The 71,177-nt window shown below is 44.6% G+C and overlaps 3 protein-coding genes across 4 annotated transcripts; 1 reads left to right on the top strand and 2 right to left on the bottom strand.

The window, feature by feature from the left end:
• Positions 1–13,009: 13,009 nt before the first annotated feature.
• On the bottom strand, positions 13,010–22,954 carry LOC117042379. Its single transcript, XM_033141926.1, has 6 exons — positions 22,918–22,954; positions 21,018–21,407; positions 18,016–18,084; positions 15,414–15,482; positions 14,700–14,800; positions 13,010–13,139 (listed from the first exon to the last, which is right to left on the bottom strand). Exons 1-6 carry the CDS (start codon positions 22,952–22,954, stop codon positions 13,056–13,058), a joined length of 750 nt encoding a protein of 249 aa, XP_032997817.1. The 3' UTR covers positions 13,010–13,055.
• Positions 22,955–41,989: 19,035 nt separating this feature from the next.
• Positions 41,990–53,016, bottom strand: LOC117042967. Of its 2 annotated transcripts, XM_033142587.1 has the most exons (4): positions 52,855–53,016; positions 46,264–46,572; positions 44,907–45,227; positions 41,990–42,319 (listed from the first exon to the last, which is right to left on the bottom strand). In XM_033142587.1, the coding sequence occupies exons 2-4, from the start codon at positions 46,517–46,519 to the stop codon at positions 42,066–42,068; spliced, it is 831 nt and encodes a 276-aa protein (XP_032998478.1). In that variant the 5' UTR covers positions 46,520–46,572; positions 52,855–53,016; the 3' UTR covers positions 41,990–42,065. The 2 variants fall into 2 exon arrangements, with proteins under 2 accessions (XP_032998478.1, XP_032998479.1); XM_033142588.1 differs by lacking the exon at positions 46,264–46,572 and having other exon boundaries at positions 52,888–53,016.
• Positions 53,017–68,532: 15,516 nt separating this feature from the next.
• On the top strand, positions 68,533–70,892 carry LOC117042378 (C-type lectin domain family 5 member A-like). Its single transcript, XM_033141925.1, has 3 exons — positions 68,533–68,554; positions 70,058–70,296; positions 70,632–70,892. Exons 1-3 carry the CDS (start codon positions 68,533–68,535, stop codon positions 70,890–70,892), a joined length of 522 nt encoding a protein of 173 aa, XP_032997816.1.
• Positions 70,893–71,177: the final 285 nt, after the last annotated feature.

The raw sequence follows: 71,177 nt of genomic DNA, 5'->3' as shown, positions 1-71,177 counted from the left end.
TCCTCACAAGAAAAGGGAAAAGTTGACAGCTATGCTCAGGACCGCAATACCTCAAGGATCACCTCTTTCCATACGAACCTACCCGGATCCTGAGATCATCTTCTAAGGCCCTTCTTTGTGCACCTCTTCCCCAAGAGGTCCAGAGGGTGGCAACACGAGAAAGGGGCCTTCTCTGCAGTGGCTCCCCATCTGTGGAATGCTCTCCCCAGGTTATGTCCACCTGGCACCTTCATTATACACCTTTAGGCACTGGGCAAAAACATTCCTTTTTAACCAGGCCTTTGATTGACATCCTATGCCCTTTTAAAATGTGGCTCTTTTGGGGGGGGTATTATTGCGTTATTGTTTTTGTTTTTATTTTATATACTGTGATTCTTTTATGCGAACTGCCCTGAGACCTCCGGGTTTAGGGAGGTAAATAAATTCAATAAATAAAATAATAAAATAATAATAATAAACCATTCTGTTCTGGTGGATCTATGCTTTGCAGAAGAAATGATATCTCTCCGTGTCTCGTGTTCAAAGCACTTCTCCTAGAATATTAACTGTGTTTTTCTATTACACTCAAACAAGGAATCCTTTATCACCTTAAAGTGGGGGGTGGGAAACCTCTGGCCCACCAGAAATTCACGGAGTACATAGCACATGAAACTTAGCTCTTGACCATGTTCACAGGGGTTGATGGGAGTTGGAGTCCAGCAGCATCTCGAGGCCACATCTTCCCCATCCCTCCCTCCTTTGAAGACCAAATAAAATAGGATGCCATAAGATTGCTTTGTTTTCCTTTTTTGTTTTATTGGGGGAAAAGGATGCTATAGAAAGCTTCTTATACATCAGGCATGGCCAAACTTGGCCCTCCAGCTGTTTTGGGAGTACAACTCCCATCATCCCTAGCTAACAGGTCCAGTGGTCAGGGATGATGGGAATTGTAGTCAGCTGGAGGGCCGAGTTTGGCCATGCCTGTTATACATGATCACTGATATATATCACAATGACCTTGTAGCTATTTTTGACTGAGACCAGCTACTGTAGTTTGTTCATCGATAGATCTTCAGGCTCACAGTTAGCATTCTTAGGTAATACACTACACTTCCAACATTCATAGATAGCAGAGAGATTTCAACATTAAAAGGTGAGCCTACTTATTCTACACTCTCTAAAATAATAATAATAATAATAATAATAATAATAATAATAATAATAATAATAATAATAATAATAATAATATATTAATAATAATACCCCGCCCATCTGGCTGGGCTTCCCCAGCCACTCTGGGCGGCTTCCAACACAATATTAAAATGCAATAATTCATCAGATATTAAAAGCTTCCCTAAACAGGGCTGCCTTAAGATGTCTTCTAAAAGTCTGGTAGTTGTTGTTCTCTTTGACATCCGGTGGGAGGGTATTCCACAGGGCGGGTGCCACTACCAAGAAGGCCCTCTGTCTGGTTCCCTGTAGCTTGGCTTCTCGTAACGAGGGAACCGCCAGAAGGCCCTCGGCGCTGGACCTCAGTGTCCGGGTAGATCGATGAGAATAGAAATACAGTCCTCCTTTGAAATCTGCACTTCTACTCCAGCCAAGGAATGTCTGTCTGTCTGTGTGTGTGTGTGTGTGTACACAGTGGTACTTCAGGTTACATATGCTTCAGGTTACATACACTTCAGATTACAAATTCCGCTAACCCAGAAATAACGCCTCAGGTTAAGAACTTTGCTTCGGGATAAGAACAGAAATCGTGCTCTGGCGGCGCAGCGGCAGCGGGAGGCCCCATTAGCTAAAGTGGTGCTTCAGGTTAAGAACATTTTCAGGTTAAGAACGGACCTCCGGAACGAATTAAGTACGTAACCAGAGGTACCACTGTATACGTACATACGTACATAGACATACATATATGAAAATATTAAGAATGTATGGCAATGAATATGTTAGTAGCAAGAGTGGCTGGGGAAGCCCAGCCAGATGGGCAGGATATAAATAATAAAATTCTTATTCTTATTCTATGTTAGTGAAATATACTGTACCGTATTTACGCAAATCTAATGCACACCTCAATTTTCAAAACCTTGAAACCAAAAAAAGTATTTTGCTGGCGAATGTAAATACGCCATGAAATCTACTGTGCACCCCAATTTTCGCAACATAATTTCACCAAAAAAAGGTGCACATTTATATTCAAGTAAATATGGTATTTAGGGGAAACTGCATTGCAAAAAAAGGTGAACATCTGGCAAAATTGCATGAAGACATGTGTATATTGGGATAAATTTGTACCAAAATGCTGATAGATTTTCTTGAGGATTTTATTTTTATTTTAATCTTAATTATGCCAGAATCTTGGAGAACCAAAACTGACAGGTTCACCCATTGCTAGTTATACTTCCCCTATTTGTAAGATAAGAATCCACTCCCTACCTGGTTAAACCAGCTGGGCCATACGGTGTCCTTCTCATGAATAGTCAGCTCTACTCCCAAGGAGGTTTGGGTCTGCAGCTTTCCAACTTTCACTCGTGCGGCAGTTTGGTTAGGAAATGTGACAAAATTCACAATATCATAGTCAGCTGCTAGCTCCCTATCTCCATCAAAATACACCTCGCCCATGGCAGTACTGTTGAAGTGGATGCTTCTCACAAAGGGGTGAAGCTAAAAGGACAATATTTGCAAGATGGAGAAACTATTACACATTTCACTTCTTCTTCCAAAACCTTCGGTTCTTCTAGTTCTTTGGCAGCAACCAATGCAATTCTTGAACGTGAGAATGAATTTCTGATCTCTGACAGAGGTCTGGGCAGCTACATAATGAAATCCTGGGGCAGTGATGCATGTACATGGTGGGTTCAGCTGGAAGTCTGCCAAGAAGCAGCAAGACTGTGACAGATTTGCCATAAGTGTCTTGATGAACCACAGAATCTAGCTTTTATATGGGTCAGGATAATTGAAAAGGGTTAAATTGTGATAGATCCTTGAGTGGGCATTATATTCAAAGTAATGGGCCCTTAGTTATACTCCAATGAGAATACAAATTATAGGCACAGTGCTATTTAGGGGGCAGTCATGCAGTATGTTGGTTGAGTTGTCATTGCATCAGTGAAGAGTCTGAAGATAAAGCTAAGAATCACTGAAGGCTGAAGCTGAGAGGAGCCAGCCAGGGTAGGGAACCTCCACTAGAGGGGGGAAATTGGTCAGACCCAGGCTTCCTCAAATTCAGCCCTCCAGATGTTTTGAGACTACAATTCCCATCATCCCTGACCACTGGTCCTGCTAGCTAGGGATCATGGGAGGTGTAGGCCAAAAAACATCTGAAGGGCTGAGTTTGAGGAAGCCTGGTCAACCCTATAGCCATTTCTCTTGAAGTAATATTACCAGTAGTTTAAAAGCAACATGTTCCACCATAACAGTAGAATGTTTAAAGTGACTGTAAACTATATAAACAAGCCGGAATTAAGATTGGCGGAATAAATATCAACAACCTCAGATATGCATCACACAACCTTGATGGCAGAAAGTGGGGAGGAATTAAAGAACCTTTTAATGAGGGTGAAAGAGGAGAGCGCAAAATATGGCCTGAAGCTCAACATCAAAAAAACTAAGATCATGGCCACTGGTCCCATCACCTCCTGGCAAATAGAAGGGGAAGAAATGGAGGCAGTGAGAGATTTCACTTTCTTGGGTTCCATGATCACTGCAGATGGTGACAGCAGTCACGAAATTAAAAGACGCCTGCTTCTTGGGAGAAAAGCAATGACAAACCTAGACAGCATCTTAAAAAGCAGAGACATCACCTTGCCGACAAAGGTCCGTATAGTTAAAGCTATGGTTTTCCCAGTAGTAATGTATGGAAGTGAGAGCTGGACCATAAAGAAGACTGATCACCAAAGAATTGATGCTTTTGAATTATGGTGCTGGAGGAGACTCTTGAGAGTCCCATGGTCTGCAAAAAGATCAAACCTATCCATCCTTAAAGAAATCAGCCCTGAGTGCTCACTGGAAAGACAGGTCCTGAAGCTGAGGCTCCAATACTCTGGCCACCTCATGAGAAGAGAAGACTCCCTGGAAAAGACCCTGATGTTGGGAAAGATGGAGGGCACAAGGAGAAGGGGACGACAGAGGACGAGATTGTTGGACAGTGTTTTCGAAGCTACCAACATGTGCCTGACCAAACTGAGGGAAGACAGGAGTGCCTGGCGTGCTCTGGTCCATGGGGTCTCGAAGAGTCGGACATGACTAAACCACTAAACAACAACAACAACTATTTAATAGAACTGTGCACACCAGCACCTTCCCCTCCCAATCCAAGATGGCACCCAATCTGGTACTTCAGATCAGCCCCTATCCAACCCTGAGCCAATCTCCAAATTTATTTGAAAGCCGGGCCCAAGTGTTTTAAACTCTAATTGAACATGTGTTGGGGAGGGAAGAAAGGGAAACAGGAGGTCCTTTGCCTCCTCCCCCACCCCTCATGCACAATAGGGTTGCAAAAACTAATCCAGTGGTTCTCAATTTTATTTTATTTTTTGGGGTAGTAGAACCTTCACTTTAAACAAAACTTCCATTTAGTCCTGGCTGCAATCTCTCTCTCTCTCTCTCTCTCTCTCTCTCTCTCTCTCTCTCTCTCTGCTGTATAAAATGGAGATTACAAATAACTGGTGGAGAGCCAGTGTGGTGTAGTGGTTAAGAGTGGTAGACTCGTAATCTGGGGAACCGGGTTCGCGTCTCCGCTCCTCCACATGCAGCTGCTGGGTGACCTTGGGCTAGTCACACTTCTTTGAAGTCTCTCAGCCCCACTCACCTCACAGAGTGTTTGTTGTGGGGGAGGAAGGGAAAGGAGAATGTTAGCCGCTTTGAGACTCCTTCAGGTAGTGATAAAGCGGGATATCAAATCCAAACTCTTCTTCTCCTACTACTACTAAACCCTGGTTATAAGTTCTGCTCAGCTAACCTTCCTGAATATTCACAGGGGATAGTTCTACTATCAATTTAGTTTTAAATTGCATTTTAATCTGTATTTTAATGAACTGTTTTATGTTTTTGTTGTGATTTTATTGGTGTTAGCCGCCCTGAGCCCGGTTTCGTGGGGAAGGGCGGGGTATAAATAAAAATTTATTATTATTATTATTATTATTATTATTATTATTATTATTATTATTACTGAATTAGCTGGAGTGAACCAAAGGATCATGTCCAATAACAAGATGTAGCAGAGTGACATTCCCCACCCTACCAAGCAGTGACTGATTTGGTAATAAGCGAGGATACAACAGATAATATGCACAGGCATAGTGAGGAACCACCTCTATAGGTGGCTAGTTTTCTTTGTCTCCCTCCCTCTCTCACCCGCCATGGCTCTATGTTCAGAAGGTCCAATCTGCCTTGTTCTGTAGTCATCACACGGCTAGATGCAGATGTCATCAGAGCATGGAAGGCATGTGCCGTGACATAGACAGCACTATAAACAACATAGCCCTCTACAGACATGCCTTTCCCAAGCCAATCTGCTTCCATTTTCCCCTTCCCCATACACCTTTTCCATGTTTCTCTTGACCATCTGTGTTTGGAATGAGAGCAATCAAATATTTCTGGCCAAATCTGATGGAAGGAATCTTCATCTTGGGTCAAGAAAACGTCCTGGGATTTTGAACCCTTCTTTGTTTGGATGCTGAAGAACAATGCACCATGGAAGAATATGACGTCCCAGTACTCAAAAGATGTGCTTAAGGTGAAGCCCCACAGAGCTGTAGAGATCCAAACTTTCCCTACCGGGGCATTGATTTCTAGTTCAACTCTGTACAGCGCATGTGGCAACAGAAACATTGTGTCAGAATCTCCATAATAAATAATCACGTTGGCCTTCCTCTGTGAAAGAAGTGCTAGACGTCTTAAAAGTGTCTTCTTTGAAACACGAAGGTCAAAAAATATTTGCGGGATACCAAAGGTGAAGGCTACGCATATGCCACTCCTGAAGACCATCGCCTTCATCGTTGTCACAAATAGATTTCCACCTTCATTGTCTGGAGCAAGCAAACCAACCCACGTCCACCTGAAATGCAGCAGCAGCATAACTATCCCCCTGTACTGTGGCGTTTCCTTTGGGCTCATCCAGTAGGAAGAGGGGAACTGAGTTTTGTCACTCAGAATATGGTTGACAAAACCGTAAGTGAGCTGGAAAGGAAAGGACACAATTTTTAGCGTAAAAACAAAGTAAAAAAATAAAAAAATTCCTTCCAGTAGCACCTTAGAGACCAACTAAGTTTGTTCTTGGTATGAGCTTTCGTGTGCATGCACACTTGCTCAGATACATTATTTAGCGTATTGGAAATAATGTCCAGAGGTTGTGGGAGATTTGCAGTCAAAAATCTAAGAATGTATATTCTTGTTAATTAGTAAGCCTAGGGGCTAACAACCACAGAGCTGTAAATTTCTAGATAGGCAGACTCAGACCATAGGAATGGAACTAGTAGAGAGAGGGGGAGCTCTGTGTGATGTCATTTCCCTGGTTTCCAGGTGAAAGAAAATATAGATTTAAACCCTTCTCCTTCCTGTTGCTCACTGGCTCTTTTTTCTTTTATGCCATGTCTTTATGCTCTTCCTCAGCATAGACTCCATTTTAAAATTCAGCTATGTATTTTGTTAACCTGGTAGTATTTTTACCCGCATTATTTTTGCTGCTGCTGTTTGCTGAAAATGAACACAAGAAATTAAATAAGTAAAACACTATCTTCCATTTACTTTACAGTCTGTGTTTTGGTTCTGTGTTGTGGCTAAGCAGGGGGAGAAGGGGGAAACCAGTACATAGTTGGTTAGCTGGGACTTGCTCAAAACAAGGTTGTATAGCCTAGTTCCCATGTTTTTAATTTTGCTGCCAAGGATGGGATTTCAAAACTCTCTTCAACCCCACTGCTGCCATGAGAGATAACTTGTAATTAATATATCCTCCTCTACCTACTCAGTCCACCCCACAAGAGAGATTGCCATCCTAAAATAGCTCCCACTCAAACATGTATATTCAGATATAAGTCCCACTGAATTTTTTTTGGACTTACTGCCAGGTAAGTGGGTTTAGGATCATTGGCATTTGCGTATCGAGGACCTCAATCCACCCCCCCATTGACTTGACACAGGAGACAGATTTTTGGTTTGGGTTTTTGGCAAATAATTTAGGGCCACAACTTTATTTAAATACAAATTCGGTGAGTGGTTGCGTAGGCATTGGTTCAGACTACTGTCACACCGGGACAGAGGCTGGCCTAAAACCAGCGATTGGGAGAATGCGACTGAGGAGAGTTAAGGACCGGGGGGAAGCAACGCGTCCCTCTTCCTCAATGGTCCCGGGGACTCGGCTTATGGCCCTAACCCCTACCGGGGGCTTCAGACAAAGCATAAGAGTCGCCGGATTCCTTTAACGGAATTCCCAGCATCAACCTGATTCTGGATGGGCAGCGCCCAATCCAGCAATCCACACAGGAACCAATGCCTAACCGCCAACCTTACAAGTTGTGACAAGTTGCTACTGCAGTAGGCAAAACCAAAAGGCACAGCCAATCGGCCAGATGGACAAATTCCTACTGGGCCCCTGCAAAGCAGACGACCCCATGACAGGCAGAGCAAAGTCAAAGCAGAGGCCTAAGAAAAAAGGGGGGGCGGGACGGGTGATCAGCAGCCGAAGCCAAGAGAAGGAACACCCTGCGTGCGGAGACTTAAATAGGACGCTAAGCTGTCCATCACAAATTGCAACATTAACTTTTGCCCAGCAACTCCTAACTGACCATTAGCTACTAAGGCCGGCTACTGGCCCCACCCCCACAGGAAGGGAATGTGTCTTGCCAGGTCCCGATCGCAACACGTGCTCTTACTCATGGTAGAACCTGATTTATTTTCATTCATTGTACGTTTGGCTCCCTTGGCAATTTTGTGTGTGTGTGCAAACAAATCTTCCATCTGTGTGGTGCAACAAGTTTATACTATCTGCACTGTGTATAAACATTTTCAAAATTAACTGCTTTTACTCTGTTTTTAACAATTTATATTATTTTTCTATATCACACAGAATGTGAAGTGTGTGGGTACATGTGTTTATCACAACTTTTTTACAGTGAGTAGCCATTTTCATTGTTGTTTTGTTCTGCTTTTGAATATTATATTGCTTAAATACCACCCTGACACTTTATGAGAAAGCGGTATATGAAATAACCTAAATTTCCTGATGTAGACATCAACAGAGTTCTCCCAACCTGAGAGGGGGGGAAATGTTATACACTCTTCAATCTCCAAGACCTCCATTTCAAGTTTTAAAAGTTGGGTCTGAGATTTGCTCTGACAGGTCCCCCCCTCCGTTCTCCATACCTGGGGGGTCTTGAAGATGTCTAGCATGGTTGACATCTGAAAAAACGTTTCAAAGTCCCCTCCTTGAATTACAGCCAGGATCTTTCCACGTCGTCCACACCTGAAATTAGGGACCATCCAAAGCCCAGTTGAGAGGAGGTCCATTGTGGCTTCATAGGTTATCCTGACACTGAAACAGTTCTCAAAGATATTGTAGCCTAAGGTGATATTAGGTAAGAGCTTGGGATTTTCATTGATCTCATTAATGGCAAGCAAAATGGCCAGAACATGCTGGTAGTTCATCTGTAACACTCTGGATGGAAAACAAATGGAATGTTGACCAGTTTATACAGTGTATTAAAATGGATATATACAGAACATGTGACAAGAACCCAGTCAGGCTACTGGAACGAATTTTTTATTTTGTTTTGTTGTGACTATGGCAAACCAACACGGCTACCTACCTGTAACCAGTCAGGCTGATGGAGTAAAGCAGTGCTAGGGTGGAAACCCTACAATTTTAAAAGACCAGGAGAACGGCCACCTGTGTGCTGGATGGACTATCTAAAACTAACAGCAGGGCAGACAACAGAGAACACTGGGAGAACGTGAAGGGGCAAGACAGGAACTTACAGATTTGCAAGAAATAGGTGTTGTAAAGTCAGATCTCAGCCCCCAAAATAGGGAACTTTGGGGCAAATTTCCTTCATATCTGCAGGTGAGCCTCCTACTGTCCCAGTCACATTTCATACCATTCTACTAAACTATGCAGCTTAAGATTCTGCTGCTCACTCTGTACATAGACTGTATACAGGAAAGATAAGAATTGGCTGAGAAAAATCAAAAGCTATGAGCAAATAGCACTTACGGGAGGAAGTCGCTGACAGGGTCAGACCTGAAAGCATGTTTTGGGTACAGAGCGGTCCTCACAGGTATAACTCCAGCAATGATGTAATCCCCTGGACTGTAATAATTATTTGAAGATGTCCGTAGGTCTGACAGATCTAGGTCTTCCATCATTGCTACCTCAACTGGCAAATGAAGCAATACTAACAGAAGGATCATTTTAGGCACAAGCAAGTGAGACCTTCCTTCAACGGACTTTATTATACTCAGAGCAATGATGGAAGCCTTTGCTAGGAAGGACACACAAAATCTTCATCCTGTGACTGACTTCTCAGAGGAGGAGCTGAAGGCTGGCTTCAGTGCTAACAAAGAAACAAATATCAGACTAACCTACCACCTCTGATGGTCTTACTCCCAGCCCGCGTTCTTAATAGCTCAGTATATATATTTATGTTGCTCTGTTTCCGTATTTGGCAAAAAGAACGATCAATGATTCTGGATTCCGATTATTATTATTATTACTATTATTATTACTGATCTCAAAAGTGACCTCTGGAAAACCCCATGAGAACACAAATCAATCACAATGTTTTTGATAATTGCAGGGGAGATATAATCACCTCCTCAAAGTTTCACCCTCCCTTTGCAGCTGCTTGCGCAGGTGTACGGCAGGAGAAAACATGTTTGCAAAAGTTTGCATCATGCTTTCCTATGGGGCAACTGAGAGGACAATGAACTTGGAGGGCGATGTGTGATCCTCTAGACCCTTTGTTGGTGACCCTTGACTTTAAACCGATGAGAGGGTAGGACTGGGCTGTAGCGCAGACGGTCAGCCCAGCTGCCTGAGCATTCAAATCCCTTGCGTCAATTTCCTTCCAAGACTTCAGAGGAGGGCAAACTTGAAGGATGAAGAAGTTAAGTCGGTGATGATTCATTGGGCAAAAGACTTTGGACATAACATCATGCTAGAAGACTGGGAAAAACTTTGGAAGGAAGGAATGAAATTTATGGCATGCACATCAATAAAAGAAAATATGTTAAAAATGATGTATAGATGGCATATTACCCCAGTTAAACTAGCAAAGATGTATAAGTCTGATAATAAGTGTTGGAAATGCAAGGAGAGTGTCGGTACCTTTTATCATATGTGGTGGGAGTGTAAGAAGGTGAAGGCATATTGGGATAAGATATATCACGAATTGAGAAAAATGTTGAAATATAACTTCGTTAAGAAACCTGAAGCCTTTTTACTAGGTATTATAGGTACAGACATTGAAAAACAGGACATTAAGCTGTTCCAATACGCAGTGACTGCAGCTAGGATTTTGCTAGCACAAAGGTGGAAACAAGAAGAAATACCGACAAAAGAAGACTGGACAGTGAAATTGATGGAATATGCAGAACTGGATAAAATGACGGGAAGAATCCGGGAACAGCGGGACCAGAAATTAATCAAAGACTGGTTAAAGTTTACGAACTATTTGAAAAACAATTTGCAGTTGAATACGCTAATAGGTCTTCAAGAAGCTTTGTAGTTAATGTGTAGAAATATTATTGTAAGTATGGTAGTTAGAGTGAGAAACAGATGAATGATAATTTAAGCAATGGTAGATTAAAGAAGTATAATAATAAGATAATAATTCTGAATGCCATGTGGAAGGTCTGAGGGAAGTCATGGCTATGTTAGACAAAACTGAAAGAATGTATGCGAATGTATATTTTATTTTTTGTAGTAATTTAGTATAAAAATAATAAAAAAATATTTTAAAAAAAAGACTTCAGAGGAGGGCAAGTAACTTCTCGCCCTCTCTCCACCTTTCTTTCTCTCCCTGCTACTTTTGGACAGCCAATAGTGAGGCCCGGAAACAGATGGAGAAACAGCACACAAGCACTCTGCTGGCTACCCCCTCACCACTTTCTGCATGTTTGGTCTTCCTAGGAGGTTATGGACTCTCCTTCCTTGGAGGTTTTTAAGCAGAGGTTGGGTGGCTATCTGTCATGGATGCTTTAGTTGAGATTCCCGCATTGTAGGGAATTGGCCCAGGTGACCCTCAGGGACCCTTCCAACTCTGCAATTCTATTATTCTATGAGAAAACTCTCCATTTAATCCTACCCTCTGTTTCCTATTATTTAACTTGTTACTGATCCACAAGAGGACCTCGCCTCCTACTCCATGACTGCTAAGCTTATTCAATAATCTTGGTTGAATTACTTTGTCAAAAGCTTTCTAAAAGTCCAAGCACGCAATATCAACTGAACCACCTCTGTCTATATGCTTGTTGGCACTCTCAAATAACCACCTCACTAGGCAGTCACCTGATACTAATGCATTTAAATCTTTCGTTGTTGTTAGTCTTCAGGTTTTTAGGAATGTGCTCCACAAATTAATTTTTTGCATCCTGCTTGCATATTTTTAGGCAAAATTTGTGTTCCATTTTGTTCTCCTCATTTGGACAAGACTTTCATTTTCTAAAGTAAGCCTTTGTGTCTCTAATACTTTCTTTCCCCACTTTGCTTATCAACCTCATAAGGCATACTGTTGGCCCTGCAGTATACTTTATAGCTGAGCTTTTAAAATTGTGGTTTTATACAGCCCCCAAGCATTTTGGAAAGATTTGACCCTAACTACGTACCTGTTAGGCAGTGTACATCTTATTCCACATATGTGTTCACCACAGGCATGAACTCAATGCACAGCTCTGGGAGGGTGGGAACTTTTATGTGGAGTCAAGCTGTGCATCCGCTAAAAATGTGTGTATACCTTTAGCCCGTATACCCAATAAGTAACTTGTCACACCAGGTAGAAGAAAAAGATTGATTTATTAAACAGCAATGAAGAAAGACAGCATATATATAGACAGCATATATAGGTTAAAAATATGCAGGCAGCAAAAAATCATTAAGCATTTACACACACACACACACCTTAATTCTAAAGAATCCCTGACTACTGAAAAGCCTAGAGAATAAGCAGAGCAATTTCCCACAGCCTCATACTGAAAAGAAAGAAGGGAAGGGAAGGTTATAACTGATCTTGGAGCAAGCAGGATTTGAGAACTTATGTCTTTGGTGAGAACTAAGCTCTCTCCTTCAGAATTCTATGCAGGCAAGGCAACAAAGTCTCTCACCCATTATTTGGTCCAGAAAGTTGTAGAGTTGAACTTTGGATTCACAAAGAAGCAAAGGTGGGAACTGACAAGCTCACATGGGAGCTGGGAACTGACAAGCCATTGAAAATTCCTTGCTTAAGTATACTTTGAACTGAAATAACCTCTATGGAGAGGTCAGAGGGTTTCCTTAGTGAGTGAATAACATTATACCTCTTTTGAAGTCTAAAGTGGCTGTGTTGGGTTTTCTTGGCAATTGCCTATTTACATATATATTGAATTTGATAGCCCTATGACCACTACTCCTTATTGGTTTGACAATATTTACATCTCACACCAGGCCTTGGGTACCACTTAAGATTAAGTCCTCTCTGGCTGTTTCATGACCAATTCTTCCTGGGCACAGTCTGACCTTTAGAGTGCCTAGAACTTGTACTTCTTGACTTGAGCACACATGAATATTGCCTATCTTGCAACTCCCTTCATACCTGACCATTGGCCAAGCTGACTGGAGCAGCTAGGAGTTGGAAGAGCTGAAGACCAGACACTAGTTCTCTCTCTGCTGCCTGAACTTAAGGGCTTCACAGTGCCAGGTGAAGTCATATTTGTATGCCTGTTTCAATTCAAGATATTCAGTTACTTCCAGATCATGATACTTGAGTGGCTGAGAAGTGCAGCCCTGAAATGGGGGGAGAGGTGCAGACAGCAGTTCCCAATTTTTGATAGGCGTCCTGTTGCTCTCCTTGATTCGTGAAATGAGCAGGTGGATCATTCATGGCATATCAGATCCAGTCAATGATGGATTTCCCAGGATGGCCCACTGTCTTCCTTCCCTGAGTGATGCTTCCATCCACTGTGCAAAAATGCTGGAATAAAAAGAGTGGAGTTTGGCCCTCAAGCTGTGGAGGCTTCAATAAAGATCCCTGCTCCCATAATGATTATTTTGCAGCAACAGTTTGCTAGCACAACATATAAATCATGCTCCGCCATGCTACTTGACTTGGAACAGGTGAGGAACCTCTGGAATATGGACAGAACATGGCACTCCGGAATTCTCTTTCTTGACCTCTAGAACCTCTGCAGGCCATTCGACTTCCGAAACATTCGAAAACTGAGGATCAATGGGCAGTCAGCAAAATCCATTGGGGAAAAATGGAGAAACACGCCTTGGAAGCCATTCGACTTCCGAGGTGCGTTCGAAAACGGAAGCAATTACTTCTGGGTTTTCGGCGTTCGTCAACGGAGACATTCGAGAACCAAGGTTCCACTGTACAGGGTCAGGGTATCAATGAGGGTTCCCAAGTATACCATTATATTTGCATCTGAGAGGTCTTTTCATGGGGGGGGGAGCCATCTGGCTCCACCCACCACTGTGTCAGTCCCCAAAAGATGGTCCTCTTGGGACTGCAGCTCCCTAAGCGGAAAAGGGTTCCCCACCCCTGTCATTGTGTGTCCACTGCATGTCATAATGTGCTAGTCTCATCTGCCCCCATCAAATCCCTGCCCCTCCATTGTCTCTTAACTACTTGGGAACTCACCCGGACCTCCACACATGCACTTTCAGCATATGGGGGCATCATGCTTCCTGGCCCCGCTCCAAATAACAATACGTACACTAGTCACCCCAACCACTGGCTGTGTTTGGCAGCCCTATGAGGGGCCCTCGTGGACAGTGCATTCTGGTTAAAAATAACCACACACACACACACAGTGCCAGCCCTTGTATATTGACATAAGTGTTGAAGGTGCCAGCACAAAATGGCTGCCATTGGCAGCAAAGAGAGAGAGGGGCATATATAGAGAGCCAGTGTGGTGTAGTGGTTAAGAGCGGTGGACTCGTAATCTGGTGAACCGGGTTCGATTCCCTGCTCCTCCACATGCAGCTGCTGGGTGACCTTGGGCTAGTCACACTTCTCTGAAGTTTCTCAGCCTCACTCACCTCACAGAGTGTTTGTTGTGGGGGGGGGAGGGAAAGGAGATTGTGAGCCGCTTTGAGACTCCTTAGAGTAGTGATAAAGCAGGATATCAAATCCAAACTCTTCTTCTTCTTCTATATGGAGGGTCACATCTGGTTCCTGAGACTGAGGTTCCTCATCCCTAGTTTACTGCCTGAAACCACTGAAATGTCCAGATTTTTAAATCTACAAATTCCTCTTGGATTTCATTCTTGATCATGGGCCTATATGCTGTGTAACCTTCTCTCTGTCTGTTCCCGTCAAGTTGAACAACTCATCAGGCCAAAGAGCTCAAAAGTCTGGTAGCTTGTGCCCATTCCCATGCAAGGCTATGCTGCTCTAGACGTTAGGTGAGGACAAGAAGTCATCCACCCCCACCCTGCTGCCACCCACATGGCAAAAAAAATCACCCAACATTCCCCTTTGCTCTTTTTCCAAGCAAAAAAATTTTTTTAGAAATGCAGCACTTACACCTACTATCAAGAGCCCAAGGAAACACAGGAGGAGGCCACCCAAAACCATCCGAACCATATTCTCAATGCTGAGTTTTTTCTGGGTTAATGATCCGGCTCCTACAGTAGATGTGGAGGTGGAAAAAAAGGGATAATAATCAGAAAAGGTGAAAAACAAGAAACATATCACATCTTCCTTAAAATAGCTTGGGTGCTTTAGCTTGGCTGGAATATGACTCCAACCAGCATTTGTTTTTGTTTTTTAAAAATATGGGTGTTATTCGGTTAAGCCTTCTTCAGGGGGTCTACTCTGAGTAAGACTAAGCTGAATGCCATCCTTTAATCTTTATTTAATTATGTAAAGAAGATGAAGCAGAATAAAAGAAAGAAAAATACTGTTCATGTTATTTGTTTAAAACAAATATCTGTAAGTTAGAGCATTATAGGTGAGTCAGAAGGATTATACAGTGGAAGCTCAGGTTTCAAACATAATCCGTTCCGGAAGACCATCCGACTTCCGAAACGTTTGTAAACTGAGGATCAATGGGCAGTCGGCAAAATCCATTGAAAAAAAATGGGAAAACGTGCCTCAGAAGCCGTTCGACTTCTGAGGTGTGTTCGAAAACAGAAGCAATTACTTTCCGGTTTTTGGCACACGGGTTCCGAATCGTTTGTCAATGGAGACATTCGAGAACTGAGGTTCCACTGTACAGTGTCAAGATATCAAGTATACCTTTATGTTTGCATCTGAGTTTTTCCTGGGTTAATGATTCTGCTCCTACAGTAGATGTGGAGGTGGAAAAAAAGGGGATATTGAATCAGAAAATGTGAAAAACAAGAAACTTATCACGTCTTCCTTAAAAACAAGCCAACATCAAGACATGGTGTATGAAGCTGGCTTGTTTTACACAGCTAAAGTTAGGATGATCTGCCATTTTTCTGGCTTCGGACCAGAGGTACTGCTAAATATTTACAGGGTTCAGGGCAGAAGCCTGTGTCAAGGACTGGGCAGAGGAGGAATGGTGGAGACCGCCTCCCCAGCCTGACCCTTCCAGAGAAGAGGAAGACAGTTCAGAATTACAACAGGGGTTTGAGGGAGGTCACAGCTCAGAGGCAGATGAGGGGGAAAGCTGGGAAATAATGGGAGAGGAGGAGGAGGAGGAGGAGGAGGAGGAGGAGGAGGAGGAGGAAGCACCAGGGGGGTGACTGCTGACAGGCACAGTGTCTTTAGAAAGCATTCCATACCCTCCATCTCCCTGAACCTGGCAAGCCTTGAAAGTAGGGGAGCAAAGAGCTCAAAGGCAGAGGGCACTTGTCAGCACCCGTAGGGATGACGAATGAGGAAGTGGGAGAGATGGGGAGAGGGTGGAGATTCACTCGGGACAACTAGCTGGTGTGTTATCAATAGAAAGCATTCCAGACCCACCATCTCCCAGAACCTGGTGGGCCTTAAAAGTAGGAGAGCAAAGGGCACAGAAGCAAAGGGCCCTCAGCACCACCCATAGAGAAGATGACGAATGAAAAGGGGGATGGGAGATTTACTTGGGGCAACACCATTATTCCAAGAGGCTGCATTTCCAACCCTCTCTCTGTAAATATTGAATAAAAAGCAGGTGGTTGGACTTTTCCTTGTCTTATCCATTCCTGGCAACCTGCCGTGGGAGTTTGTTCATCTGCCGCCTGACGGCCTGTGGTGACATCCCCCTTGGGGTCCCTTGTAACTCTACAATTCTACGACTTGATGAATAACATTTCCTATATGTTAAGTTTCATATGAATATAAGCTTCTGGGAAATTAAGATGGCGGTTGAATGGGGTCTCGCCAGCCCTGTGTTTTACACTTCAGTCAGCTGCCCTACGTTTTGTTTTTAAGGGACTAAGGAGAAAGTGATGTGGTGGCCAGTACAAACAACCTGGGGCTCAGAGATGAAAAGAAGACAGAGTCCCTACCAGAGAAGAACGGTAGATTAAGTTGATGGACTATGCCCAATTGGCAAAAATGACCAGAAGAATAAGAAATCAGAAGGATGCTTTTTTTTAATAAAGAATGGGGAAAATATATAATTTACCTTAGAAACCATTGTAAACAATTAAAATTATTAGTGGGATTGGAATAACACTTGTAGTTTAATGTTGAATTTTGGGTATGATTGAGATTTAAAAGATTTGGATTAATACATAAGATCCAGGAGGGAAAAGTTAATATAAGGACCCACAAAGGGGGAGGTGGGAAGTTCAGGAGATTCTTCGGAATTCTCTTTCTATGCTGGTTGTTTGATAATTGTTTGTAAATTTTTAAAATCTGAAAAACTAATTAAAAAGAAAAAAGAAAAAAGAAATGTGTGGCGAGGTTGTTGTAGGGTTTGTGGATTTCTTGCAAAGAGAATGATATAAGAACAATAAACTGCTGGATTGCTCCCCAGTCCCTATATCAGGGCATCTCAGCATCTAGGAACTGGCCATGCCAGATGCTGAACCCAAAATGGCTACCTTTGAAGGTGGCCCGGAATCTGCAACTAATCCAGAATGCGACAGCTAGACTAGTGACTGGGAGTGGCCCCCAAAACCACATAACACCGGTCCTGAAAGACCTACATTGGCTCCCAGTATGTTTCCAAGCACAATTCAAAGTGTTGGTGCTGACCTTGAAAGCCCTAAATGGCCTCAGCCCAGTATACCTGAAGGAGTGTCTCCACCCCCATCACTCAGCCCGGACACTGAGGTCCACCTCCAAAGGCCTTCTGGAGGTTCCCTCACTGAGAGAAGTGAGTTTACAGGGAACCAGGCACAGGGCCGTCTTGGTAGTGTTAAGGAAATAAACAACTATCTGACTTTTATAAGACATCTGAAGGCAGCCCTGTTTAGGGAAGTTTTTAATGTTTGATGTTTAATCACTTTGTTGTTGTTGTTGTTGTTGTTGTTGTTCTGTTGGGAGCCGCCCAGAGTGGCTGGGGAAACCCAGTCAGATGGGCAGTGTATAAATAATAAATTTATTATTATTATTATTATTATTATTATTATTATTATTATTATTATTATAGCTTCCCCATTGCCTAGATCATGGCATCTCATCATCAAGGAACTGGCCATGCCAGATGATGAACCTCAGCTTATAATTGCTGGACAACCACCAAAATATGAGAGGAGATTTGTTTCAGTTCTGTGCGAATAGAACTGAAACAATGGCACTTTCAGTCATACCTTATGCCTCACTGAATTTGGTGGAGTTAAAAACGCATAGGATTGAAGCCCTGGGGATCACATCAGGACAGTAGGCAATCATTCCAAGCATGTTGCACCCCAATTATTTATTTATGCTAATTGCTGTCCATTACCTTCAGTCTGGTTGATAGTAGCATTGACCAAAGTGTGAGCTGTGGGGGTGTGCACTGTTGATGTCATGCCTGGAAGCAACAGAGAAGGGAAATGCATGTGTCGTCTGCTATACATAAATGTTATGTGTGGCTAATACCCATTGAAAGCCTTATCCTTGACATATTCATCTAATCCATTTCAAAAGTTGTTGTTGGTGGTGGCCATCATTATGTTTTTCTTAGAACCTGTCATCAGAAGCCCTGCAAAAGGGCTTCAACTCACACAAGAGGGATTTCTCCCTTCCTCCCCTTGTGCATCCCACAAAATTGGCCGAGGGTGCGTCAAGAGAACTCCCAGAACCAGGGGCGTAACAAGGCCCCCTTGCTTCTTTGGCATGGAGTGTCTAAACTCACTGCCATTCATTTGGTTCTCCTGCCCTTCAGAAACTCACCCCAGCAGCCACACTATCCCATTTGTAAAATGCTTATAGCAATAACCGCCCATCTTGCAGGTTCTTCTGCCCAACGTTGTCCCCAAAGAACCAACTTCCAAAATACAGTCTGCTTTTGCTTTTACTCACCTGAGAATGCCCGGAAGAATGCCACTCCGATCAACATCCTGGAGGGTCATACAATTATATGCTGCACCCATCTCATACCCATCTCAAACCTCCAACAATTGAACTGCTTCCTTAATTGAATGTTTCAAAAATGTGTCTCTCATTTTTTGTTCTATGTGGTAAGTTAAAGACCTGGTCTCTGGAAAATGAGAGAAACAAGTAGCTTTGGTGTGATGAGACCACTTGAGATAACACCATCAGCAAAGGATGTGGTCTAGCAGGGCCAGGTACCTGCTGCACAATACATTTAGGCTGGGCAGCTAGGAAGAGAATAGAAACCATTGCTAGCATTATTTCAGAGAATTATGACCTTGAAGCAGAAATCGAGGGGAAGGGCAGCAGCTCAGCAAAGTTGTAAGTGATCTAAATGATATATTTAAGATGGACAAAAAGAAAGGCTTCCATAATGAAACCTCTAAATTTGAAAAAGAGCTGTTAGAAAACAAGACTAAATCGCTTTCTAAAATTATAAACTAATATTACAATAAAGACCTGGACCATAAAGAAGACTGGTCGCCAAAGAATTTATGCTTTTGAATTATGGTGCTGGAGGAGACTCTTGAGAGTCCCATGGACTGCAAAAATATCAAACTTATCCATCCTTAAAGAAATCAGTCCTGAGTGCTCACTGGAAGGGCAGATCCTGAAGTTGAGGCTCCAGTACTTTGGCCACCTCATGAGAAGAGAAGAGTCCCTGGGAAAGACCCTGATGTTGGGAAAGATGGAGGGCACAAGGAGAAGGGGACAACAGAGGACGAGATGGTTGGACAGTGTTCTCGAAGCGACTGGTGTGAGTTTGGCCAAACTGCGGGAGGCAGTGAAGGATAGGGGTGCATGGTGTGCTCTGGTCCATGGGGTCACGAAGAGTCGGACACGACTGAACGACTGAACAACAACAATATTACAGTGGCATACCAAAGATGAACAGGTTAAATCAGTTATGATATACTGTGCGAGGGACTTTGGGTATAATATACAACTTACAGCATGGGACAAGCTATGGAACTGGGGTTTGAAGTTTATAGCGTGTTATACGTTGAAAGAAGATTATATGAAATGGACGTATTGTTGGTATTTAACCCCTAGTAAACTAGCCAAAATGTACAAAACAAGGTCAAATACATGCTGGAAATGTAAGGAAAAAGAAGACACCTTTTATCATATGTGGTGAACATGTAAGGTAGTAAAGGAATTCTGGGAGATGATCTATAATGAAATGGAAAAAATGTTCAAAATAACTTTTTTTCCAAAAAGGAAAAAGAAAAAAAACCCCAAAGCTTTTCTTTTAGGAATTCTAGGTGCTGAAATTCCAATTGATCAGAAAAGACTATTTATGTACGCGACCACTGCTGCTCGGATGTTAGTAGCCCAGAGATGAAAAGAAGACAGAGTCCCTACCAGAGAAGAATGATAGATAAAGTTGATGGACTATGCCGAATTGGCAAAAATGACCGGAAGGATAAGAAATCACGAGGATCATATTTTTAATAAAGAATGGGGAAAATATATAACTTACCTTAAAAACCATTGTAAACAATTAAAATTCTTAGTAGGATTGGAATAACACTTGTAGTTTAATGTTGAATTTTGGGTATAATTGAGATTTAAAAGATTTGGAGTAATTGGTAAAATGAAGGAGGAAACCGTTAATATTAGGAACCACAAAGGGGAGGAGGGAAGTTCAGGAGATTCTTTGGAATTCTCTATGTCGGTTGTTTGATAATTGTTAGTAACATTTTAAAATATGAAAAACTAAATAAAATTTAAAAAGGAAAAGAAAATGTGTGGCGAGGTTGTTGTGGGGTTTGTGGATTTCTTGCAAAGAGGATGACATAAGAACTATCAGTGGGGGCTATTGGGTTGTTGTTGTTTTTATTAGGTATTTTGTGGTTTTCAATCCTGATTTTATTCTGTGAACCACCCTTAGACCCTCGGGTATAGGGTAGTATATAAATTCAATAAAGGAAGAGGAGAAGCATGGGGGAGGAGGAGGAGGATGAGGAGGAGGAGGAGGGGGAGGGGGAGGAGAAGAAGAAGAAGAAGAAGAAGAAGAAGAAGAAGAAGAAGAAGAAGAAGAAGAAGAAGAAGAAGAAGAAGAAGAAGAAGAAGATAGCTGCTAGATTGCTCCCCCACCCCCTAGATCAGGGAGTCTCATCATCTAGGAACTGGCCATGCCAGATGCTGAACTTCAGCTTATAATTGCTGGACAACCACCAAAATGGATTTTGTGAAGGGAGACTTGTTTCAGTGGCATTCTCAGTCATACCTTATGTCTCAATGAATTTAGTGCAGTTAAAAACGCATAATATTGAAGCCCTGGAGATCGCATCAGGACAGCAGGCAATCATTCCAAGCATGAAGCACCCTAAATATTTATTTTACGCTCTCACTGCTGTCCATTACCTTCAGTCACGGTGAGATTTACTGTCGCATGCAGTCTCAAATCCGTGGATTTAATTGTCGCGAGGTACACCCCCGCATCGTGAAGCCCCACGCGATGAAGCACTAGTGTGCCATTCTTGAGAACGTCTGCCCGCTGCTGATACATCTCAGCGACCAGTTTGTTAGTACGACATTCTTTCCCCCACCATTTGAGGGCTGTTCCACTGCAATTGTCTACAATGTATGCAAGGACAGGGACATTTCTGTTGCCGGCGATAAAATCCCATGTGATGTGGAGGAATTCCCATGAAGGACTGGGAGGCTGAAGGGAGAAGGGTAACTGAACAGTCTGGTTGATAGTAGCATTGACCCAACTGTGAGCTGAGGAGATGGGCACTGCTGATGTCATGCCTGGAAGCAACAGAGAAGGACAATGAATGTGTCGTCTGCTATAAATAAATGTTATGTGTGGCTAATACCCACTGAAAGCCTTATCCTCGACGTATTTATCTAATCCCTTTCAAAAGTCACCCCTGTTGGTGGCCATCACCATGTTTTTCTTAGAACATCTGTACAGAAAAAGCCTGTACAGAGAAGGAGGCCCTGCCCAGTAGCTGATGGGATAATCTAGTGCTTGTGTGAAGAAAGAACATTTTGGAGAAAGGCAGAGAGTCTGAGACTGAGTGAGAAAGAGAGGAGGACATATGGGAGGGAAAGCAAAAATCCTATGGTGCTGGCTGTGCCACTGAGACTGCATCCACATCAGCGCAAAATAATTTATTATCTATTCCCCACCCATCTGGCTGGGTTTCCCCAGCCACTCTGGGCGGCTCCCAACACAGTATTAAAAGCACGATGAAACGTCAAACATTAAAAACTTCCCCAAACAGGGCTGCCTTCAGATGTCTTCTAAAAGTCAGATAGTTGTTTATTTCCTTGACATTTGATGGGAGGGCGTTCCACAGGGTGGGCGCCACTACCCAGAAGGCCCTATGTAATCGCATAGAAAGCCATCCACAGGGAAAGTGTTCATCCCTGACATTTCTCACCATGTAAGGCGCATTAAGAAAATAGCAGGTCTCAGAGCCTACATACACGTCTTTATGCACGGCTGCCCAATATAAACATTTTTGCACACTAATACATGCATTTTGCAGTCTATTTTGTGGCACGCCAACTCAAAATTCAGAAAAGTATAAAACTTCAAGAGTAGGTGTCTTTTCGTCCACGTGTTGATTCAGCGGGAGGGAATCATCTAATGAAACTTGTCATCAGAAGCCGTGCAAAAGGGCTTCAACCCATGCAAGAGAGATTTCTCCCTTCCTCCCCTTGTGCATCCCACAAAATTGGCCCAGGATGGGTCAAAAGAACTCCCAGAACCAGAGGCGTAACTAGGCCCCGTTGCTTCTTTGGCATGGAGATACATAAGCGCCTCCAAAGCTGAGAGAGACCATGAACCAGAAACTCAAAGAGTTTCCTTTTCGTTGCCTTTCATGCTCCACCAATGACTTCCTAAACCAAGGGCAATTTTTGCGCCCTTACTGGGCCTGGGCCCTTGGCATCCACCAGCCTACCCAACGCCTAGGTACACCCCTGCTCAGAACAGCACACAGGGGAAAGGGCATCGTTCTGCTTGGCAAGCTGAATTGCTTGTGCAGATGGAAGATTTGACATAATGTAATGTTGAATTCCACCCAGGGTGTGGGGTGATCTGCTTTGTGCTTTCTAAAGGAGAACAAAGTGTCTAAACTCACTGCCATTCATTTGGTTCTCCTGCCCCTCAGAAACTCACCCCAGCAGCCTCACTATCCCATTTGTAAAATGCTTATAGCAATAACCGCCCATCTTGCAGGCTCTTCTGCCCAACGTTGTCCCACAAAAACCAACTTCCAAAACACAATATGCACTTGCTTTTACTCACCTGAGAAAGCCCAGAAGAATGCCACACCGATCATCATCCTGGAGGGTCATACAATTAGATACCGCACCAATTCTGAAATCATACCCATCTCAAACCTCCAACAATTGAACTGCTTCCTTAATTGAATGTTTCAAAATTGTGTCTCTCATTTTTGTTCTATGTGGTAAGTTAAAGATCTGGTCTCTGGAAAATGAGAGAAACAAGTAGCTTTGGTGTGATGAGACCACTCGAGATAACACCATCAGCAAAGGATGTGGTCTAGCAGGGCCGGGTACCTGCTGCACAATACATTTAGGCTGGGCAGCTAGGAAGAGAATAGAAACCGTTGCTCGCATTATTTCAGAGAATTATGACCTTGAAGCAGAAACCGATGGGAAGGGCGGTGGCTCAGCAAAGTTGAAAGCAGAAGGCAGATGAGGAATAGAAACGTCAAGTAGAAACCACGGTCTTTATCATGTACAGTGGTGCCCTGCTAGACGAAAATAATTCGTTCTGCGAAAATTTTCGTCTAGCGGGTTTTTCGTCTTGCGGAGCGGCAATGACAGCCGCACTCCGCAAAACGGGGGGAAAAAAAGACGAAAATGTTTCGTCTTGCGAGGCAGCCCCATAGACTTTTTCGTCTAGCGGGGCATTCGTCTAGCGGGGTACCACTGTATTAAATTAGAGTTGTTTGCTTGGTGAATGAGACTTATACAGCTGTGTGTGTGCCCAGAGGACACTCTGTGTTCTACTTGCCTGCTTCTTCAAATGGCCACGTGTTCTAGGGGTGCAGCCTTCAACCAGGGTTGTTTTCCTTTCCAAGAAGGTCACTGGAGGCTTGTGACAAGACTCCCTTTGACACTGGACAAGGACCTTTGCCTACTGGCTTCCGGGTCCTAAGGAATATTGCAGGTGGAGGATGGATAAGGGTGGAGAATCACATGGGGACAGGAGATTTAGCAGTCTGAGCCCATGAGCACTCATAGCATACCAGAGGGAATGGGGGGTTAAGGCTGGGAGATGCACACTGTGATTTAAAACAAAAACAATCCCTATGACAAACCTAGACAGCATCTTAAAAAGCAAAGACATCACCTTGCCGACAAAGGTCCGTATAGTTAAAGCTATGGTTTTCCCAGTAGTAATGTACGGAAGTGAGAGCTGGACCATAAAGAAGGCTGATCGCCGAAGAATTGATGCTTTTGAATTATGGTGCTGGAGGAGACTCTTGAGAGTCCCATGGACTGCAAAAAGATCAAACCTATCCATCCTTAAAGAAATCAGCCCTGAGTGCTCACTGGAAGGACAGATCCTGAAGTTGAGGCTCCAGTACTTTGGCCACCTCATGAGAAGAGAAGACTCCCTGGAAAAGACCCTGATGCTGGGAAAGATGGAGGGGAGAAGGGGACGACAGAGGATGAGATGGTTGGACAGTGTTCTCGAAGCTACTAACATGAGTTTGGCCAAACTGCGAGAGGCAGTAAAGGATAGGCGTGCCTGGCGTGCTCTGGTCCATGGGGTCACGAAGAGTCGGACACCACTGAACGACTGAACAACAACAAAATCCCTGCTGCAGTATATGAGAAGGTTTCAGGAGGGAGAGCAGTGAGAGGGAATTATACATTTTGTTTTCCCTGCTTTCCAGAAAGCTGCCCATCCTAGCTATATAGCAATTAGGCAGGTATGTTTGAGGTTGATAGACAGCCAGTGGGAAAGGTTCCTTATTCACTTCCTAATATATAGACCAGTGTTTTTCAACCACTGTTCCGTGGCACACTAGTGTGCCGCGAGATGTTGCCTGGTGTGCCGTGGGAAAATTACTTTATATATAGTCAATATAGGCACGGAGTTAAAAATTTTAACATTTTCTAATGGTGGTGTGCCTCGAGATTTTTTTCATGAAACAAGTGTGCCTTTGCCCAAAAAAGGTTGAAAAACACTGATATAGACGCCCAGTTTTAACCCTAGTCTTCCACAAGGCACCTTGGAGGCCTGAGCCTATTTCTAACTGTCCATCTCTACATGATCATAAATCATATATGTACACATGTTCATCTATAGCAAGGGTGCCCGGACTTTTCTCAAAGAGGGCCAGATTTGATGAAGTGAACATGTGTGAATGCCGACCAAAGTTGTTGACTTTTTTTAAGATTGAAGTTGTTGAGCTTTTTGGGGGGATTTTACCCCAGGTGATAAACTGCCGCAAGGGCTGGATTAAACTGACCAGCAGGCCAGATTAGGCCCCCGTAATGGACTTTGGACATGCCTGATCTATAGTGATCATATATCTCAGAGCCTGCAAGAAAAGGTGGCAGGGTAGGGTAGCACAGTTGTCACAACACCATGGTGACAGGATAGCTCTGGGTGAGCACATTGCTCCAACAAGCTAGGAAGCCAATGATGGTTTTCCAGCCTCTGCATCTCTTTGAGGCTCCAACTGGCCCCTTGGTGAACTAGTCTCTTAAAGGCTCAACCCACCAGGCTGAAGACAGATACATCTCATCTCCTATCTGGTGTGTTCCCTGCACCATTGGGCTGGTGAGCTAATGTGGGAAGCCTTCGGTTTCCCTGTAATGGATCTGAGTCTGGTTCTATAGGCCCTGGTGCTCTGGGAACTGGTTCAGTGGATTCTTGCCTACCAGGCTGAGATTCAGGGCTCCCTTTATTACCAGCATCAGATTCAGGATCCAGAATCTAACCTGTCTCCCCAGCTGTGGCCTCTGACTGCAGCAGTCCTGGTGGCTGCTGCTGGACTTCAGGTTTGTGATATCAGGCTACTCTATTCCTAATGTAGACCTTCGCTCACCTTTTTCTCCCTGGCAGGAAGGGCACCATTTTGTGGTTCAGCTCAGGTGGCAAAACGTCTTGGGCTGGACCTGCTCTCAGCTCATTTTGTGGAGACCTATCCTATGGGGTTTTATTCATGAGTGACCATGGTATCTTGAGGTCACAACTATTCACAAGTTTGTTTATTTTTGCAACAGAAGTAAGCCTTTTGTTATTACTTGAAACAGAAGAAGCTTTTGTTCCCCCCAGTTCCTCATTTGTTTCTTGCCTTAAATTTAGTTTTCACCGTTTCTGCATCAGTTTGCAATTTTGTATATCTGTATATATAAATCTACATGAGGAAGTCATACATGTGTCTGCACATTTTCACTGACATATGCATGTTCATTTATAGTTTTGCCTAAGAGGCACAATTTTTTGCATGCTACTTTCCCTAACAGAATGCATTTTTTTCCCTTCCTTCTTTCCCTGGTATACTTTTTGCAAACATTGCTGTTGCTGTTTTATAAAACAGTTGCAAAGTGCAAGTTTCTGGATGTATTGATAAAATTATTACAGTGGTACCTCGGGTTAAGTACGCTTCAGGTTAAGAACTCCACTAAAAGCAGCAATCGTGCTCTGGCGGTGCAGCGGCAGCAGGAGGTCCTATTAGCTAAAGTGCTGCTTCAAGTTATGTACGTTTCAGGTTAAGAATGGACCTCCAGAATGAATTAAGTACTTAACCCGAGATGCCACTGTATTGTCATTTGCTGGATTAAGCAAGACAACAAAAATATCAAAACATTGGCTACACTGGAGGCATCTAATGGGAGTTGGAGCCCAGCAACATCTGATTGATACCACATTGACTACTTACCCTTGACCTGTGAAACCATGTACTGTTTCTATTTATCTGAATAACATGCATCTCAGCCATTGTCTATATCTGGTGCTGCAGTATCTGTGTATCTGAAGAAGTGTGCATGCACACGAAAGCTTATACCCAGAACATACTTAGTTGGTCTCTAAGGTGCTACTGGACAATTTTTTTTTATTTAATGATCACAGTGAGAGAACAAATACCAGTAATCCATTCCTAGGAATGATGGTGCTCCCAATTAAGGGTTCCACCCACTTCTTCCCTAGCCACCCACATCATGATCACATCTTGCAATCTCGTAACCACTGTGCTTTCTGTTCTGCCACCTTATCAGCTCTTCTTGACCTTGGACTGAGCGGATGAATGCTTTCCAGAGACAGTGAATTTGTTGACACTCTCCTCCCCCCCCCCCAATGCTTCTTCTCCTAGCTGTTCCCCATGCAGTATTTTCCAGCTTCTGCCTTCTGAACTACGTCCCTCTGCAAACTACTGTTCCAAACCTATACTGTCCTCCTGCTCCTAGGAAGATAAGATTCAGGATCCTGATCAGGAGCAGGGGCAGGGGGAGGCACCCACCATTGCTCCTCAGTGCAGCCCTCCTCAGCACAGTCCCTGACAGGAGCCAACTCCTAGGGGACGAGGGGGTCTCTGGCCCCTCCAATCAAATATTTGAGGGGGCTGGGGCCTCCCAATGTTGAAGGGCATTGCCATTCAAATGGTCTGTGTGTGCCGTGTCATTGATTAGGTGAGACATGGCTTACCTGCCCCCTCCCCCCAATATTTTATTCAAGTTGGCATCACTGCCTCTCACACTAGCAGCTGATTCACACAGCACCCATCTTTTGGTGCTTCACCCTTGCATCCATATTTTCATCAGCAGAATGTTGGAGGATATGCTTCTGCAAAAAAAAAAAGTTGAATGTAGCTTTGGCTCTTAGATCCTGGAGAGGATCCAGTCATTGTCTCAATGGCTGTGATGTCGGTGAAATATTTACAAACTTTCAAACTGCTCAGCAATTAAACAAACAGCTTCAGAGGAAAGCTAATAGTGAGCACTGAGGACAGAAAGGTTTCACAGAGGAAAGGACAGGGGTCAGAAATAGTAAACAGTGGGACAGATAATTATCATCAGGAAAAGGAAAATTAAACTGTTTACAAAGTAGTAGTGTTCTGAGAGAATGGCGAGTATAGTAGGAATAAAGGAAATGGCTCTGCTCCTACCTGAAATAATAGAATCATAGAAACATAGAGTTGGAAGAGACCCCAAGGGCCATCCAGTCCAACCCCCTGCCAAGCAGGAAATACCATCAAAGCATTCCTGACAGATGGCTGTCAAGCCTCCGCTTAAAGACCTCCAAAGAAGGTGACTCCACCACACTCCTTGGCAGCAAATTCCACTGCCGAACAGCTCTCACTGTCAGGAAGTTCTTCCTAATGTTTAGGTGGAATCTTCTTTCTTGTAGTTTGAATCCATTGCTCCGTGTCCGCTTCTCTGGAGCAGCAGAAAACAACCTTTCACCCTCCTCTATATGACATCCTTTTATATATTTGAACATGGCTATCATATCACCCCTTAACCTTATCTTCTCCAGGCTAAACATACCCAGCTCCCTAAGCCGTTCCTCATAAAGCATTGTTTCCAGGCCTTTGACCATTTTGGTTGCCCTCCTCTGGACACGTTCCAGCTTGTCAGTATCCTTCTTGAACTGTGGTGCCCAGAACTGGACACAGTATTCCAGGTGAGGTCTGACCAGAGCGGAATACAGTGGTACTATTACCTCCCTTGATTCTAGACGCTATACTCCTATTGATGCAGCCCAGAATTGCATTGGCTTTTTTAGCTGCTGCATCACACTGTTGACTCATGTCAAGTTTGTGGTCTACCAAGACTCCTAGATCCTTTTCACATGTACTGCTCTCAAGCCAGGTGTCACCCACCCTGTATTTGTGCCTTTCATTTTTTTTGCCCAAGTGTAGTACTTTACATTTCTCCTTGTTAAAATGTTCTCCCTCCCTCCCCATGACTCCTCTTTTGGCCCATGTGCTCATCCCTAGATGTGAGCTGTGCTTCCACCTTATCTCCACATTTCTAGCAGGAAGGAAACGAACAAAATCCAAGTCAAGTTATGGACCTGAAGAGCTATTTGAAATTCAGCAGGGATGATCATGAGGCGCCCTCTACTGGCTCTCTTAGGTACATTCACTGCAAGAAGAGTAACATTACCGTAGTGCTGTCCATCAGATCTCAGGCTTATCTCTTTTTTTAAATAAAAATTTATTGGATTTTCCAAATTAAACCAATTACAAATTACAAATACACACCCCACACCCCATACAAAACAACACAATACACCCTATACACACACATTACTTAAAATCCTTTACATCTTTAACTCTCAAACTTGGGACTTCCTCTTGTTGTTGTTGTTCAGTCGTTCAGTCGTGTCCGACTCTTCGTGACCCCATGGACCAGAGTACGCCAGGCACGCCTATCCTTCACTGCCTCTCGCAGTTTGGCCAAACTCATGTTAGTAGCTTCAAGAACACTGTCCAACCATCTCATCCTCTGTCGTCCCCTTCTCCTTGTGCCCTCCATCTTTCCCAACATCAGGGTCTTTTCTAGGGATTCTTCTCTTCTCATGAGGTGGCCAAAGTACTGGAGCCTCAACTTCAGGATCTGTCCTTCTAGTGAGTACTCAGGGCTGATTTCTTTGAGAATGGATAGGTTTGATCTTCTTGCAGTCCATGGGACTCTCAAGAGTCTCCTCCAGCACCATAATTCAAAAGCATCAATTCTTCGGCGATCAGCCTTCTTGATGGTCCAGCTCTCACTTCCGTACATTACTACCGGGAAGACCATAGCTTTAACTATACGGACCTTTGTTGGCAAGGTGATGTCTTTGCTTTTTAAGATGCTGTCTAGGTTTGTCATTGCTTTTCTCCCAAGAAGCAGGCGTCTTCTGATTTCGTGACTGCTGTCACCATCTGCAGTGATCATGGAACCCAAGAAAGTGAAATCTCTCACTGCCTCCATTTCTTCCCCTTCTATTTGCCAGGAGGTGATGGGACCAGTGGCCATGATCTTAGTTTTTTTGATGTTGAGCTTCAGACCATATTTTGCGCTCTCTTCTTTCACCCTCATTAAAAGGTTCTTCAATTCTTCCTCACTTTCTGCCATCAAGGTAGTATCATCAGCATATCTGAGGTTGTTGATATTTTTTCCGGCAATCTTAATTCCGGTTGGGGATTCATCCAGTCCAGCCTTTCGCATGATGTATTCTGCATATAAGTTAAATAAGCAGGGAGACAATATACAGCCTTGTCGTACTCCTTTCCCAATTTTGAACCAATCAGTTGTTCCATATCCAGTTCTAACTGTAGCTTCTTGTCCCACATAGAGATTTCTCAGGAGGCAAATGAGGTGATCCGGCACTCCCATTTCTTTAAGAACTTGCCATAGTTTGCTGTGGTCAACACAGTCAAATGCTTTTGCATAATCAATGAAGCAGAAGTAGATGTTTTTCTGGAACTCTCTGGCTTTCTCCATAATCCAGCGCATGTTTGCAATTTGGTCTCTGGTTCCTCTGCCCCTTCGAAATCCAGCTTGCACTTCTGGGAGTTCTCGGCCCACATACTGCTTAAGCCTGCCTTGTAGAATTTTAAGCATAACCTTGCTAGCGTGTGAAATGAGTGCAATTGTGCGGTAGTTGGAGCATTCTTTGGCACTGCCCTTCTTTGGGATTGGGATGTAGACTGATCTTCTCCAATCCTCTGGCCACTGCTGAGTTTTCCAAACTTGCTGGCATATTGAGTGCAGCACCTTAACAGCATCCTCTTTTAAAATTTTAAATAGTTCAGCTGGAATATCATCACTTCCACTGGCCTTGTTGTTAGCAAGGCTTTCTAAGGCCCATTTGACTTCACTCTCCAGGATGTCTGGCTCAAGGTCAGCAACCACATTTCCTGGGGTGTATGAGACCTCCATATCTTTCTGGTATAATTCCTCTGTGTATTCTTGCCACCTCTTCTTGATGTCTTCTGCTTCTGTTAGGTCCTTTCCACTTTTGTCCTTAATTGTGGTAATCTTTGTACGAAATGTTCCTTTCATATCTCCAATTTTCTTGAATAAATCTCTGGTTTTTCCCATTCTGTTATTTTCCTCTATTTCTTTGCATTGCTCGTTTAGAAAGGCCCTCTTGTCTCTCCTTGCTATTCTTTGGAAATCTGCATTCAATTTCCTGTATCTTTCACGATCTCCTTCGCATTTTGCTTGTCTTCTCTCCCCCGCTATTTGTAAGGCCTCATTGGTCAGCCACTTTGCTTTCTTGCCTTTCTTTTTCATTGGGATGGTTTTCGTTGCTGTCTCCTGTATAATGTTACGAGCCTCCATCCACAGTTCTTCAGGTACTCTATCCACCAAATCTAAATCCTTGAACCTGTTCTTCACTTCAACTGTGTATTCATAAGGAATTTGATTTAGATTGAATCTTACTGGCCCAGTGGTTTTTCCTACTTTCTTCAGTTTAAGCTGGAATTTTGCTATAAGAAGCTGATGATCTGAGCCACAGTCAGCTCCAGGTCTTGTTTTTGCTGAGTGTATAGAGCTTCTCCATCTTTGGCTGCAGAGAATATAATCAATCTGATTTCGATGTTGCCCATCTGGTGATGTCCATGTGTAGAGTCGTCTCTTGTGTTGTTGGAAAAGAGTGTTTGTGATGACCAGCTTGTTCTCTTGACAGAACTCTATTAGCCTTTGCCCTGCTTCATTTTGATCTCCAAGGCCAAACTTGCCAGTTGTTCCTTTTATCTCTTGACTTCCTACTTTAGCATTCCAATCCCCTATAATGAGAAGAACATCCTTCTTTGGTGTCATTTCTATAAGGTGTTGTAAGTCTTCATAGAATTGATCAATTTCGGTTTCTTCAGCACTGGTAGTTGGTGCATAAACTTGGATTACTGTGATGTTAAAAGGACTGCCTTGGATTCGTATCGAGATCATTCTATCATTTTTGAAGTTGCATCCCAGTACAGCTTTCGCCACTCTTTTGTTGACTATGAGGGCCACTCCATTTCTTTTACGGGATTCCTGCCCACAGTAGTAGATGTGATAGTCATCCGAACTGAATTCGCCCATTCCTGTCCATTTTAGTTCACTGATGCCTAGGATGTCAATGTTTATTCTTGCCATCTCATTTTTTACCACATCCAGCTTACCAAGGTTCATGGTTCTTACATTCCAGGTTCCTATGCAATACTTTTCTTTACAGCATTGGACTTTCCTTTCGCTTCCAGGCATATCCGCAACTGAGCGTCCTTTCGGCTTTGGCCCAGCCGCTTCATCAGCTCTGGATCTACTTGTACTTGTCCTCCGCTCTTCCCCAGTAGCAAGTTGGACGCCTTCCGACCTGAGGGGCTCATCTTCCAGCGTCATATCTTTTATATGCCTGTTGTCTTTGTCCATGGAGTTTTCTTGGCAGGGATACTGGAGCGGCTTGCCAGTTCCTTCTCCAGGTGGATCACGTTTGGTCCAAACTCTCTGCTATGACCTGTCCATCTTGACCTGTCCATAGCTTGCCTGAGTAATTCAAGCCCCTTCGCCACGACAAGGCAGTGATCCATGAAGGGGGGGACTTCCTCACGCCCTCTCTAATGCATTCAATTCTAATCTTCTTCAGTAACTTTATAACATTGTTAAATCTAGTTTCTTACCACTAATCTTAATCTTATAATTATATTCCACTTATCTTAAGTCATAAAACTTATTCTTATCAAATAAAACATCAACTTTCGATTCTTAGCATCTTATTTCCTATCTTCTCTTAACTCAGTAAAACTGTTGCTCTTGTTACTTCTAATTCCATCTTTAAAAATATTAAAATCAACCATTTTAACCAAATCCTAAGTATTACTTCCGTTCTCAAAGTCCTTTTTCCCCCTCTGATGTCGGAGTTCCATGGTCAGCAGTCCTAGTAAAACTCTTAAACACTTTACCCCACCCCCCTCCTCACCATCTTCGCCCTTCCCATTATAACCTCACCACAGCCCTCCCCCCAACTTTTCCCCAGCCCAGGTTCTTCTTGTCTCAAAATGTTGCCAGTTCTTTCTTCTTCCAGAATGTCACATTTTCCTTGATACATACTAACCAAAACATTGTCATAGAACATCTTTCCATCATTCTCCAGTTCAAATTGTATTTCTCAAAGTTTTTGTTGCAAAGTTTCTGAGCTGCCACCCCAGAAACCTGTTAAACTGTCTCGGTTATCAGTTTCCGACCTCTCACATCCAAGAAACTGTTCTTCATATTGTGCTTGTTTCTTCCCTTGTTCAAATGTGATCTCTGGGATATAGTTCTCTCCATTTACTTCTTTAAATAGTTCATCAGTATAGTTCTTCCACGTACTTCGTAGCTGATTAAACTTGTCAAGGACATTCTTTTGCAAAAGTTGTAATTCCAACAGTACTTTCCTCTGCGCTGAGGTGTTCCTGACCTTTGACTACCCGGCTAGACCCACGGACTGTTACCTGACCCTGCCGCCGCCCCGTCCCAGGACTTGGTTGCTTTGCTGGACCCACCGCTGTTGTCTGGGACTGACCACACCCTGCTCGGCCCCAGGTGAGTTTCTGGTCTTTCCACCCAGAGTCCTCAGGGCCAGGCACCCCCAGGGCCAGCACACAATAGTATTAAAGGAATTGTAGTTTAGTGGGGCCTCGATAATTCTATTGGTCACTAGCCTCACCGCTAAGAACTACAGTTCCTAGAGTTTCCTGGGAAGAATGAATGCCTGTTGTGGTTGAAATATCAGGGAGAATTTGAGACAATGCAAATTCTCCCCATGTCTGAAAGACCCACATAGATTTTCTAGAGGCCTCCATCGGTCAGGGAATTAAAGAGAGCCTGAGACCATGTCAAATGGATCGGTAAGCCTGAACTTTATTGTGATACTGTTGCAACAGGGTCTCCCTTCTAAGGAGCCAGAGAGCCAGAGAACCCCAAGCAATGGCAGGTTACAATTTTTATAACCTTTTGGTTACAGTGTTATCTTTCCGATACCCACCTTCCCTTAGTGTCCGAACTACATCGTGTACACAGCAGAAGAGGTGGGATTGGGGTTGGACTGAATGACCCTTGTGGTCCCTTCCAACTCCACAATTTTAAGATTCTATGACAACAGAAGACCAGTTACTTATTGGAATGTGTGTTATAATGGGTGGGGGAGATTGGGAATAGCTTTACATTGACATGTTAAGAGAGATTAGGTTTCCATGAGAAACTGTGCTTGTACTAGGCCTCGGCCTAGTATACCTGAACGGAGCGTATCCACCCCCATTGTTCAGCCGGGACATTGAGGTCCAACTCCAAGGGCCTTCTGGCGGTTCCCTCACTGCGAGAAGTGAAGTTACAGGGAACCAGCTAGAGGGCCTTCTCAGTAGTGGCGCCCTCCATGTGGAACACCCTCCCTTCAAATGTCAAGGAAATAAAGAACTATACAACTTTTAGAAGACATCTGAAGGCAGCCCTGTGTCAGGAAGCTTTTAATGTTTGGTGCTTTATTATGTTTTATATATTCTGTAAGCAGCCCAGAATGGGCAGAGTATAAATAATAATAATAATAATAATAATAATAATAATAATTATTATTATTATTATTATTTTCTCCAGGTGCTGGGAAAGGAAGATACAGTAACAATGACGTTTGTCGGTGAAACAATATGTTGATTTCAAGATACAGACAGGATACATTCAAGAGTATTGAGACATCCACAAGTCTATTGATACATTGATACATTGTTATTTGTCTTCCTTGGGGACATTTGTGCAGAGAGGTGGAAATAAAACTTTTATTTTGATGAAAGAAGAAGGTGGATTGTGGTTTTCCTGTATTTGAAACCTATAATAACCTGTTTAGGGAAGCTTTTAATGTTTGACGCTCTATTGTATTTAAATATGCTGTCTGGGTTTGTCATTGCTTTTCTCCCAAGAAGCAGGCGTCTTCTAATTTCATGACTGCTGTCACCATCTGCAGTGATCATGGAGCCCAAGAAAGTGAAATCTCTCACTGCCTCCATTTCTTCCCCTTCTATTTGCCAGGAGGTGATGGGACCAGTGGCCATGATCTTAGTTTTTTTGATGTTGAGCTTCAGACCATATTTTGCGCTTTCCTCTTTCACCCTCATTAAAAGGCTCTTCAATTCCTCCTCACTTTCTGCCATCAAGTTTGTATCATCAGCATATCTGAGGTTGTTGATATTTTTTCGGCAATCTTAATTTCACTTTGGGATTCATCCAGTCCAGCCTTTCACATGATGAATTCTGCATATAAGTTAAATAAGCAGGCAGACAATATACAGCCTTGTCGTACTCCTTTCCCAATTTTGAACCAATCAGTTATTCCATATCCAGTTCTAACTGTAGCTTCTTGTCCCACATAGAGATTTCTCAGGAGACGGATGAGGTGATCAGGCACTCCCATTTCTTTGGATCAGGTTAGCCATGTTGATTTGTATGCCGTTGGTCGGTTTTTGTCATCTTGTTGTGCTGTGTGTCTGATGAAGGGGAGCCATGCCGGGGTGAAGGCGTCTTCTTCTATTTGTCCCCGTGTCAGTTTCAGTTTATTGGTTAATTTTTCTAGTAAGGCTGTTTCCCGTACTATTTGGTACCATTGGTCCATGCAGTGTGGCTAGGAAACAAATAAACTTTCAAGTGTTACTTTTTAACAGTTAAAATAAAATAGAAAAATTCCTTCCAGTAGCACCTTAGAGACCAACTAAGTTTGTCATTGGTATGAGCACAGTTCTTAGCTTTCTCTTGGCAAACGTGATCTCAAACGGGAGATACCACGGCAGAGTGAATAATGGAGTGACTCCCCCCCAAAAAATAAAAAGTATCTGAAGGCAGAATGGCTCCCCCCTTTATTGAAAGTTTAAAAAATACATAATTATATGTGCACTAAACATGGTCAGACGTAAATAAAAGAGAGAGAAACAGAACCCGTGTAGAAAGGAAAATAAGGGGGGGGACACACCCAAAACTGTATATTTTGCAAGGTTGTTATTGTACTTCACCAGATCTTAACCTATTACAGTATTTGTAAGAATAGCTTTATGGCTTGTAGATACTGTGTATCCCAAGGGAATACTTTTTTTTTTTTTGCATACCTCCAACTGAACATAGATATACATGTCATTTTCAAAGCTATACATGTTATGGTCAATGCTATATAAGTCACTTACATTTATACTCATATTGTACTACTTTGGCTATGTGTTTAATAAAATGTTGAATTCTAGCATTGTGAAAAACAAAGATTATGGTGAAAAGTGAAAAACATTAATTGCAAAAAAAAACTAGAGTTTACAGGAAAAAAGCCAATTTCAGATATGAAATCAGCACGTCAAAATTAGGTTAGAACAACTTCAGGTGTCAATACAACAAAAAATTTGTTCCCCACTGTTATTTTCTCCAGGTGCTGGGAAAGGAAGATACAGTAACAACGACTTTATCGGTGAAACAATATGTTGATTTCAAGATACAGACAGGATACATTCAAGAGTATTGATACATCCAAGTCTATTGATACATTGATACAGTGTTATTTGTCTTCCTTGGGGACATTTGTGCAGAGAGGTGGAAATAAAACTTTTATTTTGATGAAAGAAGAAGGTGGAGTGTGGTTTTTCCTGTATTTGAAACCTATAATAACCTGTTTAGGGAAGCTTTTAATGTTTGACGCACTATTGTATTTTAATATTTTGTTGGAAGCCGCCCAGAGTGGCTGGGGAAACCCAGCCAGGTGGGCAGGGTATAAATAATAAATTATCATCATCATCATCATCATCATCATCATCATCATTATAGGTTTGCACTGGTAATTGGAGTCTCGCTGTTTTACGGGACAACCTGCTGCTTGATTGACAGGGCTCTCTGTCTCTTTGTTTCAACGTTCCATTGCCAGGAGCCAGCTGGCTCTGTATGTGGAAATAGACGTGTTTTGCAGACTCAGATTCTTCGACCTTTATCATAAAGAACCCTTTCGTGGGGTATTGCGCACGTGTTGCGGCCGGGCTGCTTTATTTAAGTGTAACCCTGGTGTGAGGCAGAGGTGTGGTTTGTAATTTCTTATGACCTTTAAGAGATTCGCTACATTTTGAAGGGAAATCCTCGGCGGAGAAGAATGCAGGTGGGGAGTTGCGTGCGACGCAGGGAACATCTTCTAGCGCGCCTTTCAGAATAAACGCTCCCTTATTTTCGTTGAACTGACATGTTCTTTGGGAAATGAACCGAACCGTGCCTCTGAAGTCAAAGAGCGCCAAGGGGAGTTGCATTTGAGAAATAAATCAGTCTCTGTGTTGCGCTTTGCTCACCGACTGTCAGCATGAAATCAGCTCCTTTCCTAACCCTTCCCAGCTCCTCCTTTAAACCCTGGCTAACCCTTCCCAGCTCCTCCTTTAAAAGGCTGGCCGGAAGCAAGAAATGTATCAGAGAAAGGAAAGTAAAACTGGAGTCCTTGAACTATCGCAGTCAGGTATCTGCAAGCAGAAATGGCTCAGGATTTCAGCAAATATCTCACTTGGTCCACCTACCAACTTGACCTGTTCGTGATGCTGGTGCTGTGGGTGGGAACACAGCTTCCTGGGGAAGAATGCATCACATCTTTCTGGGACAGCAGCAGTCAAGAGAGAGCTTGCAGCTGCCTTGATCGCTGGGGGCCTCTTGTCCTGACAGACAATCCAGGCCAGCTTGGTGACTGGGGAGTTCGTCCAAAAAAAAAATTGGAGAGGTTCAAAAAAAGAGAGAGAAAGTCCAGAGTGATCCAGAAGAGGAGTGATCCAGAGGGAGAAAGTGAAGATGGGCACCAGACGCCACACTGTGGAGTTCATGGTGATGATTCTGAGCAATGCTGTGCCACTGCCGCCAGTAAGACCCCTTTCGCTGCACCCACTTGTCTATCCAGGCTGGACCCAGCTGCAGCTCCTTGATGGACAGGACTCGAGACCTGCAAGGTGAGCAGGCATCAAAGACTCTCCGGGAAAGGATAAGCAAGGCAGGCTCCCTGAGCTTCCCCATCTCAAAGATTCCCCTCCCTTTCTCTGGGAGAAACTGGACAAGGTGCTGTAACATCTGGCAACCATGACGGCGCAATGGATGCCAAGAAGGGAGACATACATTGCTTTTTGAAGGTAAGAGGCAGTTTATTGTGGGCTTTTGTTCTTAAGCGCTTTTTGCAGGGTCTGTTATGTATTGAGGTTCTCACCCTAGGCCACCAGGGTTGTTGTGTATATATAGTTTTCACTCAGGTCCACGTCAGTTAATTTAGGCGGGGAAACCCTGGCCTGTTGTTGTTGTTGTTGTTGTTGTTGTTGTTACAGTGTTGTCAGCCGGCTGCCTATAAAAGCAGAACACTGTTTGTGTTCAGTTCAGTTCCAGCTTACTATAAAGAACTTCTTGGAGAAATATCTGTGTCGTCTGCTATGTCCACCCACTACTTAATAGGGTCCATCGCCGCTCTCAAAATGCCAGCCTGTACCTTTTCCTTCTTTAATCTGCATTTCCGACGACTGCAGAAATAAGGGACAGTTGTGCATTCACCGTGGAAGCCCTTTTAGAAAAGGGAGCCTCCTTATTACCATACAGCATATATTCAACAGTTCAGATAGTTGGTTCCTCTAGCTCAGTACTGGCAGTCAGTGGCTCTCCAGGAATTCAATCAGGGTTTGCACCCAGACCTTGCCAGAGATGATGTGTCAATGGGTGGCGCTCCTCACCGTGAGCAGATTTCTGCGAAGAGCTGTAATTAAGCAAATAAACGTTTGGGGCGCTTAATGCTCTGAGCGGAGGAAGGGAGTGTGTGTGTGTGTGTGTGTGTGTGTGTGTGTGTGTGTGTGTGTATAATCTTCCCATAAATTAATTCCTCTCTCTTCTAGCCTTCTCCAACTGATGTTCATCTTCAGCGTAAAGCACCCACCCAGGATTCGTGTTGCTGAGATGGGGAGGGGTGGGAACCAAATCAGTGCTGAGATGATTGTTGCTATTCTTTCAAACTTCCTGCAGCAGGAAGTAGCCCTGCTTCCCGGAGTTATCAGAGAGATTGTTTGGGGGTTTGTTTTTTTCCTGCGGATGGGGGAGAACAGCAGGAGAAGGGTCTTTTCCCTTGCTGCAGAGCCACATGCAGTATCAGAGTTAGTTGCAGAACAGGAAGTGTAGAAAATAAACCAGTGAAGTCGGGTTGGTTGGTTTTTACTTGAACAAACATACAACCTTTATATTACATTCTTTATATTGAAAACAATTATTAATTATCTGTTATTAACATTCTTATTAGCCACCCTCAGGGCCGGACTTAGGTTTGATGAGGCCCTAAGCTACTGAAGGTAACGGGACCATTTATATGTCCAGCTGTCCTTTGTCAACAACAAATTGTCGCTGTATCGTAATTTATGCTATATGGTAATTTATGGAGCCAATAGGTATCTCAAGCCATTTGCACATAACAAAATATGTACATCATAGGAGCCTACACAGCACAGAACACTGTTGCTGTATGTAAGTTTTATTTTATTTGTTATTTATCTTATTTTTTTGGAAATGTACATCCAGGTTTTTTCCTTTAAATTTTTTGGGGCCCCCAAGAGAGTGGGACCCTAAGCTATAGCTTGTTTTGCTTATACGTAAATCCGGCACTGGCCACCCTTCACCAATAGGTCCCAGGGCAGCTTATCACAAGTTAAAATTCAGTATTAAAAACAATTGATGCAAATTACACAAACAAATGTTATTGGTCAACCAAATACAGGCTACAGTGGTACCTCTGGTTAAGAACTTAATTCGTTCCGGAGGTCCGTTCTTAACCTGAAACTGTTCTTAACCTGAGGTATCACTTTAGCTAATGGGGCCTCCCGCTGCCGCCGCACAATTTCTGTTCTCATCCTGAGGTAAAGTTCTTAACCTGAGGTACTACTTCCGGGTTAGCAGAGTCTGTAACCTGAAGCGTTTGTAACCCGAGGTACCACTGTACAGCCAAAAAGCAGAAAAGGAAAGAGGTGAACAAACAATTTTAGAAGCATGTTAAAATAGATGTGATAAAATCCTCATAATACATAGAGCTTGTATTGAGTGGTTTGACTGAGCAAGACAGCAGATACTTGAGGGTGACAAATGAGCAAATGAATTTCTTTGAGTATTTAGCCCTTGGGTTTTCATACAGCTTACATATAGTCTTATCCCCAACTGAATCACATCAGCAGATGCCGAATCACTGTTCTCTAGGAATATTTTTGTATCCAACATCCAGAATTTTAGTTTTCATTGTCTGCCACCTCAGAAATGCTAACGCCAGAAATGATTTTGAAGAGATATGGAGGGTGTTTGTAGTATTTGTTAAACTAGCTCAAGAGGTGTCAACATTTGGGGAGTTTGGAGAGTTATAATGGAATGGTCTTGGTGGTGGGGTGCACATTTTTATGATTATTTATGTATGGTTACTTATTGATTTAATAATTATAATAATGATAATAATAAACTCAAGAAGGGGAGGGGAAGGAAGTTGAGGGGAAAGTACAGTTGATTTGTAAAGACCTTATTTTTTCTGGCTAAAATGTTTATAAAGGGGGGGGGGACATTTTGGCATGCGTCCAGCCTCTGTTAGAGGAATTTGCTCACTTGGAGCTTCCTATGTAGTTGGCCTGCTTCACTGGCTCTTGCTGGATTAAAACATGACTGAGAGGTAAGGGAACATGCAGTTGTTTGGTCACAATAGCCATCTTGCACTCTAATAACCCTCAGTTTTTTAGAAGCATGCTGGACCATCTCGAAACAACTATTGCAAAGGAAACTTCTGTCATTTTATTAATGTTAAATGCATTATTATTTCTTTTCAGCTTTTCCAGTCCAAATAAAAATTCCAGGTCTCAACCTGGAGATTAACAAAAGGGGGAGATGCAAACATCATGCAAAGCGAAGGGAATGTTTTTTTTCAGAATTATTATTATTATTAATCATCATCATCATCATCATATCATTTATACCCTGCCCATCTGGCTGGGTTTACCCAGCCACTCTGTGTGGCTTACAACATACCGGTATCTAAAAACATAATAAAAGGAAGTCCTTAAAAACTTCCCTAAATAGGACTGCCTTGAGGTGTCTTCTAAAAGTCAGATCGTTGTTTATTTCCTTGACATCTGACAGGAAGGCGTTCCACAGGGTGGGAGCCACTACTTTGAAGGCCCTCTGCTTGGTTCCCTGTAGCTTGGCTTCTCGCAGGGAGGGAACTGCCAGAAGGCACTCGGAGCTGGACCTCAGTGTCCGGGCAGGACCATGAGGGTGGAGAAGCTCCTTCAGGTATACTGGGCCAAGACCATTTAGGGCTTTAAAGGTCAGCACCAACACTTTGAATTATGCTCGGAAACGTACTGGGAGCCAATGTAGGTCTTTCAGGACCGGTGTTATATGGTCTCAGCAGCCACTCCCACTCATCAGTCTAGCTGCCACATTCTGGATTAGTTGTAGTTTCCGGGTCACCTTCAAAGGTAGCCCCATGTAGAGGTCATTGCAGTAATCCAAGCGAGAGAGAACTAGATCATGCACCACTCTGGCGAGACAGTCCATGGGCAGGTAGGGTCTCAGCCTGTGTACCAGATGGAGCTGGTAGACAGCTGCCCTGCACACAGAATTGACCTGCGCCTCCATGGACAGCTGTGAGTCCAGAATAACTCCCAGGCTGCGCACCTGGTCCTTCAGGTCCTTTCTGTTTGAGTCAGTGTCTCATAGGAGCAGGCTCTGCCAGAGTTGACACCAGGGTCTCCTCCAAGGGGAGAGCATCAGGCTTTCTTGCTTGGGGGAACTGAACTCATATGCTGGTCTTTCAACAGATCTGATGCCCTTGAACTGCTTCTCATCTTTTTGTGCAAATTCACAAGAAAATACACTTCAAGGCCACTTGGGTTGTTTTTTTTTTAATAAAAAATAATAATGGTACAGGCAGGAGGGCGTGCGAAGGTTTCATGTTGCTTTTGAAAGAGAATGGGAACCATTTATAGTATACTTGCAGAAGCAAAGGAAAATTACTGACTTGATGACAGGATTTATATAAACATTTACATTTACATTTACATTTTTTATATGAAATATAATAAATTTTCTTTATATATATATATATATAGAGAGAGAGAGAGAGAGAGAGAGAGAGAGAGAAACATTTACATCTTAATTAATGAAATATGTAGAAGATATAGGAAGAATATACCAGTAGTGTATTTTTTAGAAGCAGCAGTATGTAATAAGGGAAAATAAATCAGAACGGAATGTCGGAGGAGGCCCAGGAGGGGAGAGAAGAGGGAATGTAATATGAATGTTATGGATATGTGATGTATGCAGTAACAGAAAATAATAAAAAAATACCTAAAAATAAATATATAAATAAAAATGAAGGTTTCCTGTTCCCCGGGGGTGGGGGTGATGTCAGAGGATGTGTATTGCCATCATCTTAAAAAGCATATGGCTAGAAAAATGAACAGGAGCAGTCCTTCAAGGCAGTAAGGCATTTGTCTGAGGGTCGCATTCATGAGGAAAAGAGTTCCCGTTTTCTCTCCTGGGTGGGTCTGCTCTGCTTTCTTGCACCTCTGGGGACCCAGGAGGCAGAGTTCCATTTGCCAAGCCGCCACCAAGTTGAGCAGTGTCTTTGTCTCTCCTTTTCCAACAGAGATACATTGCGAAACAGAGCACCAAAAAGATGGCAAGCCCTAGTGCACCGTAAGCGTAATCATGTCTGCGTCCTGAAACTGGAAAATAGAAAAAGTCAGCGGTCATGCTTCTGACACCCTTTAAGTGTAGCTGTACCGTGGAAAGAGCTATGTGCAGCATTATTCCACCCCACCAAGAAGGCTAGATAGAACCAGACCTATGTGCCTTAAAATCACGGAACTGTAGAGTTGGAAGGGACCACGGGGGTCATCTAGTCCAACCTCGTGCAATGTAGGAGTCTTTTGCCCAACATGGGGCTTGAACCCCTGACCCTGCTCTACCAACTGAGCTTTCAGCCGTTATGTCAGGCGGCACAACAAATCTGTTTTATTGTTTACTGGTGTGAGTCTGTTATTCATTTTGTGTTGCCTTTATAGCATGCCTCTCCTTCAAAGGATTTACATTTATATATCACTTCCCATGACAGCGAGCCCCCAAAGGATTTACAGCTAAAGTAACAATACAGTGAAAATGCACAAACATACAGTCATGCCTCGTGTTGCGTACGCTCCATGTTGCGTACGTTCGGGTTCCGTACTCCCGCCACCCGGAAGTGTTTCGGGAGGGCGCGTGACCCCTGGATATGCAGAAGCGTTTTGCGCAGATCGCGCATCTTCCGTTTTTGTGTGTGTGTGTGCGTTTGTGTTACGCACGCCCCGGAACGGATTGCGTACATAACACGGGGTACCACTGTATTACAAATAGGGCTGACTTCCCACCTCACCCTCTGAAGTAAGCTTAAGTAAGATAGATGCTGGTGCCAGGAGCAGGGCCAGGTTTACATTTGATGAGGCCCTAAGCTACTGAAGGTAATGGGGCCCTTTATATGTCCAGCTGTCCTTTGTCAACAACAAATTGTCACTGTTTCTTGTGTTGAATATATGCTATATCAGGGGTCAACAAACTTTTTCAGCAGGGGGCCGGTCCACTGTCCCTCAGACCTTGTGGGGGGGCCGGACTATATTTTGAAAAAAAAATATGAACGAATTCCTATGCCCCACAAATAACCCAAAGATGCATTTTAAATAAAAGGACACCTTCTACTCATGTAAAAGCACACTGATACCCTGACAGTCCACGGGCCGAAATGAGAAGGTGATTGGGCTGCATCCAGCCCCCGGGCCTTAGTTTGGGGAGCCCTGTGCTATATGGTAATTTATGGACCTATTAGGTCCATACACACACAAAAAAAAACCTGTTGCTGTATGTAGGTTTTATTTTATTTGTTTTTTTTTTATCTTATATGTTGGAAATGTACATCCAGGTTTTTTCCTTTAAGTTTTTTGGGGGGGGCCCCAAGAGAGTGGGGCCCTAAGGTATAGCTTGTGTAGCTTATACGTAAATCCGGCACTGGCCAGGAGGCCCAGTGGAATGCTATGCTCCTTCCCATCAGTGTCTCCTGCCTACAGGGAAACCAAGGCCACCTCAGGGCCAGAAATGGGCCTGAGTACAAAATTAATCTCATCCAAATATGTCTGGAGTTCAGGAACCGCCTGCTCAAAAACCTTGCCTAGGAGGAGACATTTGCAAGCAGGCTATAATGATTCAGATCTTCTGGGCTCAGGGAGGGTTTCTTAAGGAGTGGTCTCTCCTCGCAGAGAGGCATTTGTTTACTTCCTTGGCACCACCAGTGTCCAATCCCTGTCAGATATGATGAGCCATGAAGCGTCGTAGCCGCCTTGTGACCATCCAAGCACCTTGTCCACATCCTTGAGCCTTATCAATGGGGAATCACCCATTAACACCTGGCCAGAATACTGCCTAGACCAGGGTTATGCAACCTAAGGCCCGTGCTTTTTAAGAAAAATATCTGTACCATGAATTAGGGGCTGAATTATAGCAGATATAGGGAGCTTGTAGCAGGGAATGGATTGATATATTAGAAATGGTCATCCTAGAGCAGGCGTGTCCAAACTTTTCCCAAAGAGGGCCAGATTTGATGAAGTGAACATGCATGTGGGCCAATGAAAGTTGTTGAGCATCTTTTAGGATTGAAATTGTTGAGCTATTGGGGGGGGGATTTTAGCACAGGAAATTAACTGATGCAGGGGCTGGATTAGGCCCCTAGGACAGACTTTGGAAATGCCTGTCCTAGAGGAACCTTCTGGTATGGAGAAGTTATCAGAAGGACAAATCATGGAAAGTGCAAATAGAAGGCAACCTATTTATGATATTCGTATTAAACCATGACTAGGACGAAGTGGATGGCATCTTAAGAGATACAGTGGTACCTCGGGTTAAGTACTTAATTCGTTCCGGAGGTCCGTTCTTAACCTGAAGCGTAATTAACCTGAAGCACCACTTTAGCTAATGGGACCTCCTGCTTCCGCTGCGCCACCAGAGCACGATTTCTGTTTTTAGCGGAGTTCTTAACCTGAAGCATACTGAACCTGAATTGTACTTAACCCGAGGTACCACTGCACATGATTTCATTGCACAATGAAGGGCACCTTTGCACAGAAACAAAAACTCTAGGAGCATCCTCAGGCAACACCTTGAATCTAGGAAACCTCTAAAGCTCCTGAACAGTACAAATATATCACAAACAGAAATGAATGAAAGGAACCATCGTCTACTCCCTCAGTGGCTGTGAATCTCTAGATGTCAATCACAACTGAAACTTACCAGGTATATTAAGGAAGAACTGATACACACAGGATCTACCGGTATTTTGCTGATAAACAAGCTGGTACTCTCCAGCAAGTCCTTCATAAGCATTCTTGACAGAAAGGCCGCTATCAGATATATAGAAGTGCTCTTCATACGTGCCGACACTGTGATTCAGGTGTCTCTTGGCTATGCTCAAGATGTGTTCCCAAGAAGATGAGGAGTGGTGGTTCTTGTTTAAAGCAAGACTATTGGAATGGTTCAATATGTTATTAGGAATGATCATCCCAGAGGAACCTTCTGGTATGGAAAGATTAGCTGAAGGGCAGTTCCAAGGGTCTGGAAATAAAAAAAGATGTGTTGATTTAAAATAGGGCAAGAGTAGCTATCAAAATAGTAGGGAAGCATGATATGATAATACAATGCAAGAAATAATGTATTTTTGTCAGTTCGAAAGCACATCAAAGTGCAAGTAGATAAATAGGTACCACTCCAGTGGGGAAGGTAAACGGCGTTTCCGTGCGCTGCTCTGGTTCACCAGAAGCGGCTTAGTCATGCTGGCTACATGACCAAGAAGCTTTACGCAGGCCGGCTCCCTCGGCCAGTAAAGCGAGATGAAAGCCGCAACCCCAGAGTCGGACACGACTGGACCTAACGGTCAGGGGTCCCTTTACCTTACCTACCCTGAGATCTGTACTTTTACATTACCATACATCAGTGTTGTAGTTCAGTCGTGTCCGACTCTTCGTGACCCCATGGACCAGAGCACGCCAGGCACCCCTATCCTCCACTGCCTCCCGCAGTTTGGCCAAACTCATGCCAGTCGCTTCGAGAACACTGTCCAACCACCTCATCCTCTGTCGTCCCCTTCTCCTTGTGCCCTCCATCTTTCCCAACATCAGGGTCTTTTCTAGGGAGTCTTCTCTTCTCATGAGGTGGCCAAAGTACTGGAGCCCCAAATTCAGGATCTGCCCTTCTAGTGAGCACTCAGGGCTGATTTCTTTAAGAATGGATAGGTTTGATCTTCTTGCAGTCCATGGGACTCTCAGGAGTCTCCTCCAGCACCATAATTGAAAAGCATCAATCAAACTGTACATCAGTGTACAGGTGTGTATATTTTTGTTTTCCTCTTTCTTTCTTTCTTTCTTTCTTTCTCACTCTATCTTTTAATAAATGAAATTGTTATAATAGAATATTATTATTTGGGGGGGGAACCTACTCTGAGATCATTTGAAAAAGTGTGGGTAGTAAATTCTATTATTAATAATAATAACTAATAGGAATAAAAGCAAACCAAAAAAGAAATTAATTCAAGCAGCCCTCCTCACCCCCCCCCCAGTGGTGAATCCATATGACAGTAACTTCAGAACCTCACCAAGTACACTAAGGAAGACTCGATGAAAACAATTTTTTCTCAATAAATCTTCAAGTTGGTATTCTCCAGCAAGCCGTTTGTTGGTGTTATTGATAAAGAGGTCATTTCCCTGTAGATAGAAGTGTTTCTTGTTTGTGCTATTGTAGACTCCCAGTTTTCCTCCAGTTATGGCTAATATGACTTCATCGGGATCAGACGAACTGCTCTTATGAAATAAACAAACGTTGGGACAACTGGAAACATTAGCCAAGATCATCCCAGGTGAACCTTCTGATATAGAGACATTATGATAAGGGCAGTGTGTAGAACCTGGAAGAAAACGAGGGCAACTCATTAATAGAATTATACCACTAACCAGACAGATTAGATCTCACATTTTAAGAGAGGCATACAAAAAAATGGCACCTTTGCAACTGCACATTTGGTAAAGGTCATATTAAACTCGTTGACCAAAGTCCCTGTAAGCAGTTTGGAAGCTTACAGGAGCCCATCATCTTTGAGGGGCAAACTATCCTAATTGGCATGGCAGGTTCTGTTCACCCTCTGCACCCCAAGGCCCCGGCAGATGCCACAACTCTGGGCTGAATACAACATTTTACAAACCTGTCTTAAGAGACCTTACACTTTGAGGCATATACTTGCAACATTGAACTAGCAGATCTAGTTACACGCTTCTCATGGTTTCCTTACTTTTCTACTAAATCGCGTATTCCAAAATTTGTAATCTTCAAATTTCTTCCTCTGTTAATTTCTATTAGCTGCTATTCTGCTGGATTTATTCAAGACCTGCTAGGTTATTTACTTGTCTGTACTGGTCCTTAAAATATTCAATAAACATTTTCCAATCCTTCTTGTTTTCTTTATCTTCCTCTTCTCTTACCCTGCTCGTTATGCCTGCCAATTCAGCGTATTCAAGCATTTTAAACAGCCACATTTCCTTAGTGGGCACCATACTCGCACCGGTGGAGCAAGCCAATCGGGCGTCTGGGATGGCGCACGTGCCCTGTACCCGGGGGCGGGGCCAGCCCACTGCGGGATGGAGCGAGCCGGGGCAGGACGCTCCGCCGGGCCTCTGAGGAGTCTGCCTGCCTCCTCCCCTACAGCTTAGGGGAAGGTGGCGGGCGGACCATTTGGGCAGCGTGGAGCCTACAGGCACCCAAGCCACTGCGTCTCTCCTGGGCGTGCTGCAGGACCTGTGGCATTTTGTCACCCCGCCGCCTCAGTGGTGACACCAAGGGCAGCCTGCCCTCACTGCACCCCCCCTTCCTCTGCCCCTTCATTAGGGTGGGTCATAAAAAAAAAATTCGAAAAAGTTTCCTCCCTTGATCTTATCTCAGGCGTATGGTATAAACATAGTTAAATTTCAAATTTGGGACAAATCGGTTAATATTTAGACCCTGCTCCTACAAATTGAAATTGTGCCTCACCACAAGCCATAAAAACATAGGAATTTGACTCATTTAATTCTCCAGTATGTTAAATTGTGAACTAATAAACATAAATTTTAGGTTTTATGTAGAGCAATAATAGTTGCATACTATTATTTTCTGCAATAATTATTTTATTTAAGATAAAACATGTTGATAATTTACATGAAAAACCAATGGTTTTGGAAAAGATTATATGGAACAATTAAACAAACGGTGTACTAAACATAAACAATAAAACGCCACTCATATTATGTGTTGCGTCAAAACATCACATTATACTTATAAATTGTACTAAATGCTTACATTTTGTGTAATTAATAAAATTATGCCATAGGCACAGTATACATTGTACAGTGCACCATATTATATCATGCTAAAAATATGCTTTTATGCATTACACTAAACGTCTATTTTGGTGCAAACTCCTTATTTGTCTCTTGTTTTGGGAATTTAGAGCGATTGTTCATTGTTGTTTTGATGGTAGCATCAAGTCTTTTCTCTCCAATAACCATCCTAGATGCTCTAGTAACCTCCTTCACTGCACATTCAACCATTTGCGAATGGCACTTGAATTTTGGAATTGTTAATGGAGTGGTCACAATATTTAACAGTTCGTTGTTTGTCATGTTCCTGATTATTGGTGGCTCATATGTGTCAGTTTCTGACCATTTTATCATTTGTTGCCACTTCACTGCTTTAAAATCAAGGGTTGGCACTCGAAATGGACGAACTGTTTTATCTTAAATAAATACACCTGAGATAAGATCAAGGGAGGAAACAATTTCGGGGGGGATTTATGACCCACCCTACCCTTCATCCTCATTCTCCACCTTTGTGTCAATAAGATTCTGGCCGCAGTGGTGTAAATTTAAATTACTTCCCGCCCGTGACAACCTTGGCCCAGTTTACTATGAGATCTCACCCCCACATATGCCCACCCGACCGCTTTGATTAGCAGAATTGGCACTTGTACAAGCACCACATAATACCCTCACCATAGCTGAAAAACCCCTGATAATTGGCACATTGGAAGTTCCTGATTATTTACAGTGGTACCTCTGGTTGCAAACGGGATCCATTCCGGAGCCCCATTGGCAACCCGTGACATGTGCACCCTGAAGCGCCACATCTGCACATGTGCACGGCGTGATTCGGCGCTTCTGCGCATGCGCACGACATCATTGCGCACTTCTGCGTGTGCGCAACACGCCGAACCCAGAGGTCACGTGTTCCGGTACTTCCGGGTTCAGTGCGGTGCGCAACCCGAAATCATGCAACCTGAAGCAATCGTATGACTGTATTTATATACTGCTTGATGGTTAAAAAACAAACAATCCCGCAAAGCGGTTTACAAAAGATAAACCGGCAAAAGCAAGCAATACTTGAAAACATACAAAAGTTAAAACACTCAAGCAGATCAAAATTACCTCAACTATCTAAGCCCTCGACTATCTAAGTATTTGGGTAGGCTTGTCTAATCAAGAATGTTTTTAGCTGGCGCTGAAAAGTGTACAGTGAAGGCATCTGCTTCATCTCAAGAGGCAGGGAGTTCCAAAGTCTAAGTAAGTGCTGCCACACTAAATGATTGAGGTATTACAGATGGAGAATGGATATTATGTAGCACTAGTGATATCAGGCAGGCAGCTTCCTTTTATTCTTTTCAGCACCTTCTGAAGATATTCGTACTTAGACAAGCTTACACATCTAAATGTGCATTCATATTTAGGCAAGCGTACTTGGTTGGGACGCGGGTGGCACTGTGGTCTAAACCACAAAGCCTAGAGCTTGCCAATCAGAAGGTTGACGGTTTGAATCCCCGTGATGGGGTGAGCTCCCGTTGTTCGGTCCCTGCTCCTGCCCACCTAGCAGTTCGAAAGCACGTCAAAGTGCAAGTAGACAAATAGGTACCGCTCCAGTGGGAAGGTAAATGTCGTTTCCGTGCGCTGCTCTGGTTCGCCAGAAGCGGCTTAGTCATGCTGGCCACATGAGCCAGAAGCTGTCTGCGGACAAACGCCGGCTCCTTCGGCCTATAGAGCGAGATGAGCGCGCAACCCCAGAGTCATCCGTGACTGGACCTAACGGTCAGGAGTACCTTAACCTTTACCTTTACTTGGTTGTTTAGGATGTTTTATGAGTTTTACTTTGCTCCAGTCCATTTTATTGCACTTTTAAACGGTTGTAACTTTTTAGTGATAATGTTAATGTTCTATCTTTTTAATAAGGTTTTAAGAGGCTTTTTTCTACAATCCAGTGGTCTGTGAATTTTACGAAGTAAATAAATAAATTCAGTGTAACACACCCACGAGAAAACTGGAACTGTTTTTCTTATTCCTGCTATTTCTTAATCCCTAAAAACCTTCCACCTGAAAGCATATTTTGCCCAGGGCAGCCACACGACTGTGAGTTAGCTGGGGTGTGAACTCAGCATTTTCTGGGCTACATGCCATGATCAGCTATGGAAGTGGCAAAGTTTTTATGAGAACTGTCATGTACTGTAATGCGATCTTAATAGATTAGTAGCCCTACAGCTCTGCTGTTTACTCACTAGCATGAGTGAGAGGAGGAGGAGGAGTTTGGATTTGATATCCCGCTTTATCACTACCCGAAGGAGTCTCAAAGCAGCTAACATTCTCCTTTCCCTTCCTCCCCCACAACAAACACTCTGTGAGGTGAGTGGGGCTGAGAGACTTCAAAGAAGTGTGACTAGCCCAAGGTCACCCAGCAGCTGCATGTGGAGGAGCGGAGACGCGAACCCGGTTCACCAGATTATGAGTTTACCACTCTTAACCACTACACCACACTGGCTCTCTTTGTGAGGAGAGATAATATCAAAACAATATATCCTCTCCTACCTTCCTTAACATTCTCACATGTTCAGGATACTGAGAATTGTTAGGAGAGTCCTCCTATCCAGTGGCGGAGTAAGGCTCCGCGGTACCCGGGGCGGCAAAGGAAACGCCCCGGGGGCGGGGCGTCGTGACATCACATTGTGACGTCATGACGCTCCGCCCCCAGGGCGTTTCCGGGGGTGCCGGCGCCGCTTCTGCAGCCCTCTTTTAAGCCGAAGAGCTCGCTTTTAAGCTCTCCGGCTCAAAAGGAGGCTGTGGAAGCGGCGATCTGATGACAGAGTGCGCCTGCGCGTGCAGGCGCACTCCGTCGTCGGGCCGTGCGCTGCCGCTCCCAGGGTGACGGAGGGAGCGGCAGCGCGTGGGAATGGTGGGAGGGGCTGCCTCTTGTCCCCCCCACGTGCCGCCGTTCGCTCCGTTGCCCCAGGAGCAGCAGCACCGCACACACCGTGCGCTGCTGCTCCCGGGGCGACGGAGCCAGCGGCAGCGCATGGGGCTGACAAGCGCCGGCCCCTCCTGCCACTCCCCACGCCGCCGGTCACCCCGGGAGCAGCAGCGCTGCACGGACGGGGTGCTCCCTCGGCCGTGCGCTGTTGCTCCTGGGGTGACGGAGGGAGTGGCAGCGCTTGGGAATGGCGGGAGGGGCTGCCGCTTGTCACCCCCATGCGCTGCCGCTCGCTCCATCGCCCCGGGAGCAACAGCGCACGGCCGAGGGAGCACCCCATCCGTGCAGCGCTGCTGCTCCCGGGGTGACCGGCGTTGCCTGGGGAGTGGCGGGAGGGGCGCCGCTTGTCGCCCCCACCCGCCGCTTGTCGCCCCCACCCGCCGCTTGTGGCCCCTGTCGCCCGGGGGCGTACCGCCCCCACCGCACCCCCCTAGCGACGCCCCTGCTCCTATCACCCTCACAAGAACTAAAATTTCCAGAATTCTCTGGGGGAAAGAATTGACCATCAAACCACGACGGGGTGAACTCCCGTTGCTCGGTCCCTGCTCCTGCCCACCTAGCAGTTTGAAAGCACGTCAAAGTGCAAGTAGATAAATAGGTACCTCTCTGGCGGGGAGGTAAACGGCGTTTCAGTGCGCTGCTCTGGTTCGCCAGAAGCGGCTTAGTCATGCTGGCCACATGACCTGGAAGCTGTATGCCGGCTCCATCGGCCAGTAAAGCGAGATGAGCACTGCAACCCCAGAGTCGTCCGCGACTGGACTTAACGGTCCTTTACCTTTACCCATTTGTTGTCTTTGGGCAAGGTGGGGAGAATGCACTGAACCACACGGCTGATGTCTAAGCACCTGACCTAGGCTTAATGTGGACCCTAAGCCCCTCCTGCCTCTTTTAATTCCCCTATGTCCATGAGGTGTTCCTCTGTCAACTTCTGCTCTCCCACATCTCCCCCTCCCTAAATCCAGCCAGATATCCTCTATGCGGTTGATCTAGCTCCCTAAATCAGATTTTTTCAAAGCATAGCGCAGGAGGAGAAAGCCTCATGGACAAGGGGGAATCAAGACAGGAGCTCTGGTCTGGGCACAATCCACATTAACCAAGGTCTGGACGGGTCCTAACAATCTCCTTGTCAGCCCAGGCCCAAGGAGTTTCGTTGTTGGCATCCCTCTGTCTCGAGAGACAATGGAGTGTGCCTCCAGGGGAGAAGGCAAACAGCTGCATTAGTAACTTCCTGTGAAACAACCCCCCCCCCCCAAAAAAAAAACCACTCCACCCTAACGTGCCGAGGGAGACAAGGCAAACCCTTAAGAAGTTCGAGGTGGGTGCGTAGAACCCAACACTACCAATCTTACCCAGTTACAGCACCATTAAAAAATGGTCACGTGGGGTGGGGGGTGGGGGGCAGAAAGTATATTTCTAGGTGGTCGAGTTGTGTCCCGCATGTTGAGATCTCTGAAAGCAGGGGTAGAAACTTGAATAAAATATTGGGGGGGGGGGGTAATCGATCACATGATGCGGTGCACGCACACCATTTGAATGGCAATGCCCATCCACTGTGGGGGTGCCGGCCCCTCAAATATGTTATTGGGGGAGGGGGCAAAGGGAGTCCTCGGCCCCTAGGAGTTTGTTCGTATGTCTGAAAGTAACATCGTATCTTGATGACAGGAGTCATGCAGTGTAGGGGGGCGGGGCAAGTGGGGAAAACTTTTTTTTGCGGAGCGGGAGAGGCATCCTCGCCCTCTAACTCCCACAGGAGGGAAGCTTCCGATCAGGACTACGAAGCGGGGGGAGGGTTTGAAAGAGCGACCCCCCCCCACGCCACAGTCCCATCAGGACACTTCCCAAGTCCCAACCTAACCCTGGGGCCCCTCACATCTCACTCGGCCGTCGGAAATCGGCTACGAACCCGAAAAGTCCGCCAGCGTCGACAGGCAGGATTGCAGCAGCAGCAGCAGGGCTCGGGAGAAGCCCCCTCCTCGCCACCTGCACCTGTCGCCTTCGCCCCCGGCCGCCATCTCCCGCTCCTTCCGACACGCTCTTCTTCACCACACCACGCACACACACTCTTAACAAACTTCGGAGAAGTTCCGAGAAGAAAAAAGGCAGGGCATAAGTTTCCGGAAATGGGCGGGGGGAGGGAGCCGGGAGCCAGTGTGAAGCCCGCTCGGCTCTGCACAGAAGCGGCGCCTGCTCACAGACGGCGGCATATATGCCAACTCCCTGGGGCCATGGGTGCCCCAGCACCCCCAAAATTACCCAAGAAGGAGCAGGGCACCCACAAATTTCGGTGCCAGGGTCATGCACGCTCCATGGCATCCACAGCCCCCGGGCCCGGCACGTACGGTAGGGGGTGGGGCAAGCTGCCACACCTGGACAGCGGGATGCAGTGCAGGTGCGTTTTGGAGAGTGGAAGCTCGCCGGCACAGCTGCGATCCTTAGTCATAGCCTAGAGAACAGCATCCCAAGTTGCGCTGAAGGAAGTTAATCTACCCATTCGAAGAGAAAACAGTAACTGATCTTAAATACAAGAAACGAAGTGTTTATTGCATTTAAGAACAGAATTGAAAAGAGAGACTATGCATGTACTTAAAAAAAAACCCCAATAAAATCTTTAATAAAATTATTTAACAAAGGAGCCGCTAGGAATGGATCGTCGATTCTGGCTACCGACCCTTGAGAGCAGTTTCCGGAGCCATTTGCTTTGAAGATAGAGGGCGCACACACTTGTTAGGAACTTTCCAAGGGAGGTATCCAGAGGGAGGTATTTTCGTTTGATGGCGTTTCCCAACCCCTTCACTTTTAGTGTAATTGCTTTTAAGCTAGCCTTTCTGCTTGTCTGCTTTATATGATGACCCTGCCAACCCCTCAGGGTTCTCCTGTGTCTCTCACCTTATATTGTCTATCAAACCTATTTTTTATTATTATTTTAATATTTTTATTAAGTTTTATAAAAACAACAACAGCAAAATCAAACACATAAAAACCAACATTAAAAACATAACAACAATAAACAATAGTCCCCAATCCTACAATAAGAAACAATACACAAAAGAAAGTGAAAAAAGAAATATTCTTATTTCTAACCTCTATCCTTAACATTGTCCTTTGACTTCCTCCTGTCTCCCCTTCCTGCGGTCATTGTCTTTCATCTTTAGTAATTTCTAAACATCTTTTAAAAACCTTATTTTACCTTATAAACACTTATCTATTAATCTTAACCATTATCTTAACTCATATTTCATCTGTCTTAAACACATAATCAAACTCTACTTCTACAATCTAACTTTTCTTCCAAGTTATATCTAATTGTCAATCATACAATATTTCTTTAAATACAATTTAAATTTCTTCCATTCTTCTTCCACCACATCATCCCTCCGGTCACGGAGTTTCCCGGCCATCTCTGCGAGCTCCATATAATCCATCATTTTCATCTGCCATTCTTCAATTGTTGGAATTACTTCTGTCTTCCAGTTTTTAGCTATCAAAATTCTACCTGCTGTAGTGGCATACATAAATAAAGTTCTATCACATTTTGGAATTTCTTGGCCTAGGATGCCCAGTAAAAAGGCTTCTAGTTTCTTTTTAAATGTGTTTTTCAACATATCAAACCTATTTTGGTTGCACTGGAATAAAGTGTGATGGGTGGGGAAAGAGGAAGGTTAGAATTAGATTTGGGTTAAAGAATGGGGGTAGATTACAGAAAGTAGCCTATATGTAGTTATATAGGTGTTTGTTTGGGGTAATTTGGACCATCTGGCTTCCTGGGTCTCAGCTGGCATGGGAGACCTATGCTGTATCTGAAGAAGTGCGCATGCACACGAAAGCTCATACCAGGAACAAACTCAGTTGGTCTCTAAGGTGCTACTGGAAAGAATTTTCTATTTTGTTTTGACTATGGCAGACCAACACGGCTACCCACCTGTAAATGGGAGGCCTTGTTTAAGAACAGGCCATTCGCTCTGTCGTTTGTGATAGGGAATGGTCAGACGGTGTGTTAAGCACCTTTGTGATGCTAGTATTGAGCATAAGGTTCGTTTATGAGCAATGTTTTCAGTGTTATGAACATTATTGGTTTGTTGCGGTAGGGATATGGGTTTTGGCACTGCTCTGGCACCACCCTTGTGCTGGTTGTGTGTCAGATTCTAGCCTGTTTGTGAATTGTTTTATTGAGGTCGGGGGTATTGTTTTAGTTCAGGCACGTCGAACAGGTAGACCGTGATCTACCAGTAGATCACTGGTAGATCACTGGCTCCCCCCAAAGAAGCTCAACAACTTTGGCTCCCCTATTTGACCTGAATCCCCAAAAAGGGGGTAGATCACTGCCAGTTTTTAACTCTATGAGTAGATCGCAGTCTCTTGGGAGTTGGCCACCCCTGTTTTAGTTGGTATGGGTTCCCCCCTTTTGTTTTCCTTTTCTTTTACCTACTGATTTTGTTTGTTGCTTTTGTGTGGTGACGAAAGAGACAGTGAGGTTGGCAGGGGTTTTGTTTGTGTGGTGGTTCTTTCTGTGCTATGGGTAGAGCCCTTGGGAGGGGGGCTGAGTGTGTGGGTTTTTGGGGTGATTGGGGAGTGGGGAGGGTGAATTGTTTTCATCTGGGTTGGGATTGGGGTAATAATAATAATAATAATAATAATAATAATAATAATAATAAATTTTTATTTCTACCCCGCCCTTCCCAATCCAAAGACCAGGCTCAGGGCGGCTAACAACAAATATAAGACAATGATTTAAAAAACAGCTAAAAAACAGCATAAAAACAAACCTGAGTGGGATCCCCAGGGCTAACTGGCCTGGTTAGTCATGCTAGGCCAGTAGGGAGACCAGGGAGGAATTTTAATGTAGGGACCCAGAAGGGTTTCTTCAGAAAAAAGGGAATAGGGGGAAAGGAATAGGGAATCAGGCTAGATTAAAGGCCAGGGGTGGGATTGGGGGGGGTCTCTATGGAGGGGCAGAGTAGGGGGGATAGTGGTGGTACTGGCAATATTAATGGCATGGGGGGGGTAGGGGAAAGGGAGCGGGGTCACCACACCAGTCTATCGATTCGAGGTGATTCCCAGATACTTCATTCAGCTGATCACATGCCAGTTGTGCTGTTTTCCACACCGGATTAGCAAAGCGGCAGTGTGGCTAGGAAACAAAGAAACATTCAGCTGCAACATTTTAAACAGTTCTTAGCTTTCCCTTGGCAAACGTGATCTCAAACGGCAGATACAACGGCGGAGTGAATAATGAAGTGACCTCCCCTACCCCCCCCCCAAATAAAAAGTATCTGAAGGCAGAATGGCTCCCCCCCCCTTTATTGAAAGTTCAAAAAATACATAATTATATGTGCACCAAACATGGTCAGACGTAAATAAAAGAGAGAGAAACAGAAACCGTGTAGAAAGGAAAATAAGGGGGGGGGGGACGACCCAAAACTGTTTATTTTGCAAGGTTGTTACTGTACTTAACCAGATCTTAACCTATTACAGTAAGAATGGCTTTATGACTAACAATAGGAAGTGAAGTGTGGCGAGGTGACTAATCCTGGAAGCTTTGCTGATCCATCTCTTTTAATTACAGGTGGGTAGCCGTGTTGGTCTGCCATAGTCAAAACAAAACAAAAATTTAAATAAAAAAAATCCCTTCCAGTAGCACCTTAGAGACCAACTAAGGTCTCTAAGGTGCTACTGGAAGGATTTCTTTTATTTTTTTTATATTGTTCCACCTCTTTTAAGAAAAGGTTGGTTTGGGTTTTAATTCGCTTTGATTTGTTAGAAGCAGCTCAGAGAAGCTGGGGTATCCCAGTCAGATGGGTGACTCTGATTTTGCATGCCAAACTCCTGCTCTGACTGTTGCCGGTCGTAATTCTACGACTGAGCTGGGACGTGAACCCAGATTTCCGGGCTAACATAGACTCCCACATGCGGAAGTGGTTTTTCCTCTGTATTATATATACTCTTGAATAAACTGCCGCCACTCTTTATTGGGGTGATAGATAGCTGCTGCCGGTGGTAATGGGGTTTCCTCCTTCCTTTCCTTGTTCTGCTGCTGTCGGTCTTGACAATAATTTATGTAAACCCGCAGCACACGGCTCACACCAACCTCTTTATCCGCTAGGCGCTGAGTCATTTAAAACACACACCCTGTACAAATCTTACCCAACCGCCCCCCCACACACACACACACCACAGATCCTTGAAAATTAATTGGCTTTTGCGGTTAGTTACCTTTTGCAGGGAAGAATAGTGAGAGCGATCATTCATCCGCAGCCATTTCTCAGATTTTGAGTCCTTATGAATTTGTACTGGATTGTATTGATGAGTTTGTTTATTTGGCCCTGGCTATTCTGCTGTTGTGCTTTTCAACCCGATTCCAGTTATTGCAACGTTTGTTACTTTTTTTAATGCTCTTGTTGTTATTATGAGCTACTTTGAACTCAACTTTGGGGTCAGAAAAGGGAAATGCAAATATCGAAACAAATCGGTAGCTCATGCATTGGTAGATCGCGTAAGACTGGATTTGACGCCTGAGAGAGGTGGTTTAGGACCCACCCTATTCCGTGATAGCAAATTGTTTTCAGTATTGAATTTTAAATTGTTGTAACCTTCCCTCCCTAGGATCTTAGGGTATGGTGGGTGAGTAAGAACAGTCTCAGGTTTGCAGAATAGATGGAGCCTTAGCAAAAGATCTTCAGTCTGGCGAAATGTAACCTGGACCTTTTCGTTAAAAAAATAAATAAAAATCAGACAATATTGCAATACCCCAGAAAAGGGAGGGATCCTGTAAGTTTCTTTATTTGCTTTTATACGATGGAACTATACAGTCAGACATAAGCACCATCGCAGTTTTCGTTGGGGCCAGTGGGCAGGATTGCAGACAAGGCATTGCCAATTACCTGAAGGCAGCCCTGTTTAGGGAAGTTTTTAATTTGTGACTTTGTATTGTATTTTAGTATTTGTTGGAGGCCGCCCAGAGTGGCCGGGGAGACCCAGCCAGATGGGCGGGGTATAAATTATTATTATTATTATTATTATTATTATTATTATTATTTACTTCAATATTGTCGTTTGTGCTGTGAAGTGCTGCTCTTTGGAGTGTGAAAGTGTGTTTGTCAATCAACCAACAGCTGCCTGCATTTTGGGACTCGTCGTTTTCCAGTGTCATAAACTCTTGCAACGGGCGGGGAGGCGGCTATGGAAGCTTTCACGATGAGCTGGCGCGCTTCAGATTTCACGACACCACTTCGCCACTCAGCGGGACTTAACAACAGAGACAAGAGAATATTGACCCAGTAAACTTAGGGGAAGAGTAGGCACAGAGCACGCCAGGCACGCCTATCTTTCACTGCCTTGGCCAAACTGCGTGAGGCAGTGAAGGATAGGCGTGCCTGGCGTGCTCTGGTCCATGGGGTCACAAAGAGTCGGGCACGACTGAACGACTGAACAACAACAGGCACAGAGAGCTACAGACCTTTTCAACCTCACATTCATTGATCCACCTTGATCACTATTGCAGACACTGCCTGCCTGCCTGAGCTTCACTGACATGTGACCCGAAAATTTTGGCCAAAGTTCTGTGCTGTTTTTATGCCTCCCAAGAGTTTCAGACCAGAGGCTTTCTCCTGGGATTGAAACTGGGATTTGCTGCTGCATGTACTGTAAATCGTGTTATACGCCACTGAAATGTGGGTCTCGGACCTCATGCGATTTTTTTCCACCTCCGAATATTATAAAAAAAATAAACGCGGTGGTTGTATCTTGATTTCAGGTTGCCGGACCCTGAGTTTGAGCGCCTCTGAAAACGAGCAAATATGCCCTCTCCAGGGGAGCAAAGTTTTTCTTTATTCATAAAAGGTTCTAGGGGCAAAATGCCTCTGAACAGGCGAGGCGAGTCTTTGTAAAGTGAATGCTCCCTTCTCCGGTGAGAGATTGACTCAGTCCTAGCACCCTAGAAGCCTTATTCTCCTTGGCAAAAACACCAACCACCCCATGGGAAATGAATGTGCATATGCATGCGCTCTCCCCAAATGCAAATAACTTCCATAGTCTTCTTATCACAAGCCAGATTTCCCCCACACAATACAAACGCAGCAGCTGACCTTCATGAACGGGTAACCCCGAAATTCTGGATCCCCTCCAAACCGATGCCAAAGTTTTGTGTTCATATTGTGCTGTGTTGCGTCAATTACTCCGTTGGGGGAGGGCAGCACAAAACACGGGTGGTTCTTTTTTTGTCTTCCTGTTTTGCAATCTAATTGCAAAATTGTTTGTTTAAGCATCTCGTAAACGGTATAGTACTTATCAATACGATTGTGTGTATGCTGCTACATACAAGGAGTGGGGGAGGACCTTAGCTTATCATTTCCTCCTTCCACCCCATTTCAGCAATGTATAATTCCAGGCAACTGAAATCTGTATTCATTCCATTCATTAGGGGCACACTAGTGGTATGACACAGACTCTCCCATGAGGACTGCAAAAAATAAATAAATCAGTATTTAACCATCTCTCCATATATAGCTTGTTTATTTAGATGCCTTTTAAACCCAGCTCCTATGTTAGCAGGTGCCCAAAGCAGCTAGCAACTTTTTAAAAAATCAGAATCTGTCTTTTAAAATAAAATAAAAAAATCGATCAAAATAAAGTACATTAAGGCCAACTGGAATAAAATAAATAAAAATAAATTCACAGTGGCATATAAATCAACCAAACCAGAACTAAGCAAATAGATTAAATGCAGGCAGGAATAAATGAGTTTTAAGGAGGTGTCAAAAAGCCAATGATGAAGGGCTGTAGCTTAGTGATAAGATGAACCTCGTGGTCCCTTTGCAACTCTACAATTCTATGAATTGTATGCAGAAGGCCCCAGGTTTAATCTCTGCCATCTCCAGATATGGTCTCTGAAACCCTGGAGAGCCTCCGCAAATCAGTGTAGATCAAGGGTGGTCAGGAGGCTTTGAGGTTTCTTCTACAAACCACTCTGATGTTTTGGTTTTTCTTCTTCGATTAAGCAGTGTATAAATGTTATCTGTGCATGGTTCTGACTCCCAGTTTGTTTAGCAACAAGCATAAGAAGATTACTTTCCCCCACCTGAATTCAGCAGCTGAAATGAAGAGCACCACTAACCTGAAGTCAACCTATGGGTTAAACTACTAAGCCATCAAGGCACTAGCTTCCCCCCCCCCCCAAAGAATATCTGATATCAGGAATCACAAGACAGAGAAACCAGTAGGAGAACATTTCAATCTCCCAGGACATTCTATACAAGATCTCAAAGTAGCTGTCTTAATACAAAGGAACTTCAGAAATAGACTGGAAAGAGAAGTTCCTGAATTACAACTCATTACCAAACTTAAAACCACGGAGAGACCTGGTCTGAACAAAGGCATTGGATTCTTATCTCATTATACATGACAAAGCTATCTTTAGCCATCTCACCCCCTTGCCTTTTCCTTTAGGACTAATTGCAGTCGTTAACAGTCGTCAACAGGTTTTCCACACCCATCAGCCAATCAATCACCCATTCCCACCACCCTTCTGAGTAATACCCCTCCTCACTCTCTCACTGTATATACGGGTCTGGTGACTTCTATTTCAGTGTATCTGAAGAAGTGTGCATGCACACGAAAGCTCATACCAAGAACAAACTTAGTTGGTCTCTAAGGTGCTACTGGAAGGAGTTTTTTATTTTTTATTTTGTTCCCCAAAAGAATGTATCAGTAGTTTTGCACCCCACACTTCTTGTCTGTAACACTTAAGTTGCATGTCGTTCTGCTGCACAGCGGTGGGTTTCAGAGGTTAAGACGCTTATGCATATTCCGTTTTGTTTTGTACAAAAAAAAAAAAAAATTCTGCCTGCCGAGGCATGCGCCAGCTTTCTCCCGCCCTGAAACGGGGTTTCGTGACGTCTCCAGTTCTGGGTTTGAGAGAAGCCTCCGTTCTCCGCCCCGCTGCCCCTGAATGGCTGAGCGCTATTGCCTAAAAGCGAAACCTCTCTCACTTTTCTCTGCGCCTCACGGCGGGCGGTTGTAACCGGCGCGCTTCTTCTGCAGGCTGGACTCGAGCGACGCGGCTCAACCTAGCCTAACTCAGCCAAGGACGAGCTCGGCTCGGCGGAGGAAGACGAGGGATCTCAGAGGAAAGATTCCGCTTGCAGAAAGAACCGACCCGCTTCAGTTGCGCAGAGCGAGCGAAAGTTCAGGTATGCGGTGGAATCCTTCCCGCAAAATCCCGGAGGCGTAGGCGGGGTATCAAGCCCACTTTCAGGCTAGGGAGCGGGGGCTGGAAGGAAGAGGGTCTCCTTTTAAAATAAATAAATAAATAATCTTTATTGATTTTATACATATATCACCAACAACAAAATTACCGGTATACAGTATAGAGTACATGTGCCATACCGAAAGAGTGGGGGGGGGGGAAGGGGGGAGAGAGAGAAAAAGAAAAAAGATGTGCTGCTTCCGACTAAACTTATTGTTGTATTCCCCCCCCCCCCTATCTATAACACAGTCTGCTCACAAAAACATCTACAGGGTATTTCTATAGTTTTCACTCGAACTAGTCTCAATTCCCATAGTAACGCTCATTCATCTATCATCAGAAAACCTCTAATGAAGTGGATAATGAATGGAAATTGGTCAGGGAATATCTTAAAAGTCACCGTGAAATTAGAGGGAAGAGGGTTTCCTTCTGATCTTTTTTTCCCTGCTTCCTGTAAACTGCCCGGCTGGTCTCTGAGCCGTTGCATTTTAGGTGCTGGTTCTGCACGTGCCTTCGTGTCTCCTGACGACTTTTTCCTAACTAGTTTTCATTTTATTGCTTTGCATTTTATTATCGTGTTTTGAGATGATGGGAGCCGCCTTGAATCCCAGCTTGGGAGAAAGGCGGGATAGAAATACACTGACCAGTTAAAAGAATATACCTGGATGGCTCAGTGGGTTAGAGCGTGGTGCTGATAATGCCGAGGTTGCAGGTTTGATTCCCGTGTGGGACAGCTGCAAATTCCTCCATTGCAGGGGTTTGGACTGGATGGTACACTGCTATTCTTTACCCTGGAAACACCAGGGGTTGTTTTAGAGATTTTCAGTCTGTAGAGCATGAGCAGACTGAAGGGCGGGCTGTTTCTTTAAAGAACCTGGATCTGTGCCAAGGTGGCGGGCGGCTAACCCTTTACCCATACTGTTTTCCTCACTGTCAATCATGGAATTGTAGAGTTTGAAAGGGACTCCGCAGTTCATCAACCCCCTTCAATGCAGGAATCTCAACACGTGGTCCCTCGACCAATTTGAAACTGGCCTAGACGCTGCTTAGCTGTGCAGATATGCTAGTAGTTTTATTGCTGTTCCACCACTAGGAGGACTTTATCCCCTTCTCTGCTTTCTTTGATTCACTTAACTGAAATTGCCATGTGGGATGAACTGGTATAACAGACTGTAAAATCAAGACAGGTGTCAACACTGATGGGAAGGCTGTTTTTTTCCCCCAGCCAGAACTCACTGGAACTCTGTTCCGGCACCTCTCAGGTTGGTGCCATTATATGAGAACAAGGGAGGCTTGTTAATGGTGAGTTCCGGCACCTATTTTCTAGAAAGATAGCCCTGACTGATGACATTCTCTTATGTCTGCCAGTAATTATGGCCAACTGGTCCCTGTTTTAGCCTAACATTGCCCAACAGTGGCAGAACACGGGAACCCCCACTTAAAGTGCGGTTCGGAATGGGAACCACCCCCTCCTACTTGTGTGGGAGTTCCCCTGTACCCCACAGGGGAGCTGCAGAAAGAATGTGGCTGGTCAAGGGAACGAGGGACTCAAAAAGGTTGGAAACCACTGAGATGAGGGTCTGAGCGTAGATCCATTCCATACTTCTAAAGCACATTCAATGCATTTTAAAGGAACATGGTTCCACCCCTCCCAGAATCTTGAGAACTGTAGTTTGTTAAGGTTGCTTGGAATTCCAGCTCTGTGAGAGTGAAACTACGGTTCCCAGGAATATGCTTTGAACATGTAATGAATGCAGTGCCAGATTTGCGTATAAGCGAAACAAACTATAGCTTAGGGCCCCACTCTCTTGGGGGGGGGGTGCAAAAATGCAAAGGAAAAAAAATTATAACTACTTTGATAAAATACATATTTTGTTATGTGCAAATAGCTTTAGATTCCTGTACAACACAAAAAACACAACAATTTGTTGTTGACAACAAAGGACAGCTGGACATATAAAGGGCCCCGTTACCTTCAGGAGCTTAGGGCCTCATCGAACCTAAATCCAGCCCTGATTGAATGCGTTTTGAACACAGTTCCAGCACCTCTCAGGTGGGTGCCATTGCCAATTTCAAGAGAACGAGGGAGGTGCTTGTGGTGAGCTCTGGCACCAGTTTTTCTAGAAAAATAGCACTGGTTTTATGGTGTGAATTTGCCCACAGGGCTAAAATTGGAAAGTCCCTAGTAGTTCATGTTGAGGCATGCCCTTGCCACGATGTGGCTGCTACCTCAAGCAGCTCCCCATCCCATGCCACCAACTGCCTCCCCTGCAATAAAGGCTTTAAACAAACCTTCTGGAGAGGTTTTTGTTTTTGTTTATCTTGTTCAGCATCTGATTTGGGTTTTTAATTGTTTTCATGTCCAGAGGCGCCTAGGCTACTTCCAGTTTTTGAAGCCCCTCCCCATGCTTAAAATTAAAAATTGCAAGTCAACATGCAGGAACAAAATATAAGCCAAGTTCACCCATGCATTCAACAACCCAAAGCCACTTCCTTTCTTGCTTCCGACTCAGAGCAAGAAAAAGAAAAGGGTGGGGTCTGAATGAGAGCAAGTTGGGAACTAAACACATGGGAGACGTTTTCATAGTGGAAACTATGTCTCACATTCTCAAATGAGGCAGTGTGGTGTAGTGGTTAAGAGCAGTGGACTCATAATCTGGTGAACCGGGTTCGCGTCTCCGCTCCTCCACATGCAGCTGCTGGCTGACCTTGGGCTAGTCGCACTTCTCTGAAGTCTCTCAGCCCCACCCACCTCACAGAGTGTTTGTTGTGGGGGAGGAGGAAGGGAAAGGAGAATGTGAGCCGCTTTGAGACTCCTTCGGGTAGTGATAAAGCGGGATATCAAATCCAAACGCCTCTTCTTCAAATATGTAGGATGCAATTCTAGCCCACCTACATGGGAGTAAACCCCATTGAATTCAATAGAACTTACTTCTGAGTTAACAGGGTTGCTGTGTTGAGGAGGGTGGGACCGGAGAAAGAAAACCACCCTCAGTGTTTGTATATTTTTGCAGAAGGCGTGGATCGCACCAGGTCCTGGCTGCCTGGAAGAAAAGCACCAACCGGAACACCCCTTCCTTCGCAAGGGCCGATGCATTTAAATTTTATTTATTTAATTTATATGTATTTATTACATTCATATACTGTACCACCTTTTTTCTTCCAAGCAGCTCAAGGTGGTGTATCTGGTTCTCCCCCCCCCCCATTTCATCCTCACAACAACCCTGTGAGGTAGGTTAGGCTAAGACAGTGGTTTTCAACCAGTGTGCCGAGGCACCCTGGGGTGCCTTGAGTGTTGGCCGGGGGTGCCGCAGACAGCACTGGCCTCTCTGTCTATCTTTCCTTTCGTCCATCGGCATAGCCAGGATTTGGGGGTGGGGTGGCAGGGCTTTGTTGGGGGGTAGGCCTTTTGGGGGAGCAGAACCTCAGTTACCTATGTGTTTTTATTGATTCATATTGATTTACAGGGGGCAGCTGTCCCCCCCCCAGCTACACCCATACTTCCCTCCTTCCTCTGATCCCCCTCTTGCTTCTTTGCCTCTCAAATGCTTGCACAGCTGTTTTTTTGAAGCAGCCCTGGTTACAAGCTCCCCAGGAAAATGGTGCCTCTGGGGCTGGCCAAGGGGTGCTGGTTGCCAGGAGCTGGGGCAGCCTCGGAGTAAGCAAGCAAGTGGGCGAGGGAGCCCAACCAGCCAGTCCACCAACCTGGCTGTTGGGAATGGACAGACAAGTCCCAGGCCCCTGTGGGGCAGTGTGAGCAGGCACCTCTCTTTGGGGCAGGGCAGGGGTAGCTCAGAGACCAGGGGCAGCAGCAGCGGCTGCCCTGAGGACTCCCAAGGAGAGGGGAGAGGGCAGGGGCGGAGGAAGGAGGGGGTGATGGGAGCGTACCGCCCCCATTGGCGTGATCCTGGTGGGGTTCCATCACGGCTGCCCGCGCCCCCCCGCCCGCGCTGAGCACCCTGCCCCCACAGGCTGTGCGCCACACCCCCAGAACACTTGCCACGCCCTTTAGGGCAGAGTGCCACACCCCCCAGTATGCATGCCCCGCCCCTTTGGGCTGTGCACCACGCCCCCGGGACACATGCCATCCCTGCCCCCGCCTGATCCCCGCCACCCACACCAGAGAATGAAGCTCCACCACTGGGAGAGGGGAGGAGGCTGAGAGAATACTCCACAAGGGAGGGTGTTTGAAAAAGGATTGTTGTTGTTGTTCAGTCGTTCAGTCGTGTCCAACTCTTCATGACCCCATGGACCAGAGCACGCCAGGCACCCCTATCCTCCACTGCCCCCTGCAGTCCAACCAGCTGTCCAACCATCTCATCCTCTGTCATCCCCTTCTCCTCTTGCTCTCCATCTTTCCCAACATCAGGGTCTTTTCCAGGGAGTCTTCTCTTCTCATGAGTTGGCCAAAGTACTGGAGCCTCAACTTCAGGATGTGCCCTTCCAGTGAGCACTCAGGGATGATTTCTTTAAGGATGGATAAATTTGATCTTTTTTGCAGTCCATGGGACTCTCAAGAGTCTCCTCCAGCACCATAATTCAAAAGCATCAATTCTTCGGCGATTAGAGGCTGCCAGCTCTGCAGGCAAGGGGCGACATAACTGGGCTCCTGAGCCCCACAGTGGTGCCGCAGAAAGAATGTAATCGCTCAAGGGAGCTGTGGACTCAAGAAGGTCGAAAACCTCTGGGTTAAGAGATAGTGACTAGCCCAAGGTCACTCAGTGAGCTTCATGGCTGAGCGGGGATTCAAACCCTGGTCTCCCAAATCATAGCCCAACACTCTAACCATTTTGCCACACTGACATCATTCAGACACAGATTCCTGCCCTAGTCTATCACTGCCCTCCCTTCCCTCTCCTGTTCCACTAGCTGCAATGGATTTCTTCACCTCTGGTTCTTGTTAGGGCTTTGATGAATGGAGTGGTGGGTTGGTGGAGACACTGACAATACTTTCCTTTCATTGGCTCAGAAGCACTCATAGGTTTGTGCTTGTTTTCCCTCATAGTTAACAAGATGAGCCGCAAATGTCCACCAGATAATAAAAAAACATTCATTGTTTTTTCTGTCATTGCTGCACTTCTAATCGGAATCGGAATCGGTGTTGGAATTGGTAAGTTGTCCAAACTGTTGCTACCTTAAATGAACCAACTAAATGAGCTGTGTTAGATGGGTGTCCCTTTTCTCCAGCAACTTGCCTCCCTCTTCCTTGGTGTGTCTGGGGGGGGGGGGAGCTTTGGAAAGGGCAAAACAGGGAAAATGATAATGACAATAATTTCATTATTTGTACCCATCTGAATGCGTGTTCGCCTTTAGCATGGAAGTGGGTGCACAGATGAACACTGGCCTTAGGTAGGGATTTTTCAGGGAAGTGTCAGCAGAAAAAGGGTTGTGTCCCCCCTAACTCATGGGTAGGCAAACTAAGGCCTGGGGGCCGGATCCTGCCCAATCTCCTTCTAAATGTGGCCCGTGGACGGTCCAGGAATCTGTGTGTTTTTACATGAGTAGAATGTGTCCTTTTATTTAAAATGCATCTCTGGGTTATTTGTGGGGCATAGGAATTCATTCCCCACCACACCCCACCCCCCAAAAAATATAGTCCGGCCCCCGACAAGGTCTGAGGGAAAGTGAACCGGCCCTCTGCTGAAAAAGTTTGCTGACCCCTGCCCTAACTGATTCTCCCATACAAATGAAAAATCAGAGAGCGGGGTTCTCAAAGAACCTTGAAAAGTTTGTTGTAATTGTTAACATGTTTCAGAAAAAAGTACCTTACCTGTAAAAGTTACAGGTGGATAGGTGTGTTGGTCTGCCATAGTCAAAACAAAATAAAAAATTCTTTCCAGTAGCACCTTAGAGACCAACTAAGTTTGTTCTTGGTATGAGCTTTCGTGTGCATGCAGGTAACAAACTTAGTTGGTCTCTAAGGTGCTACTGGAAAGAATTTTTTATTTTGTTTTACCTGTATAAGAGCACCTGAAGCACTTACCAAATTCCCACCCACCCACCCCCCAGTAATGCCAGGGATGGGTAACCTCTGGCCCATGTTCCAGATTTCATCTGCCAGGGGTCCCAATTTGGCCTGTGAGGCTTTTTTTTCTCCCAACCACACCGGCCTGTCCCACCTGTGCTGTCATACATGACATCAGGTATGGGACAGGTACAAATGTGGCTTCAAAGGAACGATGGTGAGCTCCTAAAGTGTGCTTTCTGCTTGGAGCAAGGTCTGCTCCCACTGCCCATCTGCTGGTGGGTGGTGGTCAGGGCCGTCTTAAATATATGTGGCGCCGTGGAGCGAAGATCCCTCCGGCGCCCCTTGTGCTCCACTGGGCAGGGCCAGGTGCAGCGGGCAGCAGGAGGGCATGGCGGGCGGGGTGCCGAATTCGAACTCACCCTCTGCCGGCTCGGCCAATGCGCCTGCGCGGTGGTGAGGCTCGCCGCTGGCAGCGCCGTTTTCACCCGCCTCTTATCGGGCTGCACGGCGTGGCTGTCCAGGGAGCTCTGGCTGCCACCCCAAGGGGAGGCTCGTTGCCAGCTTCCCTGCGACGGCGCCCGCGGGGCTGGAGGGCAGCTCCTCCAGAAGGCAGGAGGCCCCGGCGCAGCACGGCATGGAGGAGGCGCCCTCCAGGCAGGCCGTGGCACCCTGGCGTCTTGCGCCAGTAGCCTCTATGGCTAGGACGCCTCTATGGCTAGGACGCCTCTGGTGGTGGTGGGGTGCTTGGTCAATTAAGGGCAGTGCCAGTGTTATTTAGGCCATCTGAGATGGTTGTCTCAGGTGGCAGAATCCTGGGGAACAGCCGATACCACTGCTGCGAGAGCCAGTGTGGTGTAGTGGTTAAGAGTGGTAGTCTCGTAATCTGGGGAACCGGGTTCGCGTCTCCGCTCCTCCACATGCAGCGGCTGGGTGACCTTGGGCTAGTCACACTTCTCTGAAGTCTCTCAGCCCCACTCACCTCACAGAGTGTTTGTTGTAGGGGAGGAAGGGAAAGTAGAATGTGAGCCGCTTTGAGACTCCTTCGGGTAGTGAAAAGCATGATCATCATCATTTTGTTATTTGTACCTCACCCCTCTGACTGAGTTGCCCCAGTCACTCTGGGCGGCTTCTAGCAAAAAGTTAAAGCTTGACTAGGGGCATGTATAGGCATGTATAGGATTGGGATGATGCAAGGCTCCACTCTGGTCTCAATACAATAGAAATACACTTCTGATTCTTGTGGTTCTGACTGCAGCAGATGTGTGTTCCTTTGGGTTGTGTGGGTGGGTGTGCTCAGAATTGTAGAAATAACCAAAAATATTTTCCCCTCCCCTGACGTAATGTATTCCATGGCCAGAGCTGGTGAGTAAACTACTGTACAGGTGAAACTCGAACAATTAGAATATCGCGGAAAAGTCCATTTATGTAAGCAATTGTTTCCATTAGCTACTGGAGTTTAATATATGAGATAGACTCATGACATGCGAAGAGAGATATGTCAAGCCTTTGTTTGTTATAATTGTGATGATTATGGCGTGCAGCTGATGAAAACCCCAAAGTTGAGATTGTTAATTTGGGGTTCTCATCAAATGTATGCCATAATAATCACAATTATAACAGATAAAGGCTTGACATATCTCGCTTTGCATGTCATGAGTCTATCTCATGTATTAGTTCCACCTTTTAAGTTGAATTACTGAAAGAAATGAACCTTTCCACGATATTCTAATTTTTCGAGTTTCACCTGTATGTGCTATGGACAAATATGGTGGGGGCAATTTAGTGCCTGTTAAGTGTTCAATGTCCTCGTCAGGTCAGGTTACATTATTTTTGTGCGCTTTATTGGGGGTGAGGGCACTAGAGTGGTGTGTATCGGAGGGTTTTTTTTTTTTTTTTTAGAAGCCTTGTACTTTTTCCAGATAAAGCAAAACCTATTCCAGACCATCGCCGCCATCTCACTAAATTGATATTGAACCTGCTGTTAAAATGGAGGTTTTATGCTCCAGTGCTTCTGTCCCAGGCGCACTGAAGTGAGTATAGACAAGCCATAGTAACTGTGGGTTTGAACAAAACAAAATAGGAAATTCTTTCCAGTAGCACCTTAGAGACCAACAGAGTTTGTTCTTGGTATGAGCTTTCGTGTGCATGCACACTTCTTCAGATACATGCACACTTCTTCAGATACACTTCAGATACACTGTGGGTTTGAACAGTTTAAGAGCTAGAAAACACCCAGTAAAATCAGTACTTGAAGACATTATGTGTGAGATTCCCGCAAATACTGCAGTGTTTAACCGATGTCATCATGATAGGAAAATGCATCCTGATGTTGTGCAAAACACAAATATGTGGTACTTCTCAGAAAGAGAGGCAGATATTAACGATACACTGCCATGGAGCTTGTTGTCAGCGTGGTATAAAAATATTTGAAATAAAAATAAATCTGAAAGGGATTCCTGCCTTCCTCTACTGCAGGGTTGGGAAAAATGTGGCCCTCCCTCTCAGACATTAACGGGACTACATCTCCTATCATCTCTGACCATTGACCACACTGGCTGGGGCAGATGGGAGTTAAGAGTCCAGCCACCTCTGAAGGAACACTGAAATCCCCGTTCCTAAAAAAATTTTTTTTTATAAATTTTATTTCTAATTTCCAATTTCACGTTTGCACATACCAAAGAAAATAAACCCTATGTTTAACATCGGCTTCCCTTCCGCATTCCTGCTGCCATGCTTTGCTTTAGCAAATAGATCGTTGGAAGAAAACACTAAACCGCGTTGTGTGCTCTCTGGAATGCATCGAAGCTCATTCAGATAGTCGGACTTACAGTAACAGCTAATCTGATCCCCTCTGTTTTTCATCAGAGAGGTCCAACGAGAGAAAACACGAGGAGACAGGCCGTGACATAAAATCTGTTCTGCCTGCACACAGCAGTCCACCATGTCCACATCTGTGGTTTTGGTATGAGGGGATATGCTATTTCTTCTCTGATGAAGAAAAGAGCTGGATGTCCAGCCAGGAATTCTGCTTGTCATTTAATGCTTCCTTGGCTGTTATTCCAAACAACGAAAAGGTGAGAGGTGTAACTGGTGATGTTTTCTGGGTTACATGCAAAGAAAGGCATGGGCGGATCATATTGAGTTTAGGACCCCCTGCGGCAAACATTTGCCATACTATAAAATTGTTGGCTAATTCTAAACGCCTGTGAGTGAGTTACAGATAACTAGCATAAAGGGTATGTATGTATGTGTGTATGTATTTAAATGACATTTATTTGTTTAATTAAACAATGTATATGCTGTGTGACTCTAAGCAGTTTACAAGGATACGATAAGAAAAATGAAAATCTGGTCAAACTATAAAATCTAACATCAATTAAAATGCCTACCGGAAAAAGAAAAAAAGTCTTCAGCAGGCATCAGAAATATAGAGAGATAGAACTGGGTGAGAAATATTGCAAGTCAGGGCTCTAACATCTATCTCTTCTGGTATTTGAAGGACATTGTGAAGCGTTGGACAGGCGAAAATTCCTACTGGATTGGCCTGAGAAGAGACCCGGATCAGCCCTGGAAATGGACAAATGGAGAAAATTCCATGTGCGTCCTCTTCCTCTTCCTCCTCCTCCTCCTCCTCCTCCCCTGGCCTGGTTGTCTGTCAGGAGTTTTCAACAGAGGCGCCACTTCCCATTTTGCCACTTGAGGTGGAACAGGAAGTGCTGCCACTGCTGCCTGCCGCCCCTGACACTGGCAGAGAAGCATCATCATCACCCAAAACCACCAGTAGTGTTCACCAAATCCTAACCTGGGCCACACCTGCAATCTCACCCATTTCAGTTGGTCCTTGCCTTTCTTAAGTTCTGTTGCACTCCTCCATTTCTTTTTCCGTGTGGAATCAAGCATATCCATACATATTAATCCTTTTATGTTCCAGTTAAGATCAGTGCCAATAGGACTAATGCTCTTTCTGAAGGGTGAAGGGTGCTGA

Source organism: Lacerta agilis, chromosome 2 (genome assembly GCF_009819535.1).
Source record: "Lacerta agilis isolate rLacAgi1 chromosome 2, rLacAgi1.pri, whole genome shotgun sequence".
Classification (NCBI taxonomy): domain Eukaryota; kingdom Metazoa; phylum Chordata; class Lepidosauria; order Squamata; family Lacertidae; genus Lacerta; species Lacerta agilis.
Note: the sequence above shows the minus strand (reverse complement) of the source record. Positions and strands in the feature narration are given on the sequence as shown.

Coding starts and splice junctions, on each gene's coding strand:
- LOC117042378 (XM_033141925.1), top strand. CDS start 68,533: ATGTATTCCATGGCCAGAGCTG. Junction 68,555..70,057: donor GTATTCCATGGCCAGAGCTG/GTGAGTAAACTA, acceptor GTTTTTCATCAG/AGAGGTCCAACGAGAGAAAA. Junction 70,297..70,631: donor TAACTGGTGATGTTTTCTGG/GTTACATGCAAA, acceptor ATAGAGAGATAG/AACTGGGTGAGAAATATTGC.
- LOC117042967 (XM_033142587.1), bottom strand. CDS start 46,519: ATGATCTTGGCTAATGTTTCCAGTTGTCCCAACGTTTGTTTATTTCAT. Junction 45,228..46,263: donor AGTCTTCCTTAGTGTACTTG/GTGAGGTTCTGA, acceptor TTTTATTTCCAG/ACCCTTGGAACTGCCCTTCA. Junction 42,320..44,906: donor GTTCTTCCTTAATATACCTG/GTAAGTTTCAGT, acceptor TCTATTTTCCAG/TTTCAGGACGCAGACATGAT.
- LOC117042379 (XM_033141926.1), bottom strand. CDS start 22,954: ATGATGATCGGTGTGGCATTCTTCTGGGCTTTCTCAG. Junction 15,483..18,015: donor TACTATCAACCAGACTGAAG/GTAATGGACAGC, acceptor ATATCCCCTTTT/TTTCCACCTCCACATCTACT. Junction 13,140..14,699: donor TTGGGCTCTTGATAGTAGGT/GTAAGTGCTGCA, acceptor TTTTTATTCCAG/CATTTTTGCACAGTGGATGG.